Below are 72,089 nucleotides of genomic sequence, written 5' to 3'. Positions count from 1 at the left end.
CAGCAGAATGACTAGAAAAGGCCCACGAGGAAAGAGGTTATGGAAGCTTCTTGGAAAAGCAGAACTATGTTGCAAAACTTGTGTAACTATGCTAATGGGAAGTATGAAAGGATGCTTAGTGAAGTGAAAGTATGGCTATAGTTAAAAATTCATGTAAAAATAATTACTGTCAAAATGAAGATGGCAGAGAGCTATTCTATGATGTGCATACAGAGAAAAATTAATTGCAAAGAATTAGTCAAAGAAAGCAAAAATATAGATAAGATTTTAAAAAGCCAGTGAAAATGCAGAGTGTACAACCAGTGACCATGAACAACACTTGAGAAAAATAGTATTACTATGTGCCCTGAAGGAAATGTGCAGATCAGATTTTTCTTCATCAATCCCTGAGAAATGTTCCAATTTGAGAAAGAAAACTTTTATATATTTAGAAAAAAGTACAATCAGGCTTGAATTATGAATCATTTTGTATGAATATGAAGTTTGATTACTGAATGTAATAATTAGAACAATATCTGATGGAAGTAGATTGTGCATGAGACTAAAAGGAATACTTAATGAATGATACAGCATTCATCTAGAAGTAAGTAAAGGTGTGTGATACAATTATGTGCACGTCTTCATATAGATGATGCTAGGTTGTTGGCTAAGAACCCAAATGAGTTGCAGTATATGGTAGATAAATTTTATGATGCAAGAAGGATTATGGATCTGAAAATGAATGTATCAGGGACCAAGGTAATTCGCTAGGAGAAATGGAATCTATGATGGCAAGGTATTCATACTGAAAGTAATGAAAAATTAGAGCAAGTTGATACATTTATTGACAATAAAGATACAGTATTGAAGTGGTGGATAGTTTTAGAATCAATAGTAATGGTATGGTATAATAGTAATCTACAACAGTCACATTGTAGATTAGAATTTGGCAGGGTAACAGTGAAAGTGTTGGGAAAAAATATTGAGATACTGTACCCATACCTTATGAAGGTGAGAACTGCACAGACAATAATTTCTCTGTCTTACTCTACGGAAATGAAAGTTAGACTTTGAAGAAGCAAGACAAAAAGAATTCTGACACTTTTGAACATTGATGTGGTAAAAGACTTTTAAGAATACTATGGAAAATCCAAAAAACCCACAAACAAATGGACTATGGCAGAGTTCTTTTCCGATTTTGTGGACTGGCGAGTGGTGGTGGTTGGTGCAGAGGGTAAGTTTCTGCATGAATTGTGCACTTTGATAGAAGTCTCACTAAAGATGGGAAAATGAATGGAGAAATAATAAAATGTGCAAATATTGACAGAAAGGCCATGGGTGGTATGTAGCTCGTTTCTAAGAATTAATGTTTATTGAATGAAGCAATATGGCTGTGTATTTAAAAAAATATACCGATATCCCCTTTGTTATAGGGAAGTGAGAGTTGGATGCGTAAAGAAAAATGTTCAATGAAAAGAAAAGTTCAGTGCAGCGGGAATGGGTTACAGGTAATCCTTGATTTACAAGCACAACCGGAACTGGAATTTCCATTGTAAGTCATAAGTCAAGTCAGACTCAATTTTATGACAATTTTTATGGAGGTTGGGAAGCAAATTGCCATGTCAGTAAGTAAATCACAACATCATTAACTGAATCCAGTTTGCTTAATGAGTGTGTTTTACTAGAAATTGATTTTTTTTTTTAAAAAAAGGTTTCAAATCACAATCATGTCTCCCAGGATGCTACATCAAGTTGTAAATGCAGGCCAGTTGTCAAGCATCCAAACTGTGATCACGTGACTTTAGGGATGGTGCAATATTGGGTCATAAGTGCAAATACAGGTTGCAAGTCACTTTTTCCAAGGATGCTATAACTTTGAGCTGTCATTGAAACAAATGGTCGTAAGTCAAAGTCTACTTCTGCTTTAATAAGTGCGCATGGTGCAAAACTTTTAGGTAAATTTTATTTTCTTCAGTCTCATGTATTTAATTTCTTTTACTACTGCAATAAAAAGCACTTCTGAAACTAAATTTTTTTTTATATATGCTGCCCAACCAGTGGTGGGATTCAATGTTTTTTACTACCGGTTCTGTGAGTGTGGCTTGGTAGGCATGGCATGGTGGGCGTGGCTTGGTGGGCGTGGCAGGGGAAGGATACTGCAAAATCCCCATTCCCTCCCCACTCCACTAACCTGCTTTCCAGCTCTGTTCTCCTGTGCAGGGCAACAAAAGAAGACCCAGCCGATCAGGTGGGACTCGGGAGGCAGAGAATAGATGGGGGCGGGGACAGTCAGAGGTGGGATTTGGCGGTTCTCCTAACTACTCAAAATTTCCGCTACTGGTTCTCCAAAACTGATCAGATCCTGCTAAATACCACCTCTATGCCTAACTCACCATCCAAAGTGACTGTGGGCAGGTGACCATGTTGAAGGTTTTCTCTTTATTTTACCATTGCCTTTTAAAATTAAAAGTACAGGTAGTCCTCGAGCGACGACTACAATTGAGCCCAACATTTATGTTGCTAAATGAGAAAATTGTTAAGTGAGCTTTATCCCATTTTACAACTTTTCTTGCCACATTTGTTAAGTGAATCACTACAGTTCTTAAATTAGTAACACCGTTGTTAAGTGAATGTTTTCCCCATTGACTTTGCTTGTCAGAGGGTCGCAAAAGGGGATCACATGACCCCAGGATATTGCAACAGTCATAAATGTGAGTCAGTTCTCAACCATCCAAACATAAATCACATGACCAGAGGGATGGTGCAACAGTCATAAGTGTGAAAAATGGTCATAAGTCACTTTTCTCAGTGCCACAGTAACTTCAAATGGTCACTAAATGAACTGTTGCAAGTTGAGGACACGTTGTACCTAAAATATTTTATTAAGTCCGGTAGGAAGGGTTAAAGGGCACATTAAGCACGGTCATTACTAATATAAATGGGATGTGGAAGATCGTTTAGCAATCCTTATCATGTCCATATCATCATGGAAATAATTGTCGGTTGGTGCCGCCACTTTATAATAGGGATATAATCAATCTAATTTGTCATGTGCATTTTATATTGTATACATACCTTAACCTGTTGGAATGCACTTTAGATAGAGGAATGCGGTGTAGATAGCATTGTTTCTTTGGCTATTGTCAAGCATGCAAATGAGTAGTCAGGTGATGGGAAGAGAGAACAAAATGGAATTTGCCTAAACAATCTTCCTGTGGACATTTAAAAGTGGAATACATTGTTATTACTTAAAGGTAAAGGTTCCCCTCGCACATATGTGCTAGTCGTTTCCGGCTCTAGGGGGATGGTGCTCATCTTCATTACAAAGCCGAAGAGTCAACGCTGTCCGAAGACGTCTCCGTGGTCATGTGGCCAGCATGGTTAAGCACTGAAAGCGCACGGGACGCTGTTACCTTCCCACCAAAGTGGTCCCTATTTACATGCTTTTGAACTGCTAGGTTGGCAGAAGCTGGGATAAGTAATGGGAGCTTACTCCATTACGCAGTGCTAGGGATTTGAACCACCGAACTGCCGACCTTTCTGATCGACAAGCTCAGCATCTTAGCCACTGAGCCACTGCATTCCTTCTGTTACTACTTACCTGGGATCAAAAATGGGGTAACTGATAGCAAATAACATATAACAATGTTTTTACTTCACTCTAACAAAGGAGGGATTTGGCCAGAACAGGCACAAATAGCTCAACAAGGAGAATAATTGCTTCAGCTTAGAACACAGCATCTGGATGTCCCCCTGTATTTTCTATGTCCGAATGCCCAGTTGATACACCATATCAAGTCCTGTTTTATTTAAACCAGAGAGCCAGTTTGGTCTAGTAGTTAAGATACCAGGCTAGAAACTGGGAGAGCATGACTTCTAATCCCACCTTAGGAGAAAAAGGAAGAGGAGGAAGGAGTATTAGGTATGTTCACTGCCTTGAATGATTTATTAAAAACAATAAAGGCAAGATAGACATAAATAAATAATTGCTATTTATTTGTTTATCTACTTGTTTGTTTATTCAATTTCTGTAGCTGTGCAACTCAACCAAGTGACTGATAGTTTGAACTTTGTTAAAACAAGTTACATAACATGCAGGGGTGGGATTCAAATTTTTTTAAAAACAAATTTTATTAATTTTTAAAAACAATACACAAACAAACAAAACATAGAGTATAAGAACATAAGACATCTTTTCTGAAAAACAAATAAACCATCTTATTTGAAAACAGCATAGTTCCAGATTATCACATTTCCATACAAACACAATTTGATATGCATATTTATCTTATATATTCAACTTCATATCTTTTTCCAACTTCTCTCTATTTCTCCCTTTCCTTCTATTCAATTATATTTCTTTTGCCTTAATTTCTATATCTTTTTATTCATTGTATACTTCCATCTGTCTTGTTTACAATTTCATTGTTCTCTTCCAACATTCTTCTAGAGTTTTATTAATTCAAACATAGACAAACAAAACACAAAACATAAATACATAAAACTTCTTTTTGGAAAGCGGCTTAACCCTGGGTTACATCTTTTTGTACAGACATAAATCAAATTCATGCTCATCTTATATACTATTTCATAACTTATTTAACATTCTATATTTTCTATATGTTTTCTCTCCTCTATTCACTCTCTTAATTCTATTTTATTTATTTCATCTCAGTTTAAATAATTATACTTACATCTTTTGTCCATTCTTTTTCAATTATCTATTTATCTTTTCTTTCTAATACAATATTTCTCCTGTAATCACTGGTTGAAGTATGACGCCTTTTTATCTTTCCCCTAAATTTAACACTTAAAATAATACATACTTTCCATACTGATTCTGCTTAGTACATTCTAAGTACTACATTTTAGAATAATAAAAAAGAGAAGAAAAATAAGCTTATGATATAGTAAAAACAATGTTCCATAGGAAATTAAACTCTATTGTTAAATCTTAGACATTTTTATACATTCCCTTTAATATATTGTTAACTCATATAATATTCCAATTTTCTAACTCTATTTCAAATACTAATATCTACAATACAGTCTTATGTACTTTTGCAGAATCTTTTTTTTAATTGTATTTTACCCTTTGTCTCTAAAAAAACCCTGTTTTTTAACATCTAGTTTTAAGCCTTTATGACTTCTCTTCCCTTTTTCCCTTCCTTTCTTGTTGATTCTAGCCTTTTTACCCCCCCATCTCTCAATCTCCACTCTCTTAGTCTCCCCTCTCTGTTGTATTCCTCTTTTCTGTTGCTTTCTGACATTGTATCGATTTTTCACCTTATTTTTCCCTTTCTTGGTTGCTTTTTTAAGTTCTGAATTCTCCATTTTCTTTCCCCTCTTTCTCTTTTCTTCCTCAAGAAAAGGTGGGATTCAAATTTTTAACAACCGGCTCTGCGGGCATGACTTAGGTGGTGGGCATGGCTTGGTGGTCATGTGACTGGGGGGGCGTGGCTTGGTGGTCATGTGACTGGCTGGGTGTGACCAACTCAATATCCCTCACATTGAGGCACGCATCTCCTCGCCTGGCCTCTCATGACTGTGGGGATGCTGCAACAGTCGTAAGTGTGAAAAATGGTCATAAGTCACTTTTTTCAGTGCCATTGTAACTTTGAATGGTCACTCCACACAAGCAAAGTACCAGCAAAGGAGGGGAAAAAAACTCCAAAGAAGTTCCTGAGACAGGAAGTCTAGTCCTGCCAAGAATGTAATAAGGGTTAACGGAGAGGCAGTTTCTGTAAGCAACACCAGAATGTTTCCTTCCTGCCTTCCTTACAGGATTAGGCCAGTAATTTCTTCTAACAACCTGTTCTCTGAACTGCTTAGAATGTTAACAACCGGTTCTAGTGAATAGGTGCAAACTGGTAGAATCCCACCCCTGATAACATGTCTGAGAGCTCTTAGGGATCTTTTTGACACTTACCAGACTACCTATTCCATGTGATATTTATGTTAAGACTAGCTCTATACCCGTACTTCTCTACGAAACTATGTGATCGGGCTTAGTTTTTGGGGAGGAAAATAATGATGTAAAGCTGTTCAATACCACAGACAATACTACTACCCTTCAAAAAGATCTTAGCTATGTATCAGAATGGTCAAACAAATGGCAACTTCAAACCTCAACAAATAAATTATCTTGTCTTACATATTGGCAAAAAAACAACAACCCAGAAAATAAAATACAAGCTGAATAATGAAGACCTTGTTGATGATCCAAGCTCTGTAAAGGACCTTGGAATACTCACCTCTAATGATCTAAGGCAGGGGTGGGCAAACTTTTTGGCTCGGGGCCGCATTGACTTTTAAAATTTGACAGACGGGCCGGGTCAGCACAAGATTTTTTGGGAATCGCCCCCCACCCTTTCCCCCTCTTCTCCTCCTTCCCCTCCCCTCGGAGGCCCCTGAGTCAGGAGTTGCTACCGCCGGCGCAGCTCCGCTGCTCCAGTCCTGCGTTGCCTCGGGAAGGAAAGGCAAAAAGGAAGAGCCGCGGCGGTGCTTTGCAATGGCAGCAGCGGCACCGGAGGCTCAGGCTCAGCGGCTCCTGGTTTTGCCTTTTCCTTCCCAAGGCAACGCGGGACTGCGCTGGCGGTAGCAACTCCTGACAGCCCCAGCCGGACACCTGAGCAGAGCCCAGGCGGAACTGCCTGTTGCTGCTGCCGGAGCACCGCCGGTCGCCTCCAAGCAGCCCGCCCGCCGGGCTTCCCCTCCGCCCGCGCAGCTCGGGGCCAGGCACGAGCGCCCGTGAGGAAACAGGAAGCCGCAAGTTGCTGGGAAGTTGCTCGGGTGCTGGGAGCAGGCTTTTAAAGTGCCGCCCGAGCAGGACCGCCAAGCCGGGAAATGGGGCACCAAGGCAGGGCAAGGCTCCACCAGCAGCGGCCTAGCTTTAGGTGGCTCCAAGCAGCCCGCCCAAGCAGCCCGCCCGCCGGGCGGAACCCTTCCCGCTCCTCGGCCGGAAGACGCTCCCGCCTGCAAACTTTGCCTTTGCAAAGTTTAAGCCTGGAAGCCCCGGAAAAAAGGGGGATCGGCGGGACTCACCTTCGAGAGGTCGCACTCGAAGGTGATTTCAAACTCCCAGCCGAGGCCTTTGCAAAGTTCTTCTTTTCTTTCCTACCCCCAGAGCGCTCCGCACTGTTTTGCAGCTTTGGGGGCCACGCGGTGCAGGGCAATACGCCACGCCCAGCGATTTTTTTTCAGGGGCGGGCCGGATTGGAAAGGGCTAGAGCCCACTGTAACTACATAGCCAAAAAGGCATTAATCCTATGTAGCTTTTTCTCTGGTAATATCACACTACTAACTAGAGCAGTGGTTCCCAAAGTGGGTGGTACCATCCCCTGGGGGCGGTGGGATGCCTTAAGGGGGCAGTAAGAGGCAGGGGGGCGCTAAGAGGTGGCAGGGGGCATTTGAGGCACTGGCCCCGCAGGCTCACTGACTGCCAGCCACGCAGCCCATTGACTGTTTCATCGCTCCGTAGCCGGCGCCTCGAATGCAGAACCCACGCGCGGTGAGCCTTGCCAAGCCTGTGGGGGGAGAGAGGTGGGAGGTGGTGGAAAGAGGGTGCCTTAGCTTGCAGGCTGCCCTCTCCGGTGGAAGCTGCGGAGGCGTGCCAGAAGACCCAAAAGCAAAACCCTCCCAAGGCGCACAGTGGAAGGGGTGGGTGGTCCGGCGTTAGGAGGAGAACAAGGGAGCACGCAGCGCCCAACTGGCCTCTGCCTCTCCAGCCAGCCGGGCTTGTGTGCAGGATGAGGGTGGGTGCATCTGCGGCTCTCCAAGGCGCGTGGCTCGGTTCGGTTCAGCTCTATGTAGCCGTCCCATACCTAGAACCTAGCCTCCCTCTGCAGCCCAGTTCTTCCGACCGAGCCCTGCACTTGCTCGCTTGCTTACTTTCCAAGCAATCGTTCCCTCTGCCTCCGCCGGTCTGGGCTCCTTCCGCATGCCTTCCTCCTCCTGGGCGGAGCATAAAGATGGGCGGAATGCTTCACTGAAGATGGGCGTGTGCAGAGTACCTCCCCTTGCTTGGCCCAATGGAAGTGGAGCTTGGGTTGAAGCAAAGAGGGTGAGGTCGTCTGCATCGCTGCCCCAGGGAGGTTGGCATTGCAAAATTGGATTGCCAAAGGGGGATGGAGAAGGGCAGAGGGGCAGCTGCATTAAGGTGCAGGAAGATCTTAGCCATGGTTTATTCATTGACTAAGCCAGAATCAAACAGCATGCTAAACACTAAACCAGAATGGCTGGGTTGATATATTCAGCCCATGTTTCTCAACCTTGGCAACTTGTGTGAACTTCAATTCCCACTCTGGCTTTGCTCTACTTTCTCAAAGTGCTACCGCTGTCGCATTCTTTCTTTCTTTCTTTCTTTCTTTCTGTCTGTCCGTCCGTCCGTCCATCCATCCATCCATACATACATAATACATACCTACATACCTACATATATACATCCAAAAGGTCTGCCTGTCTGTCTGCCTGCCTTCCTGCCTACCTACTTAACTGCCTGCCTTTCTGTCTACCTACCTATCTATCTACCAATATCTATCTATCTATCTATCTATCTATCTATCTATCTATCTATCTATCTATCTATCTATCTATCCATCTATCCATCTATCTATCTATCCTTCTATCCTTCTATCTATCTATCTATCTATCTATCTATCTATCTATCTATCTATCTATCTATCTATCTATACATACATACATACATACATACATACATACATACAAAATGTCTGCCTGCCTGCCTGCCTTCCTGCCTACCTACCTACCTATCTACCAATATAGATCTATCTATCTATCTATCTATCTATCCATCAAAAATGTCTGCCTGCCTTCCTGCCTACCTACCTGCTTGCCTACCTGTCTTTCTACCTACCTACCTACCAATATAGATCTACCTACCTACCTACTTATCTATCTACCAATATAGATCTATCTATCTATCTATCTATCATCTATCTCTCTATCCATCTATCCATCCAAAATGTCTGCCTGCCTTCCTGTCTACCTACCTACCTGCCTGCCTACCTATCTTTCTGTCTACCTACCTACCTATCTACCAATATAGATCTACCTACCTACCTACTTATCTATCTACCAATATAGATTTATCTATCTATCTATCTATCTATCTATCTATCTATCTATCTATCTATCTATCTATCTATCTATCTATCCATCTATCCATCCAAAATGTCTGCCTGCCTTCCTGTCTACCTACCTACCTGCCTGCCTACCTATCTTTCTGTCTACCTACCTACCTATCTACCAATATAGATCTACCTACCTACCTACTTATCTATCTACCAATATAGATTTATCTATCTATCTATCTATCTATCTATCTATCTATCTATCTATCTATCTATCTATCTATCTATCTATCCATCTATTCATCTATTCATCCATCCATCCAAAATGTCTGTCTGCCTGCCTTCCTGCCTACCTATCTACCTGCCTGCCTACCTGTCTTTCTGTCTACCTACCTACCTACCTACCTACCTACCAATATAGATCTATCTACCTACCTACCTACCTATCTACCAATCTACCTACCTACCTGTCTCTCTGTCTCTCTTTCTCTCTTCATCCATCCATCCATCTATCCATCCATCCATCCATCCATCCATCCATCCATCTATGTTTGAAGTGCCAGCCCCTCAGGCACATTGGGAAAATAGAGCAAAGCCAGACTCGGAGGAGGGAGGGAGGGACGGGGGAGCCAGAGAGAGAGAGAAAAAGAGAGAGAGAGAGAGAGAGAGAGAGACCTGATGCATCAGATTGAAATGAGGCCTAGTTTAGACTGAGGCCCTTTTCCACATTGAAACATCTTTGCCAGCACTTTGAAACATCTTTGGCTTCTATTAAAGGTTTTGTGGACAAAACATGGTCAAGACTATCAGGAAGCTCTCACATTTTGTTGAGGCTTTAAACAGGATCCATTGGACCAGATCTCCACCCTAAAAATTACTTTCCCCAATGTATTACAGTGCCAATTCTGAAGAAGGCAAAACCAAAATGCACTGGTAAATTACAAGAACACACACACGCGCGCGCGCACACACACACACACTCCCTTCTTGGACTAGAATAGATATCTCATTATCTTTCTCCTCCCTCCCTCCCTCCTTTATTTCTTTTTCTTTCTGTCCTTTCCTTCCATCCCCTCTTTCTTTGTCCCTTTTTCTTTCTTTCCCTTTTGTCTTTCTTTTCTTCCTTCTTTCTCTCTCTTTTCTTTCTCTCTCTTTCCCTCTCTCAGGCTCACCCCATTGACTTGACTTGCTTGGGCAGGTCCCTCCGGTGCATCAGGCTCAATGGGGTGGACCTGCGGGGCTGGCACCTAAAACACGGCAGTGTCGGCATGTTTGAAAAGTAGAGCAAAGCCAGAGGTCGGTAATTTTTGCTGCAAAGAATCGCAATAGCTTCTGGATTGTGCATAAGAAGGGACACACATGTCAATGCAATTCAGCAACATAAAATAAAGAGATACAAATAAAACAAATCAACAAGAATCAGCAAAGCATCTCTGATTAGATTTTATTCACTACTAGAATCTAATCAGAGATGCTTTGCGGACTCTAGTGCAATGACCTGCTCCAGCAGGGTTAGAAGGGAGTGTGTGTGTATGTGTGTGCATGGCTGTCAAAACTCCAAAAACAGGTCAAGTATCTCTGGGGAGGCCAGTCATAAATTAGAACACTTGCTAAACAACCGGCCATTAAGTGAGGACCATTTGTATTTGGTTTGCCGGTCACCTGGCCACGCCCACCAAGTAATATGCCCACCAAATCACACCTACCCGGTCATGTGACCAGCAAGCCATGCCCAGCCAGCAAGCCACGCCACCCAGTCACATGACCAGCAAGCCACACCCTCAAATTAGGCCATGCCCACAGAAATTTGAATCCCACCCCTGGGTGTGGGGCACCGAGGATGAGTTTGTAGCACCAAGGGGGCGGTGGACTGAAAAAGTTTGGGAACCACTGAACTAGGGCATACAAAACATTTGCTAGACCAATACTCGAATACAGCTCATCAGTCTGGAACCCACATTACGTATCTGATATTAGCACAGTTGAGAAAGTCCAGAAATATTTCACAAGAAGAGTTCTCCACTCCTCTACTTGTTGTAGAATACCTTATACCACCAGACTTGAAATTCTAGACCTAGAAAACCTTGAATTACGCCATCTTCAGTCTGATCTAAGTATGGTATATAAAATCATACATTGCAATGTCCTACCTGTCAATGAATACTTCAGCTTCAACCATAACAACACAAGAGCACACAATAGATACAAACTCAAGGTTAACCGCACCAAACTTGATTGCAGGAAATACGACTTCAGCAACAGAGTGGTCAATGTCTGGAATACTCTACCTGACCCTGTGGTTTCTTCCCCAAACCCCCAAAACTTTAACCTTAGACTGTCTACTATTGACCTCACCCCTTTCCTAAGAGGTCTGTAGGTGGCGTGCATAAGCGCACCAACGTGCCTACCGCCCCTGTGCTATTGTTTCTTTTTATTTTTCTTATATGTACCCATTTCATGTATTCATAACTATGTACATACTTATACCTATTATCTTGTAAGCGATTGACAAATCAAAATAAATCAAAATAAATAAAAGGGGTGGGGGAATTGTGCCTCTGCCTACCAGCATCCATCGGTATTCATCTGACTAGTGTTTTTTAAAATCTCCATGTTATTATTGTTATAAATAACTCAAGGTGGAGAATATAATTAATACTCTTCCTATTTTCCTGACAATAAAAACCCTGAGAAGTGGGTTGGGCTGAGAGACAATGATTGGCCCAAGGTCACCCAGCCAGCTTTCATACCTAAGGCAAGACTACAACTCACTGTCCCCTGGTTTCTAGCCTCATGCCCTAACCACTAGACCAAATTGGCTCATAAACTGCATTAAGCTATAATGTGGATACATGGATGGATGTGGGTATTTATTTATGCATTTGTTCATTCATTACCTGACCTTTTATGACACTTCAATCAGAACACTTCTCCTTTGTTTGGTCAAGTTTTTTTATTTTATATTGCTTATACATATCAATGCGTGAACAGTATGATACTTGGGTATCATACATTTTAGTACAAATGAACATAATATTTTTACTCATAATTATTGCATTTCATTTTCATTGTTTCATATTGTTTAAACATATCTAATACTACCACCATTCAATTTCTAAACCTCCCTCTTTTTATTACATATATATTAAAATATGTATATTGTTGTTCCCCACTTATTTCTATTTCTACTCTTTTATTCATGTCACCATAGTATGCAATGATGTTTCTTTTCTGTCTTCCACCTTTCACCTGCTTTTAACATTAAAATTATTAAAGTTTCATCCTTCATTGTTTCAGTGTTCGGTGTTTCAATATACAATTCTAATACCAATCACAATATCATTTAGCCATATAGGGAAGATCTATTCATATTCCTTCCATTTATCCAATCTATGTAATTCCTCTATTAATACACTTGCTTATATTAAAATATATTCTTTCATTATCTATTTACTCATTGTTTAATTTTATTATTAATATTTATATTATTATTTATTGTATTATTTCACTGCTAATCATTATATTATTTCAGTATGTTAATAATACCATAATTCATTCTCTAATTTTCCAATTAATGCTTAATTCCTATTCATAATTCCCATATTTCACTCTTCATATCTATTTGTATTAAAATATTATCCCAGTGTCTATCACAGTACATACAAAATAATTATCCAGTGTATACAACTCTATATAAATCTAATGTTAATATACATGTTTTTGCTTAAGTATATTCTTAAATAATCTTTTTCCCCCCTCTTTTTTCTATCCATTGTCTCTTGGACTCATCAGTACTTTAAGTCTTATCCTTTTTAAAACTTGCCTCCCATATTCTTCTCTTGGATCTTTAACTCTGTCTACATCTGCATCCTGACTATTCAGTCCAACTTTTTCTCCCCTCCCTACCCTTTTCCACTGCCTAATTTATCTGTTCTAACCCCTATCTCCTTTTCCAAAATATCTTCCTGTTTCTCTCATTCTCTTTTTAAGTCTTTTAAATTATTTTCCTCCTGTTAAAATTCCTTAATCATTATTAGTTTTTATGACATCTCTTCCTTGTTGTCTTCTTTTCTCTGGTTTCTCAGAACACTTCTGAGTAACTTACAGATCCCACAGAACAGTGAGTGTGTTATATAAACAAAACAAGTATAAACTGAAAAACTAAACCATGTCCCCTGGCATGACACATTACCTCAAGGAAGCATTTAACCAACTGTTTCAATCCTAAAGGTTTCCTGGAAGAGACGGGTCTTACGGCCTTCAGAACATTTGTGGGAGTGGGACCAGCATTATTTCAAGTTGTGTTATTAAGTAGTTATTTGTGTTATTGCTATTAAGTAGTCATTTATGATTGCAGGGAGAGGCATGATTATGGGCTTTAGAGTATTCATTTTATAAATGTTCTATATTAAAACGGAGGGATATGGAAGGATGGAGAGGGGGGGAGGGAAGGAGGGAGGGAGGGAGACAAAAGGCAGAATTGGGCTCATCATTTTTTGCACACAGCCTCCCACTGAACTCAGCACAAGAACACTGGTAAGTCTCGCTTCCGGTTTGCAGGGCTTCGGCGGCAGGCAGGAATCCGCGATCATGCGCGGTTTCTGCCTGGGCTCGCCGCTGGAGCACCCCGAGCCAGCTGGCTTTGGGGCTAAGCCACCCCGTAGAGGTGGCGAAGAGGGGGGAGATCACCAGCAGGGTCGAGGAGTGCCGCATCTCTCCTCCTCAGCTGGTCAAACTCCCTTTCCCGAAGGCGGTGGAGTGGTGGTCAGAAATGGCCACCTCAAAGAAGCACTCAACCGGAAAAGAAAGTGCAGGAGGAAGTTAAGAAGTGAAAGTTTTGGCTGACCGGGATAAAAAGCAACAACTAAGGTACCCTGGAATTTAAATTTTATAAAAGATAACATCGCTCCCAAAGAAGAGTCGGAAGCAGCGAAAGAAAGTGAAAAGGGAAAGTTTTTTTTCTTCACTCTCCTTCCTCACATTGACAACGAAGAGAGCTGAATAAGAAATCGGAAAAATCCGCTTTGGCACTAATAGGTAATTAAGCTGAAAATATAATTAAATGCCAAAGGGACAATAAAGATTTCTAGACACTAGAAATCCTTTTTTTCTATAAGGAGGAAGGGAGAGGAAAAGAATAAGGGCAGGATTTGGAAGGAGGAGACTGCCTGGACTTTAAAAGAATCTAAAGTAAAATCTTAATAAGACTTCTAAAAGATACATTTTAACTGGAACTTTGTAACTAAATAGTAACCCCAGGAAGAGAAAGTGAAGAAAGAAGAAAGTGTAAAAAGGAACAGCTTGTGTGTATTTGGATTGCTTGGTGACTTTCGGATTTTTGGATATTATATTTGAATGACTAAAAACAATTGGGTGGCTGTTTAAAAAAAAATCTACAATGGCATCACTTCTGGATGAACTGAAAATGGAATTTAAAAAATATAAAGAAGAGACACAAGAAGGGAAGGGCTTCTTTGGCTCCGTTTTTCAATTCTTAGAAATGGCGATCTGCACCTAGGAGAAACAACAAGAAAGGACTGCGCAACTAGAAGATTGGGACAAAGAAGAAGCCATCTTTAATGAACAAGTAACTCTATTTGGGGAAGAAAGGGGAAAGGGGGGAAAGAGAATGGAGAATTTAAGACTTAAAAAAACAGCCAAAAAAGGGAAAAATAATTTGAAAAGCGGATACAAAGTTGGAAAGCAACGGAAAAGGGGAATACAGAAGAGGGAAATGGAGGTGGAGAGACAGGGGGGTAAAAAGCGGAGAGAGAAGAAGAAAGGGAAGAAGGAAAGGAAGAGAAGCTACAAAGGTTTGGAGCAAGATGTAAAGAAACAGGACTTATTCAGAGATAATGGGTAAAAATTTAATTGAAAAAGGGATTCTGTGAAGGTACATAAGATTGTATTGTTATATTTGTAATAGAAATAATGTTAGAAAATTGGAAACAACGTATGATTAAAAAGTGGGATAAAATAGTCAGTGTAATTTAGTGAAACTTTTGTGAACAAAATAAATGAAATAAAATAAATGAGAGAATTGAATTAGGAAGGAACGGGAACATTTTAACTACTCAATGTTTTATAAAATATAAGTGAAGTGGGGGGGAATTAACTATGGAAAATTTATAAGTGTTCCCATAGAAGTATGATACTTATCTGAAAAGTAATGTGTAAAATTTTAAGATTTAAGATTTAAATGAATATTAATGTTAATGATAGAATTGAATTGGTATGGATTGTTGTTTTAATTATATTATACATTTATAATTTTTTCTTTTTTCAAAATACAGTGCGTAGTTTTAGAATGTACCAAGCAGAATCTGAACGGAAGTTATGTATTATATTAAGTGTTATAATTTTAGGGGAAAGATATAAAGGCGTCATACTCCAATCAGTGATTACAGGAAAAATTTTGTTCAATGAGAAAAGATAGTAGACAGTTGAAACAGGACAAAGAATATAAGTACAATGATTTGAATTGAGATGAAATAAATAAAATAAAATAAAATAAAGAAAGTTAAAAGAGAGGAGAAACTATATAGAAAATGTAGAATAGTAATAAGATATGGAATGGAATATAATAATGAGCATGAACTTGAATTTGTGTCTGTACGAAGAGATGTAACCCGGGATTATGCTGCTTTCAAAAAAGATGTTTTATGTTTTTATGTTTTATGTTTTGTTTGTTTATGTCTGTTTTTAAAAATCAATAAAATTTTCAAAAAAAAAAAAAAAAGAACACTGGTAAGTCTCTACCACCCTTCCAAAAAGCTGATGCTGAAGGACCACAACAGCTGTTTGACCATATCAAGACATTATTACTCAGAAGACCTCCCAGAACAATACAATACAGATAGGGCTGCAAACTGGGCCAAAGAGCTGTGCTTGAGGTACAGAGAACCACCTTTCCTGGGCAGGTTGGGATGGAACTGGAATACGATAGAGGAAAAGCCAAGTCTGCTCTGACTCCTGAAGACCAATTGTGATGATAGCCATGTTGCTTTCCTTAACTGCAAAAAGTAGTTTGTCATTGCCTTTTTCAGCATTTTTAACATTTTCCAATCTAGCCAAGACTCCTGGGATTTCCTGAGAATCTCTCATCCAGACATCCATTGGATCTGACCTGCTTAGCCTTTTAAAAAACCAGCTGAGAGTCACCTTAGGTGTTCATCCCACAAGCCACTTTGCTGCATAGCCTGCCTGCTTTATCCTGCTTAGTGGTGAGAGCAATCTCGGGTGTATTTAATTGTGGTTTGTTAGCAAAGCCATGGTGTGATGTGATTCATTCAGATGAGGCTGGGGGCACCCAGATTCAAACCCATACAACCATGGAAAATTATGGGATGATTTTTCAAGAAAATTCTGTCTCATACCGCAGTCTACCTCACAGAATTGTTATTGTTGAGGTAAAATTGGAACACAGGATAATAAGTAATTGTCTTGAGTTCCAAGGGAAAAAATGCAGGATGTAACGCTACGAAATGAATAAGAAGATTAAATAGTTGGTCACATGTAGACATACACCATAATTTATGAAGTATTATAGCTGGGTTCTTATCTTCCGGACTGTTTCTGCCCTACTACTTGGTATAATTAAAGTACAAAACAGTTCTAATCCAACATATGTATTCATACACAGAAAAACTATTCCCTAATATTCTCAAGCTCTAATTATAATGAAAATGTCACATAAATAAAAATTATTCATGTTCCTGGTTTGAAGGACTTTTCTATTTTGAATTCTATTCTGGTATATTTATATTGCAACTGCCTACCAATGTCAGATGGGAAGGGAAGACCAACTGTCCAAGCCAGAGTGGAGATAGGTTGAAAGAACGCACAATTCCTGAACAAGATCTCCTCAAAGGAATTGATTATCACCCACTACCTTATAGAATAAATAAGCCACAAATGTCATTGGACAACAATTTGTCTGAAATGGTGTAGGGCTGGCTTCCTGTTTGAAGAGAAGATTGCAGTAGAACAGTGATGACTAACCTTTTCCACGTTGCATGCCAAAAGTGTGCACACGTGCGTGCCTGAACCCATGATGCAATGCCCATGCAACTCCCCCCTGCACATGTACTGCGTGCCTCTGCATGTGTGTGACCCCCTGTACTGCACACCTCTGCACATGTGCACGCAACTCCCCCATGCCACATGCCTCTGCGCATGCACGCGTGTCTCCCACATGCATGTCTCCCCCCACGCATGCACGGCAGATACCCGACAATCAGCTGGCACGCGCGCATGCCAGTGGTGGGATTCAAATCTTTTTACTACCGGTTCTGTGGGCGTGGCTTGGTGGGCGTGGCAGGGGAAGGATAGTGTAAAATCTCCAGTCAGAAGTGGTATTTGCCGATTCACTGAACTACTCAAAATTTCTGCTACCGGTTCTCCAGACCTGATCAGAACCTGCTGAATATCACCTGTGGTGCATGCGCAGTGGGGCTCTTCCAGGCAACCATTAATTGGAAAATTATACAATAAATTATGGTATTATTAACATACTGAAATAATATAATGATTAGCAGTGAAATAATACAATAAATAATAATATAAATATTAATAATAAAATTAAACAATGAGTAAATAGATAATGAAAGAATATATTTTAATATAAGCATGTGTATTAATAGAGGAATTACATAGATTGGATAAATGGAAGGAATATGAATAGATCTACCCTATATGGCTAAATGATATTGTGATAGTGTGCCGGCAGAAGTGGCTCTGCATGCCACTTCCGGCGTGCCATAGGTTCGCCATTACAGCATTAAAAGAACTTTAGGGTCCCCTCCAACTCTGTTATTCTGTTAGTGGGCAGGGCAGTAGATTCAGAAGAAACCCTCCTTACTTTCTGTCAGTAAAAGAGACTGGGAGCAGGGAGGAAAATTGTATTTTCATGCTTGCAAGATTCTGTCAATGCATCATTACAATAAAGTAGAATTAGCTCATCTGCTTGTGATCCCTAACTAGTTTTACCCCACATTCATTTATACACATTCTTGGGGAAGATTATTTTAATTTAATTTAATGAGTTAAGGTCAAGCCTTCATAGTTTTATTTTTTTGTGTCATTATGTGCTATTTCTTTCATCTTCATAAATGTGATATTTATCCCCTGGTTCTTCTTTGTCCATTTGTGACTATTAAAATAAAACTGCTTTGGTTTCACATTTAACATCATTTCCTGATGGCACAAATACATCACAAACACATAAAATGTTGATGAACGTTCTATGGCCCAACATTAATTCAACTAGTAACAGCAACGGAATGTTGCATAGGAAAGACATAATACTACTAAGTAGTAGCTGATGTCTCGTAATATAAGAACATAGTCTCCCCCAAAGGCAAAGAGGAAAGAAACATTTATAGGCGTTTACTATTACTATTTTTATTCATCTTTAATAAAAACTTAAATTTACATGTTGCCGAAGCATCCTGGTCTGGGCAAAGCTACAAATGGCATACCAGATGAAGCTGGTTAAAATAAGCCGATCTCCTAGATCTCCTAATGTCTAGCCATGCCCCTTTGCTAATCGAAAGTTTCCCAGCTACTGATGAAACTGGTCCTGGAGAGTCTTTCGTTTCCCTTAATTTGTCTATGTGACACATGACTACGTGTGCGTGTGTGTGTACCCAAAGGGGCAATGAGTGATAAAGAACAGAAAGCCCTCTTCTCAATTTCAAAGATAATGGTTTTAAAAAACTTGCTTTCCTCTTGGAGAAATACAAGAACAAATTAAGCACAATTCTATCATATGAGGCATATACGCATCCATCGTAATTCTCATGAAGGCTATTACTGGATAACCAATTCCTGTGTAATTTCCCATTTAGTCACTCTTGGAAACATTCTAGAGGAGGTGTGTCTAGCCCGTGGGACACAGCCACATGCAGCCCTGGACAGCTAATAATTGTAGTCCCTCAAGATCGTAAAAAAATATTTAAAACCTGAAATATTCTTGTTGGGAATTGTACCTGAAATCTATAGTAAGGAGAATGTATATTTGATTATCCCTGTATTAACTGCAGCTAGAATTGTATTTGCACAAAATTGGGAAAGTAAAGAGATTCCTACTGATGAGACCATGATCAGGAAAATATTAGAATGTACAGAAATGAATAGGTTTACACTTGCAATTAAAGAGAAGGAACAAACGAAATATTATATGATGTGAGAATCATTTTATCGATGGTTAGAGAAGAAATATGAAAGTTAGAAACAAAAGAAGGCTAGTGAAATATAGACAAAATGTTAATAGAAATTAATAAACCAAGATGAGGATTGTTATAACAATTAGATATATTATGTATATTAATAATAAGCTAAGAGTAGAGAATTAATACTAATGTAAATGATTATGGTTGGAAACTTTAATTGTTATTGCACAAGATATTTGTACCCAGATGACACACTGTTTAATGGATGATGGATTTACATTAACTATATTATATGCTTTATATGTGGCTCAAGACAATTCCTCTTCCTGACTACAACCCAGGCAAACTACAGGGTTGGACAAACCATGTCCTAGTCTAGTCTAGGTGTAGAAAATGCCTACCTTTTTCTCATCTGCCAATCCTGCAAACATCAACTAACTACTTGCGTCCAAAACAAAAACTTCCCATGTTCTAAAAAAAAATCAATTAAAAAATGATCAAGTGTAAGATGCTGTCCTCTTTAATGAACTGGCTCAAACTGGCAATAACAAGTACCTAAAATAGACTCTATATTCAACCCAAGCACTGTATATTCGCATCTTCGCTGTTTTGCACAACCTGTTCAGAGACTCTTCCCATCCTGCTTACAATCTTTATGAACTGTTGCCTTCTGGCAGAAGATACAGAACAATTAAAACTCGGACCACACGTTTTCTGAACAGTTTTTATCCCAGAGCTATAATTGCACTTAACAATGAACTTAAGGTCCACCATCAGTGAGCTGTTGGACAGTATTACTTGGTATGTTGTGTAGATGCTTGTGTGTTTTTAGGAGGCGGGGAATTTTGGTGGGTGGGGAGGTGTTTGGGGATTGTCGTGTGTGTGCATGTTGAGTCTGGTCTCTGGGTGTTATGTGAATTATGTACACTGTGTATATATGTACACTGACAATAAATAATTCAATTCAATATTCAACATAGGGACTTAATCAGACTCCCACTTGATAGCAAAACATAGCAGAGAAAGAGCTTGTTTCCTCCTTCATGTAGTAGGTAAAAGGGGGAAATCTCAAATTATCTGGAAGTTTAACATGAAGGAAATATCTGGATTTATTTAGACAGATAAGATACATTAAGAGGATATGTGAGATCTCCTACCTAGGCTTCAAGATCAATGAAGGAGGACAATGTGTTTAGTTATTCTCTGCCTCTTTGCTGCCATCTCGTGGATTCATATAGTCTAGAATAGCTCTAATAGCCCTGTTCCTATTTATGTTGATGAATTGTAATCAAATCACTGCAATAATATATAATCACACTTCTACAACAATAACAAAAACAAATCAAACGAAAACTAAGATATAATACATAAATCACAACAAGTTAATGAAATCCAGCCTGAATGACACTTGGGGTTCATTGAGGTCTGTAGATAATAGCCAGCTAGATTTGGGTTCATTGGTGGCTACTAGAGGTTATCCAGTTCAACCATAAAGCCCACTAATTGGATCCTTGTATAGATTTTAAAAAGACATGTATATGATGCCCTAACTTTTCTGCTTAGTGTGCTTTGCATCGCTGGGAAAACTGGAATCTTTTCAAGTGCAATCCAAAATGTACAGCACCTTTATTTGCTGTGTTGAAAGATGAAAGATCTGGAATGAGCAACAGAACTGCCAAATGTTGTAAAGGAAAAAACTGGGACCATTTTTTTTATACAGTAGTGAGAAGCATGTCAAAACATTGAAGATGTAACCATTACAAACATAGGAGAAATGTAATTTTGCTTGGCAGCTGCCTCGTAAGCACTACCTACAAAATGTGTCATGGCAGGTAAGGGTTAGTTGCCAGCACAGGTTTCTACAGGCTTATGTAAAAAATTGGTGTCAACACACCCAGAAAGTCTCATTTTATGGAAAAAAATGACCACAGATTAACCCCAGCTTCTTCCAGCCTAACCATTTAGTAAAGGCATGACTTCACTACGTTTCAAAACACTTAAGGTCAAGAGACAAAGGGTTTACTTTTAAACTTTTTCATTATTTTAAAAATTCCAATATAATATTGGTTTTTCTGCAAAGGGCAAATAAATAAAAAAACCAACAAAAGTAAAACTACTGAAGTGTCAACAGAATCCTAGTCTAAAAAATAGTCCCCATGTAAAAAAAAAAGTCTATGTAAAAAAAAATAGAAGCCATTTAGAAATAGATAAATTACAAATAAAACATGTACACATAATAAGTAAATGAACAATAGTATAAATCAGGATTAGTTAAGCTAGACTATGTTCTACAATTTCTGTAACAATCAATGTAATTATCACACATAAAATATTAATATGCTCTCAACTTTGCATCTCTTCCTCAGTGATCTTTTGACACTGCTGTACTGTATTTCTTCTTTAAAATAAATGAAAAGAGGTTCTTTCACAGATAATTCTGAAGGCTGCTAAAATAAAATTAGATTTTTTTTTCTGTCTAGTCAATTGTGCAGAAAAGTGAGCAACAAAATCTAAGTTAGTTTGTATATTTCACTTACCCTTTTACAGCATGTATGATAACAACCTCCTGGCTTAATTCAGGTAGTAGCTGGATTTTGATTTTGCTCTGTATGATATTTATACAGGCCATGTGTCCAGTGCGAAAACTGACAGCAATTATATTCTTGAGTTTCTCCGTCATTAGTAGGTAAAAGGGGGAAATCTCAAATTATCTGCAGTTTAACATGAAGGAAATATCTGGAGTTTGGAACATTGGTATTTTGGCTGTGCTTTAAAATTTAGTCTTCTGTGCTTTGAAGATGAATTATGACAAAAGCCTAGCCCCAGCAGAGAGAAAGAATTATGCTAAACACCACTGGTAAGTTATTGCTGACTCCACAGTTTGACAACTTTTACTATAATGAAGCAATGCACTTTATGAATGGAATCAGCTTTAATAAAAACAAATGAACTTGATAAAGAATCAAAAGCAAGCCAAACAGACTCTATCATTAGTAAAATTCAGTGTTGCCTAATTTGCTTTGTTTGAACAGATGTGACAAAATGTTTTGAAACAGTGCCAAGAAAACATTAAACATCTTTCCATTGGGAAGCAGCTGAAAATGCTGAATCATCATTTTAACACTTTTTTTTGTTGCATATATAATTTTTATTTAAAAATACAGACAACAAAAAAGGAAAAGCTGACACACAGTAATAGAAAGTAAGAAAGAAAAAAGACAGAAAACAAAGAAAAAACAAAAAAGTGTACCAAAAGTGCAATTAAAAAAACAAAAATGTTGAACAAAAATAGAAAAGAAAGAAAATACAAAGAAGTAGCTTCCAATATTTCACAACGGTTCCTATGTTTTAACCTCTCTCCCTCTCTCTAAGGTTCATCATATTATAAAAGCCAGATTAGTGCAGAGGTTAAGGTGTTAGCTTAGAAACCATGAGGCTGTGAGTTCTAGTCCCACTTTAGGCATGAAAGCCAGCTGGGTGACTTTGGATCAAGTACACTCTCTCAGCCCAAACCACCTCACTGGGTTTTTGTTGCAGGGAAAATAGCGTTAGGTATTTTCACCAGCTTGACTTATTTATAAAATAATAAAGCAGAATAAAAAAACAAATAAATAAATAAATCTTAATTAATCTGTAATCTATCCTGTCTAATCATCAATACAAATTTATTTTTTTTCATATTTACACAAAAAAGTCCATAAGAAGCTTCTAGTCACTAATAAATATAAGTCATGTCTTTTCTGTCTCAAAGAAGTGCATTGTTGTTTTAATTCAATATTCCTCAGCCCAGATGCCTTCCAGGCTGCATAGAATCAGGTGTTATGCTTCAAAACAATTAAAATCAAATTCAAAAACAATCCATATCCCACTAAAACTCTAATTCCTGTAACCTTAAACTGGGCAGAACAGGACAGTAAAGCAAAAAAAAATATTTTTTTTTAAACCAAGTACCTCAAATGGGCTAAATTACAGAAGGCATCCAAAATCCAAGACCTATGACACTCATGGAATTGAAATTTGTAGACTTTGTAACATAAAGCAGTTTATGGCATAATAAAACTAGTCCTCGATTTAAGTGAATCTGGCTTCCCCAACTGACTTTGCTTGTCAAAAGGCGATCATCACACAATCCTAGGATACTGCTGTTGTCCTAAATATATGCCAATTGCCAAACCTCTGGATTTTGATCACGTGAGCTGCAATGATTGTAAGTGTGAAGTCACTTTTTTCAGTGCCATTGTCACTTCGAACAGTCATTAAGCAGCTATAAATCAAGGACTACCTGTACAAAATGTCATAAAACATTCCCTGTGCTATACAGTTCAACGTGAGCTACTTTCAAGGTAGATCATACTTCTCTGGCTGTATCCCAGCTTTTCCAGTGAAGGCAGTATATTAGACTAGGGGTCCACAAACTTGGCAACTTTAAGACTTGTGGACTTCCACTCCCAGAATTCTCCAGCCAGCATAGCTGGTTTCTTTCTGGGAGTGGAAGTTTGGAGACTTCTACATTAGACGCTCTATCATAGTTCAAGGCATTGAGGAATTTGATAAGGAAATATCTCTGAAATGATGATCCAGCAGGCATGGGCTGTGCTTAGTAGCAAAGGCCCACCAAACCTGCATGTTGCAATAAAAAAATAAAAATAAAGCCACATTATTTTACTTTACTCTTGTGTATTTTATGTGTCAAATGGGACATCTGATATAGCAAGAGCAAGAGCACTTAGACTTATATATCGCTTTACAGTGCTTCACAGCCCTCTCTAAGCAGTTTACAGAGTCAGCATATTGCCCCCAACGAGTCAACCTTGAGCCTGGTGAGACTTGAGCTGCCAATTGCAGGCAGCCAGCAGCCAGCAACCAGCAGAAGTAGCCTGCAGTACTGTATTCTAAACATTGAGCTACCATGGCTCATATAAGATTGAACGGAACCCTCACATGATGTTTAAGCTTCCCCTTTCCAACACCAATCACTTCACCCATTTACCCATTCTCTCTTCCCCCACTTGCTATGAAGCAACTTTCAACTGGCTGGAGGCAGAGTTTGCCTCTGGATCACAGGAAACAGTAGCTGCATTCTGGTTCCCCATTGCTGAATTGTCAAAGACTTGTTCGAACACACTGTCTCACCACATCAGTCACTTTGAGACTTCAAGAATATGGAAAGGGTTGGGTCTTCTTTGCTTCAGACATGCAATGAAGGCATTTCTAAACAAAACTGGCCTCTGAGGTTTGTGTGTGTTCAAAAAATGAGCTTTGCAACAGGAGGAAACCTTGCCCAAGCCAGTCCTGAGTCCTCTTGCTAAATGAAGAGGGAGGAAAAGTATTTCCATTAACTACAACAGCTCTGACACTGAAATTAATGGGGAAGGTGGTCAAAATCTTTGGGTCTGATTTAGAGAATTTGAATATTTCTAGAATAGATGATATTCAAGCATTCCTTTGTACTGCTATTCATTTTTTACTTAGATTCTAGAAGTATTTTCTTTTCTGGTCTTTCTTTTTTTAAATAGTCTTTAATCGTTCTGCAGCTGGGGGATAAAATGTCCCTCTAGAGCAGGTGTGTCAAACTCACATTGTCACAGCAGTGTCACATGACATATCAGGACTTTTCCCCCCTTCGCTAAAACAGGCGTGGGCAGTGCGTTGATGCATCCAGCCAACGGGCTGGAGTTTGACAGCCCTGTTCTAGAGCAGTGTTTCTCAACCTTGACAATTTTAAGATGTGTGGATTTCAACTCCCAGAATGCTGGCTGGGGAATTCTGGGAATTGAACTCTACACATCTTAAAGTCAAGGCTGAGAACATCTTGAAATGCTTGGAAGGTTGCAATTTAGTCTTTCAAAAAAACATTATGCCGTGTTCTACAATGTCATTTTTGAAACCAATTATATGGCATAATGTAAAGGAAGAAATGGTTAGATTAAAAGGTTTCAAGTCTTATTGAATACCATCATAATTTTTTGGTTAGTCATAATCATATTTTCTACAATATTATTGCATTGAATTGTGCACGTCATTTTGAATGCTTGGCAGTAGTGTTTGTGTGTGTATGTATGTATATGTATGTGTGTGTGTGTGTGTGTGTGTGTGTGTGTATATATATATATATATATATATATATATATATATATATATATATATATATATATATATATTTGTATGTATGGTATTCAGCTTTGTTTGGGTATTTGCCCACGTCATTATAGTTGTGCTTTTAAAGTTGTAGCAATGTTTTGGCAGAATCTCATCTGCCATCATCAGGCTTCTGTATTGTGTTCGTCTGTTCACTATACAGAAGCCTGTTGATGGCAGATGAGATTCTGCTGAAACGTTGCTACAACTTTAAAAGCACAACTATAATGACGTGGGAAAATACCCGAGCAAAGCTGAATACCATACATATAAATACCCGCGAAAACTTAAGAAAACATACACACACACACACACACACACACACACACACATATGCATAAAGGCAAGAATAGAAGTTGATAGAGATTTATATAATGTTTGTGTGTGTATATAATTAAGTTAAAATAAAAACTTCACCACTACAGTTTAACTTTTAATTTAACTCAAATTTAAGTTGCCAATTAGACAAGGATAGTCTTGTCTAATTTTTTTCCTACTACTAATTTTTCATTTGGTTAGTAGAATGTATGTGTAGCACTTTCTCTCTCTCCTTTTGATTATACGGCCTTTTTTATTGAATACACTCTTCAATGAATATCTGGAAATGGAATAAATTCAAGGATTGTACCAAACTTTGAAACAATGCTTTGCTTTAATAGTCCATCAAGCAAAATAACGTTTGAAGCTATTTTGTGAAGCCTCTGCATTGTTTTGTTTAAATAATCTCCTCTAGTGTTAGTGCCATAGTCACATAGTCTCTTCTTTCTGTATATTAAGAAACTGAAAAGTTTCATTGATATTTACAGGACTAATGTTACCCAAGGACACGTTTTCCAGAGGAATTTATAATTGGGACAATCTAATAGATGACCAGAATAAAAAATGACCTGTTTAATTAAATGTTGACTCTATTGTAAATATCTATATCTATATCTAATCTATATCTATATCTATATCTATATCTATATCTGTCTGTCTGTCTGTCTGTCTGTCTATCTATCTATCTATCTATCTAATTTTGGTTTCTCCTAATATCTTAATTGCTAAAGCTTGGTAATATGGCTAAGCCCTCTGTTTCAAGGGTGGTCATGAACAACAAAGGATCTTGAGATGCTACTTCATGACAGGAAACTACATAGTGTTGTGGAAAAAGGGAAATGAACTATTTGTGCTAAAGAATTCTTAACAACCCAATATTCTAAGCAAGGCTTATGCAAACTTTGTTTATGAAGTGTAAGCCTTAATGCAAAGTGTCAGCCCTCCTTCTGATGTACAGTATATTGCCTGCTGGCCAATTATTTAGGAACATTTTGGCAAAAACAGTAATCTAGATTCTGTAGGGAAAAATGTTACCTTATAGCTGTTATTTATGTAAGCCTGGTTATTTTTCTGGGGTTCAAAATAAAAATCTGAAATGTGTCAAGCAGTTAAATTTAAGGAAATCCCAACTGCGTGGCAGTAGAGCCATACTAGAATAATGAATCAGCCAATTTGTGCTGCCCTTTTCCCTTAATGGATGTTTTGGTGGACTAAAATTGGATAAAAGAAATGGTGAAAAATATAGGATACATAATAGAAGACAGGGTGAGGAAAGTACTATTTTTTTTAACCGATCCAGTTTTGAAGAGATCCAGATAAATTTCGGGGCAATCACAAGTGAAATTCATTTCAAAGTACAGGAAATATAAATACTGAAAGGTAAGTTTTGGGGTAGTCACTTTCTTTTAGCCATAGGAAGGAGGCAATGGCAAACATTTTTTTAAAAACCTTTCCAAGAAATGCAGGGACTTGTTCAGGCAGTCTCTGAGAACTGGACATGATTAAATGGTGGAGGAGAGATTCCTTGATCATAATTTCTTTAATTGTTGTGTGCCACCCAGAGTTTTTGAGAGTCAGGCGGCATCTAAGTTTAGTAAATTATTGCTAAATTATTATTATTTTCTTTAAAAGAATTTGCATAGTATTCTGCAGGTTACCTATCCCCTCTAGTGGTGGCATTTCATATGGCTACTCTCCTGAATTGTGGGAGGAGAGCCATATTAATTTGAAGTAGTAAAAACAAAGAAGTGGGTAATTTTATTAAAAGGCATAATCTTTCATGAGCTGCCACGCAGTTCATCAGCTGCACGGAATAGCCTGACTGAAGCTCAGACCCTGATGTTTAAATAGCTCGCCCTAACAGCACTATCACGGGGTCCCATATGCACACTATTATAGGCACATTCATATGCTCTTCTAATGTGATATTTGTCATCATCTGCTAGCAATGCCCCAAATGGATTCTATATAGGACAAAGAGGGAAACTGCATAAAAGAATTGATGAATACAAGTTTGACATCGGGACTTAAAAGAAAGGCAAAAAAATATCAAATCATTTCAACTCCCAGAACACTCTATTGCAGGTCTGGTCAGGAAATGATCAAAAAGTGACTATTTTGAAAAATAAGACTTTAAGGATAATACTGAATGAGTGATTGCTCTCTCGCTCTCTCCCCCCTCTCCTCTTCCCTCCCTTCCTCTCTCTGTAAAATGAATAACCATATTCCAAAATTTGAGAGTTTGGACTTCAAATGATTTCAGATTACCTCACAAACACAATGGATTTTAACACAGTATCGTTGTTAATTGATAATGTATTTACATGTAACCTGCATCTGCATAACCAACCTCTCTCCCCCCCCCCCCCCAACATCCCAATTGAAATCCTACTTCAGAGAAATGATGTTGCAACTCATGAACACTTATGCCTTTTAATAAAATGTGTAATAAAATGTATAATAAAATGTGTCAAAAGAGGTTCTACCAGACTCTTCCTGATATTCAACTGAATTGTGTAATCTGTGAGGACTTCCTGTCAAACTGCCTTTGGTCAGCCAGCCTTTCTGATTGCACATCAAAATACAAGCTGAGACTGACTGGACTGTTTTCACTATTTCCATATTGATTTAGTTATCACGCTACTATCAGAACAGGTAGATTTTCATATTTGTGAGTCTATGGAATTCACAGAGAATCAGCAGCCAATCACCACTTAGTCTTTGTGGCTAATAATTAATTATGTCAAGCAATTAGCTAATCGGTGTTCAGTTTCTGAACCAGGAACAAGTGCTTCATCCCACAAACCTCTGTTTTATACCAAAATAACCACCCTCTTCCCTTTCTTAAAAAATAAAGCAGAAAATGAATGATCCTTACATTTCTGTGTGCCACACCCCGTTATGCTAGTTTGTACTTTCGAGCCATTTTACTGCTGGACACTGCTTCCAATCACAATATATCACCCAATAAAGGAAGGAATCATTCATGGAAAAACTTCCTTCTTGGGATATCACTAATCAAAATTCTCTTGGAAATTCTACCCTGAAGCTACTGCTTCAGTTTGAGTCCCTGCTTCCTGTCTTTAGAATAGTCACTCAAAGCATAACCAGGATGTGGGTAACTTCTGACTAGTTCAGGAAGACTCTTAACTGATGTAATAGATTACTGTAGTTGTCCCAACATATTTTTTTGCCACTAGTGTTACCAAGATACTCAGAGACAAATAAGATCCAAATTATTAACCTCTCTTCCAAAAAGGATGAACTCCATATAGGAAAAAACTGAGCCACCAAGTCTGTTTTCCTAATAATCAGTAGATCTCTGTCTTGTCTAGATTTAAGTTCAGCTTGTTCATTCTCAACCAGCCCATTACTGAACGTAGGAAATGGTCAAAAGGATGTTTTTCATTTTCTTGGGAATTGGATTACAAAGAGCAATAGCTGGCATGTCTTTGGTACTTCATTCCAAAGTGCTGGTCATTGCCTCCCAGGTGTAAATATTAAATGGGACAGGCAACAGAATGTGATGATCACTATAAGCCAACAAGTATTAAATATTAGTGTCCCCCCCCCCCAAAAAAAAACAGCTTTTGGACATGATTTGAAAGAATAGACCAGAAGTGATTCAAAATAGCATCCCTAAGGTATAACATAATTCAAGTTAATGCTATAATAGGTCATGCTAACAACTGCAAGAGATTCAAGAGGAGGAATGGTTGCTGGTTGTTCAGCAAACTTTTTATCCACAATGGGCAGTTTTTGTCAGAATCCTGAAATAAATGGCAGTTTCTGACGAAAAAGATTGTAAAATTGTGGTTACATGACCGCAGAATGTTGCAAATGGCTCTAAATGTGAGCTAATTGATGAGCATCCCAAAGGCAATCAAGTGACTGAAGGTTAAGCCCAGCCGCTGGAACTTTGAATCTTGATCGTAAATACCTGTAAATACCTCTTTTGGGGGGTCTTTTGTAATTTGGAATGGTTGCTAAGCAACTGGTTGAAAGTCCAGGACTACCTGAATCAAGGAGTGGAATTCATCAGAAAATGCATGCACAGCCTCAAAAACTACCATCTGAAAAGCATCTAAAATAAGCATCTGAAAGGAAAACTGTCCCAACACTGAATCCAAACTGATCTGATTGACTTTATCGATCAAAAATATGTTTACAGATTGCAAATTATATCCGCAGTACACTTTCATATCTGGTATCCAATTTCGAGAGAATTATAATTTTGGTTTCCTTGTCACTATTTCTACCTCTCTTTTAATTATTCTATTTGGCACACATTTTCTAAATTTCTATACAATATACAGAACTGAAAACAAAAGTTTCAAGATGACTGTGTTTAAAAGCAGAAGTTAGTAGGGATGCCAAGCTGCAGAAATGAAACTTGGAAAGTATGAAATGCATACCATCAATCTGTATTTACTTAATCCCTCATACAGGTGGCCTTGATGCTGAAACATGCTAAATTCCCAAAATGCCAAGGTGTCATTGTTTACTCTTCACAGACCAAGTTTCTTCACATATCTGTGGGATGCCCATGGAAGTGTATAGGTTTTATTATGTCAAATCTTCTATAGGAGAAACAATATATCTTTAAAGTATATAATATTTGGGAATCATAGTTGAACTGTTTTCACTTAGGAATTGTTGGAACAAGTTGTATATCATAGAGATTAGTCTTTGGTATTCACTCTACCAGCATTGCCAACACACATGCACCTCATTCCTTACAGAAAACTTGACCTCATTCCTTACAGAAAACTTGAAAACTTGACCTCATTCCTTACAAAAAATTTGAAAACTGGACCTCATTCCTTACAGAAAACTTGAAAACTTGACCTCATTCCTTACAGAAAACTTGAAAACTTGACCTGGTATCTTCATTTCCGCTGACCTTAAAACATACAGAGCATGTAGAGATCACCACAAATCCATCAATACTCATATTTTTTCCTGTCCAGCCACATCAGTAAGAGGATGCAACCAATTACATGCAACCAGGCATACACCATAGGTATTTTTTGCAATAGCTATGACTTCAGCAGCAAATTGCTACAATGGATGGATTGCAGGCTGAATTCTAAACATATAGGAAAAGCTAGGTATAAGCAAATCTATATGATGAATGGTTGCAAGAATCAGGTATGTCTGGTCTAACTAAGAGACGGAGTATGGATGACATAATAGCAGTGTTCCAATATTTAAGGGGCAGTTACAGAGAAGAGGGGTTGACTTATTCTCCAAAATATCTGAGGGCAGAACAAGAAGTAACGGGTATAAGATTATTAAAGAGAGTGCCAACCTAGAACTGAGAATAAACCTCCTGACAGTTAGAACAATTAATTACTGGAACAGCTTGCCTCCAAACATTGTGGGTGCTCCACCACAGGTGGTTTTCAAGAAGAGATTGTCCTGTTGGAAGAAATATCCTTCTGGTTTCAGTTCCAAGTGGGGAAAAAGTCACTGGAAACATGGAGGCTGTTTGGAAAGATGGTTTAATGGTGGACAGGACCACATGGCTTGGAGCTCCAAAGTGAAAAGGACGATCACATCAGTGGTAGTATTCAGCAGGTTCTGACCAGTTCTGGGGAACCAGTAGTGGACATTTTGAGTAGTTCAGAGAACCGGCAAATACCACCTCTGACTGGAGATTTTACAGTATCCTTCCCCTGCCATTCCCACCAAGCCACGCCCACAGAACCAGTAGTAAAAAAAAATTGAATCCCACCACTGGATCACATGCTTCAATATGTCAGGTGAAGGAAAAGAAGGAAAAAGGGGCAAGATGCTGAGAGTGCAATTGCTTTATACCCTCTGTTGGCCCCCACTTTAGAGTTTCCTGTTCCTGTGTAAGAAATGTATCCCATTGGCTGTCAGACTCCCAGGGGCGGGGTCTTAGCTAACTTTGTAGGCTTTGTCTGGACCACATGGCTTCACCTGAGTGCTGGCTGATGCAATCTTCCCAGGCCAGGTGGTGACATGGGTAGAGGCCTTTGTTATGTAGAATATTCTGGCCCAGGCTTTAATGGTCCACCCATTAATAAAGGTGAGGGTGAGCTTCTGCTTCTGAGTTTCTATTTCTCTTTTTAGGGGAAATATTCTGCCTTTTTAATATTCCCTAGGATATCTCATTTTTCTAGGAGAGGGATGGGTGCTAACTTCCTATAATCCAAAATGGGATATTTGTCCAAAATGGTATGGGGTGTCCTGCTGGAGCAGGTGATTGGACTGGAAGACCTCCAAGGTCCCTTCCAACTCAGTTATTTAATGTTATCTATTTTTAAGATGCAGGTTGGAAAGAGGAAAAAGAAAGAGTATAATACATGGTTTGAGACCAAACAGATTCAGAGCAGATTCTGCAATAGTCAATAGATATGCTTTTTGTATGGACGGAACATTTCCAAATAGTTCCAATTACTGACCACCAATGGACTGATGGGACTCTACGCAGCCATTTCATATTTGCAGAAATCCCCATATTAATATTCTCTTATAGTGCTACATTTGTTGCCCTCCTCTCTGTCTCACCTTCTGACTGCCATACTACAATGGAGAATTTCTTGAACTAAAAGTCCTGTTAGTCAACAAATCAAGCAGTTTAGAAACAGACTATGAGTTCTAGTCCCTCCTTGGGCCTGAATGGAGCTGAGTGACCCTGATCTAGTCACTTTCTCTCAGCCCTAGAAGGAGGTAAGGGCAAACAAACCACATATGAAAACGTTGCCAAGAAAACCATAGGCATTATTGCAGGCAGCATCAGGAATCCAGACTGCCTTGAAGGCACATATTTAAACAGACTTCAGCTGGGATTACCCTAATTCTAAATCAAAATATGGTATAGTTTGGATTACGCCTGCTGCGCGAGCCCAGTTATTGCTGTTTGTAAACCATGATTTATAGTTTAGCATGCTCTGCCAGTTCAACCAACTGTGATCTAGTCCAGGGGTCTCCAACCTTGGCCACTTTAAGCCTGGCGGACTTCAACTCCCAGAATTCTGAGAGTTGAAGTCCACCAGGCTTAAAGTGGCCAAGATTGGGGACCCCTGATCTAGTCAAGTGGTTGCAAACCAGTGGGCTGCGAGAAAATTGTGGTGGGCCGCAGAGAAATCTCACCCCCAGGGCACCCCCCAAAGCAATTAATCCAGCCTGCGCAGAAACACTAGGCTGCGTCGCCCACATGGCCCATGGAAACCCTTCCCACCCACTTATTCTTACCGGGCAAACTTGCCTGCTAAATTGCTATTTTTCCTCTTTCCAACCATCATCTGTTCTGCCGTGCTGGGAGATTTAGATTAGCTAGGAAGCAGGAAATGGTTGGATTTCTTGCTTTCTGGCTAGTCTTTAGATCTTCGGCTCTGCTTTTAAGCACAGCCGAACCTCCCTTAGGACTGAAGGTTCTATTATTCAGTGCAGTCTCACTGCAAGCAAATTTGAGAGACTGAGTACTGAATGATTCTGTGAGCAACTCAATCTTCCTGCCTGCTTTGCATGATTTTGGGTTAAAGTTGCTCTTTTTTTAATAATAAAATTCAATATTTACATACATGGTGTGTTGTGAGTTAATTTTGTGAGTTTGCTTGCTAGCAAATGTTATGAATTTGCTTGCTAGCAAATGTTATGTGACAGACTGAACTAGCTGATGGCAGATAGATAGATCTCTGAATGAATCTGTGATTCTGTGAGCAACTCAATCTGCCTGCCTGCCTGCTTTGCCTGATTTTGGGTAAAGGTTGCTCTTTTAAAATAAAAAAATCCAACATTTATATAAATATTTATAATATTTATATACAGCCTTGCCCAGACAGCCCCATGGCCACCAAGCCACACCCACAAATTAGGCCACGCCCACAGAACCGGTTAGCGGTCCCTGGGATTTAAAATTATGAAATTAGTGGTCCCTGAGGTCCAAAAGATTGGCGACCCCTGATCTAGTCCATCAGCAAACACAGTCGCTCGGATTCTCTCGCACTCCAGAGAAATAGAGCGCGCAACCCTTGGGCGCCAGGCTGTCCTATCTCTTTAAGAGAGCGTTTCTATGCGCGTAGCTCCCAGCCCAGCCCACCCGAGGCGGAAAAGCGAAGTGAACCTTCTGTGTTTCTGATGCTGGAGGATCCTGTTAAAAAAACCGACAACTTTATAGCCTTGCTTCAGTCTGCGAGGACCGTCGCGCTTGCAGGACAGCTGGCCACAAAGCAGGAGCGGCCATGGAGGAAGGTAAATCCCCCCGCCCCCCAGCTCCTTCTGGGACGGAGAGTAGGGCAGGGGATTGAGGGCAACTCTAGGATCTCCCCAGCCATCGCGTCTCTTTCGGGGCTTTTGCTCTTGGTTTGGTCCTTAAAAAGTACAGAAAGTGTGTATAGTGCGCGCGATCCTGCCGTGCCCCCCAGCTCAGAGCAACCTGGAAGATATCTCGCGTTTTTAGCCCCGATCTGAATGGCACTTTTCCTTCCCTTGTTGCCCGCTGCTCTGTGGAAACGCAGAAGGTTTGGGAGCAAGGAGGAAGTGCAGCAGGGAGCGTGCTTTGGGGAAAGGAGAAACCCTGCGCTCTCGGGATCCGAGGGGAAGCCTTGCTGCCCCTGTCGGACGCAGAAAGCAGCTCCGATGCAAGGGTGTAGAGCTGTTGGGACTTTCGTTTCCTCTGAACGTTTCCTACAGGCGGCAACATGTACGAAGAGCCGCGGGAGGGCGGGGGACCTCCTGAAGGACGTGAAATTGATGACGTGATGAATGGACCTGTCCGGAATGGGGCAGATGTACAGGTAATAAATACCTCCCTTGCTCAATAACATCCAGGAGCTGAATGGGTTTGGCTCGCTTTATTTATTTGTTTGTTTGTTTGTTTGTTTATTTGTATTTTTAGTCAGCGATTATAAGATAACAGGTATAAATATAACATAGTTATGAATACATGAAATGGATACACATAAGAAAAATATAAAAGAAACAATAGGACAGGGACGGTAGGCATGTTGGTGCGCTTATGCACGCCCCTTACAGAGACCTCTTAGGAAAGGGGTGGGGTCAATAGTAGGCAGTCTAAGGTTAAAGTTTTTGGGGTTTGGGGAAGAAACCACAGAGTCAGGTAGAGTATTCCAGACATTGACCACTCTGTTGCTGAAGGCGTATTTCCTGCAATCAAGTTTGGTGAGGTTTACCTTGAGTTTGTATCTATTGTTTGCTATTATGTTGTTATGCTTGAAGCTGAAGTATTCATTGACAGGTAGGACATTGCAATATATAATTTTATGTACTAAGATCAGACCGAAGACGGCGTAGTTCTAGGTTTTCTAGGTCTAGAATTTCAAGTCTGGTGGCATAAGGTATTCTGCAACAAGTAGAGGAGTGGAGAAGTCTTCTTGTGAAATATTTCTGGACTTTCTCAACTGTATTAATATCAGATATGTAATGCGGGTTCCAGACTGATGAGCTGTATTCAAGTATTGGTCTAGGAAATGTTTTGTATGCTCTAGTTAGTAGTGTGATATTACCAGACAAAAAGCTACACAGGATTAGGTTAACAACTCTTAATGCCTTCTTGGCTATGTAATTACAGTGGGCTCTAGCACTTAGATCATTAGAAATGAGTACTCCAAGATCCTTGACAGAGTTTGGATCATTAACAAGGTCTTGACTATTCAGCTTGTATTTTATTTTCTGAATTATTTTTTGCCAATATGTAGGACAGAGCATTTATTTGTTGAGATTTGAAGTTGCCATTTGTTTGACCATTCTGACACATAGTTGAGGTCTTTTTGAAGGGTAGCAGTATTGTCAGTGGTATTGAATAGCTTTACATCATCAGCGAAGAGAACGCAGTTGCTCTTAATGTGATCACATCGCTGCCCACCTCTCCAGCTGCAACTCTGGCTTCAGAAGCTAAGCGAGATGATTTCTAGTTGTAGGTTAGTCTGGGTAAGAAGTCATAAAATTATCCCAGAATATGACAACGGAAAAACACTTATACATTGTCGGGAGGAAAATCCACTCACAATATGGATCTATCTGTGAAATCACTCTGTGACTACTTTGGCTTAAAGGTATCTTAGTTTTTTGATAAATCTAAGGTAGACGTCCCCAACATGGTGCTCCTCAGAGATGTGAGTTTTCAGCTTCCATCAGTTGCCAGACTGGAGAAGGTTATTCTGAGGAAATTGTCTTGCATAGGATGTGCTTGTCTCTGTATTCCGTTTGTGTAAAATGTTTACAGAGTTTAAAGAATGTAGCTTTTGGGGGGGGGAGAAGGACTGTAACAGGTTATATTACCTTCTTCATTCTTATTCTTTCAGAACTAGTGCTGGAAAGATGGAGCCTGCCCAGTCTTACCGTGTGTATGTATGTATGTGTGTATGTATGTATGTATGTATGTATGTATGTATATGGAGTGGAGTAATATTTTGCAGTATGGCTTTAAACCAGCTTTTCACCACATAAATATGCAATTGTTTCTTACAAGTTGCAGCCTTCTTCAATGCCTTTTTCAGGGAAGCATTTGTTTTAGAGGTGGAATATTCTGTGGCATTTACCCAATGCATAAGCTGCAGTATTTTGTCAAGATGTTGGAAACAAGTCTTTGCTAGCTTGATATGTTTATCCCTTTATAAGTACTAGGGGGATATTTCATCCTTTGTTGTAACTAGCACTTTCATGCACCTTCCAAATTTGCTCTGAACATGAGTGGATACAATCCATGCATTTTTTCCCATTTTCACCATTTTTACAGAATGATCATTTCTTGCATACAACATTTAAATACCAGAATGCATCACTTTAAAAGCAACAAAGTGAGATAAAGCTACCATCATCCATAGACCTATTAGCATGTTACCTAAACAATAAAAAACCTTTTTTAAAAAAAAACAATGGAGTTATTTGCAACCATTAGGGAAACAAATGTACATATATTAGATCTGATGGTGAAATGCCACCTAAGGACTTTTAATTCTCTTAAAACGCAAAGTTTTCTCTGCAGCAATGCCATATGTAGTCTATTTAATAGAAATGATAAACAACATTTTAAAAAAATTTGAATGAGGCAGTGAAAATTCAATGAAACAAAATAATGATTGGATATAGCCTTTCTTTGGCATCTGTTTCTGGAGAAGCCATCTGCATGTATTGTAATCATACTAAAAGTTTTACCTATACATACATGTATACATGTACGCATGTGCTTGTGTATAAGCTCCTCAACATTTCAAACTACTTGGATTCATTGCATGTCTTCCCCAAAACAGCCTTATATTGGAGAATAGAACTCTTAGAGTGTTACTGATCTTCTTGGCTGTAATCCTAGGTTTGATTGCAAGTCACCTCCACTCATTTGTGGAATATGTCTGTGTGTATCTTAATCACTTCACCTAGCATTTTTTCCCAACTCCTTATGATGCTTCTGTCTTCAGCTGGAGGATTTTGTGGGGGCTCATGCAGAATACAATGAAGAAGAAGAAGAGCGAAAGTATTTTCGCCGTAAGCGTCTTGGAGTTGTCAAGAACCTTTTGGCAGCCAGCATAGCAGGAATGCTGACCTATGGGGTTTTTCTAGGTAGGTATTGCAGGAGTTACTACCATTCTCTCCTTCTGGTTTTTATTTTTATTTTTCTGAGCATCACTATAGTTCAGTTTTCACATCATCCAGAACCATAACTTGGCTTGCTTCATTTGGGATTGGTGTGCTGTGAAAACCCAGTCTTTGTGATTTGTAAACCATAATCCGTGATTTACTGAAATGGAGGAACTCAGTGCTGAAGATGGAAGCTTTCTACAGCAACTGAATGATAGACCAAGGGCAAAAAGGATCAGTCCTAGAGTTTCCATGTTGTCTTCCACAGGTCTGCTTCAGATGCAGCTCATCTTGCATTATGATGAGACCTACCGGGAGGTGAAATATAGCAACCTTGGGCTACAGAATATTGATAGCAAAATGCTGTTGGGCATCAGCCTTACACCCCTTGCCGCATTTCTCTATACTCCAATATTTATCAGGTAAAGTTCTGTGTTTGATCAATTTTCTTTCTTTGTTATGTATTCTTTGAACTGTGGTTTTGAAGCTTTAAAAGCTCTAAAGCAGGGGTGTCAAACTCAAGGCCCAAGGGGTGGATCCAGCCCACGGGATGCTTAGATCTGGCCCATGGGGCCACCCTGGAAACAGTGAAGGACCGGTCTGTGATGCCTCTGCCAGAGAAAATGAAGTTGGCAAGGGCCGCGTGCTGCCCTCCCAAGCTCCATTTTTGCTGGCAGAGGGTTGCAGGAGGGTGTCACAGCCGAAAATGGAGCTCGGGAGCCCGTTTTTGCTGGCAGAGTGCTTGGGCCACCACCAGTGCCCTCAACATCGAGTTGGCCATGCCCACTCCAGCCGTGCCCCCCCTGGCCCCCTCAAGGTCAAACACAACCCCAATGAAGTTTGATACCCCTGCTCTAAAGCCAGACATTCACAACATCCAGAATCCAGGCCCTTTTCTTTTATCTTTCCAGATTTTTTGGCACTAAGTGGATGCTGTTCTTGGCAGTGGGCATCTACGCACTCTTTGTCTCCACTAACTACTGGGAGCGCTACTATACTTTGGTACCATCTGCGGTGGCAATTGGGGCTGCCATTGTACCTCTTTGGGCATCTCTGGGCAACTACATCCTCAGGTGAGCCAGATTGCCAAAATTAGGCTGGGAAGGAGAAACAAATACTGTGCTACAAGGCTGGCTTTATCATATTTATTCAACTTTCTGCCAGCTTGATTGGTCTCCTTGGTGGTACTTTTCCCAGACTGAACTATATATTCAGGCTCTTTCACATTCTATAGATGGTAAGTGGGGAGTGGGGAATGAATTACCAACTCTTTGGATGTTTCTGTTATGCGTAAGCAATTCAGGGCTGCTCCCATGTGAAGAAGCGGTACATAGTTTAGCTTAGGCTTTACAGCAGTCTCCTGGGAATAATGGGAAGCTATGCTTTCTCCTGCCAGGCTAACCCATACTCTCTTTTTCTGCACCTCTATTCCAACAGGATGGCACAGAAATACTATGAATATGTGAACTACAAGCTGGAACATGTCCAGGAACAGAAACGAGCACCACGTGGTGCCTACAATTCCTACATCATTATCTTTGAGGCTGTCTTCTATGGCTTCTTCTTTGTGAGAACTCTGCCAACACAAGCTAGTGGGTTTGGGGGAGGAAGAGATGGTAGATAGCACCCTATGCTGTCCTCCCTTGTCAGCTGGGAAATGATAGCTCTATTGCTAAGCTCAACACTTCAGAAAGGTCCTTTGTGTGGCTTTTAATTTCCTTTTCTTCCATTCCTGTTTTCTAGTTGAGTTTTGTCTGTGCCCAGTTTCCTATGTTTTTCTTCTTGAAGAACTATCTCTTCGAGCTAAACCACACACTTTCCGAAGTCAAGACTTGTGGTGAGTAGCTAAGAGGGCTGCTATAATTTGGCCAGGCTGATACAGAATTGGCTTTTCCTTTGGGAAGTCTTAATTACTTGTAGCTCTATCTCATTCTCTTCTCCGCTGCTTGTCTGGCTGGGGCCTCCACTTAACCCAAGATCTCTTCCTTTTCTAGGGACTGCAAGCCATGGGATCCTTGTTGGGTTCAACACCACAGTTCTCCAGAAATTGCCTCGCAGCAGTGAGCTCATCATAGTGGAGAGTGTGCTGATGGCAGTAGCCTTCCTCTCCATGCTTATGGTCTGTGCTGCAAAGATTTGTTTATTTATTTAATAATTTATATGGCCAACCAACTTGCCCATGGTGACTCCAGGTGGCGTACAGCGTGAAAAATCAATAATATTGGTTGGCTAACTTTCTATTTTTAGATAGTGGAATTGCTGGCAAAAGCAATGTCTTCTATAAGACAGCTTCATTCCCATCTGGAATAATCAAAAGTGTCGGTTGATCAACATGTTTCTGTTTTGCATGGGTTAGCAAGACATTCTGATCCCCAAGGCATTACACATCTTCAGGAGGATATATATAAACATAGACACCTAACTAATGCCTATGCTGCTGCACCTTGGCAAAAGCTGACATAACCGTTTTTCATATTTATAACCTTTGCAGCATCCCCCATGATCATGTAATCAAAATTCAAATGTTTGGCAACTGGTTCATATTTATGACCATTGCTGTACCCCAAGATCATGTGATCACCTTTTGCAACTTTCTGACAAGCAATGCAGAAGCCAGATTCACTTAACAACCGTGTTACTAACTTACCAACTGCAGTGATTCACTTAACAACAATGGCAAGAAAAGGCAAAACTCACTTGACAAATGTCTCACTCAGCAACAGAAATGTTGGGCTCAGTTGTGGTTGCAAGTCAAGGACTATGTGTATTACAATTGTAAAGATGAGCAGAAATAATCTATTTCTCTATTTTGCTTACAAAAGGGTAGCATTAAACCTGAGGATAGGTCTACCATTGAAAACGCTAGCCCCCTTTTGGGTCTGTTCATTCTATAGTCTCTACTATTTAGACAAATTTATCCAATAAGAGCAATATGATCTAAAATGTATTTCCCTGATCCAAATCATTTGCTTTCATTGATATGGGGAAAGTGGGAGAAAGTCAAGAGACCTACTTCTTCCCTGTCCTTGTCATTCCCACAATGGCCTTTTGTTTCCACAGGTGTTATTTCTTTGTGGCTCTGCTTATCGCCCCACAGAGGAGATTGACCTGCGTAACATTGGATGGGGCAACATCTTCCAGCTGCCTTTTAAGCACATGCGAGATTATCGTCTGCGCTGCCTCCTCCTCTTCTTCATCTACAGTGGCTTTGAAGTGCTCTTCCTTTGCACTGGCTTTACTTTGGTATGTGTAAGCTTCTCAGATAGGAGGGACTGAGCGCACAGTGAGGTCTGTAAGCTGATGCTTTCTTTCCTTATCTGTTACAGAACTATGGCGTCTGTTCTATCGGCCTGGAACACATGGCTTATATTCTCACTGCTTATGGAATCTCATCTGCTGTAGGCTCTACTCTGGTACTAACTATGCTGAGGCTGCCACGTCAAGTTCCCCTCCTTACTGGAGCTTCTATTCACACCATCATCTTGATTGCCCTCTTTTGCTGGGAGCCTAAAGCCAAAAATTTAGCTGAAGCACCCATAATCTACCTGGTTGCTGCTTTCTGGGGCCTTGGCAGTTCCCTCAACAAGACAGGGCTCAGCAGTAAGTAAATAATATTGCTTTGTGGTCACAGGTTCCTCTCCTGGAACAAACAGATCTTTGCTCCTGTTCTGCTCCAAACAAATGCCTGACCATGGTACTTGCTGGGATCTCTGTGCAGCATGAAGTACATCAAGCCTAGCTGAATAATAAAAGCAATTTCCTCGTATGATGTACCGCATGGTGATTAGTTGAATATTATGCTTTAAAAGCATAATATTAAGTTTTTGAACTGTTTCTCTCCCAAACATCTTCACTCTTCACTAACAGAGAAGGATAGATTGTTTGCACATTGGGGTGCTTTCTTGTTGGCCAGGTTCAACCCCCCTCCCTCCATCCTCTGTAACTTTCCAACCAGCTAGTGTTGGATTATTGATGGGAGTAAAAAAGAGAGAGAGAAAAGACGAAAAAAGTCTCATGATTCTGATGATTCACCACCCCTTTTCTGTAGCACTTCTGGGGATGCTCTACGAAGACAAAGAACGACAGGACTTCATCTTCACCATCTATCATTGGTGGCAAGCCTGTGCCATGTTTGTTGTTTATTGCTGGACTGGAATGCCCATGAAGGTGAGTGAGGGAACCAGGCACAAAAGAGAATTCTATAGGTCTAAGGATAGAGCCAGTGGTGGGATTCAATTTTTTTTTAACTACCGGTTCTGTGGGCGTGGCAGGGGAAGGATACTGTAAAATCTCCAGTCAGAGGTGGGATTTGCCAGTTCTCCGAACTACTCAAAATTTCTGCTACCGGTTCTCCAGAACTGGTTCGAACCTGCGGAATATCACCCCTGGATAGAGCACATTATTTTATTCTTTGGTAAAATGCAGATAAGATATAAAGTGGGAAAGGAGGAGAATTTCTCCAGTCTAGTGTGAACCTGACCTGGGAAGGGTGAAGTAATGAGGAAAGCATTAAGGCGAAACTGACAGAAAAGATTACTCTGCTTGAGAAAGAGAAAAGCATTAGAAAGAAACTCAACTTTGCCTTGATTATAATTGCATTCCTTCACACTTGGCAATAAAAGAGGAAAAACACTAAAGCAAGGCAAGATATTTTGTGCAATGTTGAATCCTCTCTTCCTCCTAGACAAGGTTCAGGACAAAATAAAGGAGCAACTGAAGTTTGCTGTTTGGTAACTAATAGGATGCAGTGGCTCAGTGGCTACGACACTGAGCTTGTCAATCAAAAAGGTCAGCAGTTCGGCAGTTCGAATTCCTAGCACCACGTAACAGAGTGAGCTCCCGTTACTTGTCTCAGGTTCTTCCAACCTAGCAGTCGAAAGCATGTAAAAATGCAAGTAGAAAAATAGGGGCCGCTTTGGTGGAAGGTAACAGCATTCTGTGCGCCTTCGGCATTTAGTCATGCCAGCCGGGTGACCACGGAGATGTCTTCAGACAGCGTTGTCACTTTGGCTTTGTAACAGAGAGGAGCACTGCCCTCTAGAGCCGGAAACGACTAGCACATATGTGCGAGGGGAACCTTTACCTTTACCTAACTAATAGAGGCTTTTCCTTCCAGGCTAAATTATCCATCTTGCTTGTTACTTTGGTTGCTGCTGTGTTCTCCTATGTATGGATGGAACGTAAGATAGCCCAGAGTGTTCCCCATCGTCTCCCTAAGATTCCCAAGCCTCGCCACAAAGTGCGAGGTTACCGCTACCTGGAGGAAGACAACTCTGATGCATCTGATTCGGAGGAAGAAGAAAAAGAGGGTGAGCAGAGGGAGGCGGAGGCAGAAGCCAATGAACCTGATGGCCCACCACACTGCCCTCGGCGGAGGAGACAACATAACTATGGGGAGCCCTTTGAGGAAGACGTTGTGGATATCAGGGGGTAGTTCCTGCTTTGCTTTCACTGTAACCCTTACAATATGGGCCAAAGACTATGAATCTCAAGTGCCTTAGATTTCAACTTCCCACTACATCACTAACATTTTCTTCTTGGGATTGGTCCTGTAATGTTTTAAATTGGTCTTGGAAGGACTATGTGAATTATGTGCTTGGATTGCTTTCACGTTTAGTAAATCTGGGTCCGTGTTTTAGTCTGAAGAACGGATCATTTAAGTGCTTCTGAGCTTGGTTGTTTCCTCACAGATATTTCATTATCTAAACTAGGTAACATGATCAGTGTGGGAGTGAGATTTGCTCTCATTTTATATTCTAATGGCTTTGCCCTGTCACTATTGGTGGGAGTGGAGTTTGCTGGGTCATTTAAAATAGGTAATTTGTAATAAGTCAATTTTTTGGACTTCCTCCTGCTTTGTCCTTACTCTCTAACAATGGGAATTACTAGGTACTCAAAGACAAATTCCCTTGAAACAGCCTTAATGATTTTGAAAGATGGGTACTTTCAAAAGTTATTTATGATATACTTGGGAAGCAGGGAAGGAAGGAGGGGTATACTGATACCTAGCGGTACTTATAACACTTTGAAAGCAAAAAAAGGGAGAGGGATATACTGACCTCCCTTATAATTTAAATATACAGTGATATATACAAAAATATATTAAATCCATTTCTAAGGTGACCATGTCCATAAGTACAATAAATAACAAGATAGAAATGTCAAGTAAACCATTTAATATTTACATTTAATCCTGGCAATTTAGTACTATCGTCGATATTGTAGATGGTCACATGACCGCACACCTTAGCAACAGTAGCTCTGGTAGTCCTGGTTACAGTCATAGGCAAACACCTCACGCTATTCCTGATCTGCTCTGGTCATCTGATTTCAACTTCCCCCCACCCACTACCTCTTCCCCATCCCTATCAGCCCCAGCTGACTTGGACCGTTTTCCTCCTGCTCCTGATGAGGCAGTTGCTGGCCCTTTGCAAGGCCTTTGTGAGTCCTCGGCAATGGCTTGCGTGGCATCAGGGAGGCTTGCACAGTCTTGTGGAGGTCCAGTACCTGCTTTGGCTACGCATACTTTATCAGCAAGAGGAAGAAGGCATCAAAAATCAGCTGGGATAGTGGGGAGATGGCAGGGTATTTAAAAAGGCCAGAGATTGGAAGGGAATAGACCAGTGATGGCAAACCTTTTTTGTTGTGGTGTGCCAAAAGCGCGCGCATGCTGGCACCCACAATGCAATGTGCCCCGCCCCCTGTGCATGAATGCACAACACCCCTGCCCCACCCCCTTACCTACACTGCGCATGCCTCCCAGCTGATTTTCAGCCCATTTGAAGTCATTTTTGCCCTCAGAGGCTCGAGGGAAACCTCTGCAGCCTTGAGAGGCTGAAAATGGACCCATTTCAGCACTTCTGGTATTTTCGGAAGGCCCGTTTTTCAGCCTCCTGAGGCTGCAGAGGCTTCCCTTGAGCCTCCGGGGGGGGCAAAAACGGCCTCAAACGGGCCAAAAATCAGCTGGGAGGCACACGTATGTGCAGTGCAAGTAAGTTTGGTTGGGCCTCGTGTGCTCGCACAAATGGCTCTGCATGCCTCCTGTGGCACGCATGCCATAGGTTCGCCATCACAGGAATAGACAGTTGGGAGTTGAATGATATGCAATGGTTGTAAATGCAGCAGGCTCCCAAGCACCCAAATTTCAAGTATATGACTGCGGGGACACTGCAAAGGCTGTAAAATGGAGAGGCAGCTCCACTATAACTTCAGTCACTGAACAAATGATCATAAAGCAAAGACTATCTGTAAAGGTTTCCTTTCCCTTGTGAAAAACATGACTGAGCATATCTTTTTTTAATACCTTGTAGAGACAAAATCAAGATAATTTAGAATTGGTGTCTTGTCTCTAAAGTCTATCTGAAGTTATCATCTTCCCTCCATCCAACCCTCCCCCAAATATAACATGAAATACATGTAAAAACTAATAAATGCATATATATGTAAAACCTCAAGAATCTCAGGATACCTAGGAATACTTAATTATTGCCAAAAATGGAAATATATTTAGCATTTTTAATTTTTATAATAAATTTTATGATGTTTTGAATAAAGGATATGCTGAGTCACAAACGCTTGAATCAAAGATGATGGAATCTGTCTGTAATGATGTACTAGTTCATTGCCAGAGGCTTAGCTTCTCTGACATCCAATGTTCATCCAGTAAAACCATATAGTAACTTATGCTGGGAAGGTTGTATCCACACTAGAGAAAGCAAATAGCTTTTTTGGTATGGCATATTCTTTGGAAATATTTTCTAATAGCATCATTTCTAAATTATGAGTGAAATTCCAATAATCTTATGATGCTAGAGAGTTGTTCTTTTTCTATGGACAAAGTATTTTATCCATAAAAGGAAGCAATGCCTTCTTCATACAGGGAAGGCCATTACCTTCACATCTATGCAAATTGTTTTTGGTCAAAACCACTATTCCACTAATAGTCACTGCTAGTATCTGTCTAGCAGAATCTATATATTACTAAAACTCTTGTGCCTGTAATCCTTAACTGGGCGAAATGGTACATCATAGCAACAGTTTTTCAACCAAGTACCTCAGATGGACTAGTTTACAAAATGTGGAATCCATGACCCACATGGAACTGAAATTTGGGGCAAATTTTATAAAATTATCATAAAACATATGACATAATAAAAAATGTCAAAAACACTTTCTGTGGTCAACTCCTGATATTTGACTGTGCTATACAGTTCAACATGGGCTAATTTCAAGATAGAGATCTCTGGATATCTCCTGGAATTTTTAAGAAGTTTTTAATGAACTTTTCAAGTGTATTAGAAACTCTATCAAACTTGAAGGTATTGAGGAATCTGATAAGAAAATATTTCTAAAATTGACCCAACCCAATAGGTCACAGATCATCTACTCACAACTAAAAACACACACAGTCTACATAGCAGAAATATTAATTACAGGCACATCACAAGAGAGCTGGGAAATTAATATAAGACTACACTAATTATAACAAGCCATGTGGGGACAAAATCCTGGCACATAGAAATGTTACATTGTCTTTTAGCAATATTTTCTAAAGCCCCTAACAACACTGTTAACTGTAAATACTATAGGGCATGCTCAAAAACAATGTTTGCAGTTTCAGTGTGCTTAGGTGAGAAGACATACTTCCTTTCTCAGTGAAGATTTTAAAGGCAGTTTTTTTTTCAAAGGTCAGATAAAATGACAATATCTCCCTGAAAATAATTATTTAAAAACATCCCATCTTTATGACTTCCTAAGTAACTAAAAGCAGCGAACATACTAATACTCCTTTCTCTATTTTCTCCACAACAGCACTAGGTTGGGCAGCGAAAGTGACTGGCTTAAAGCATCCATGACATATTACAACAAAGTCCCGATGTAAATAACCCCCCCCCCTTTTTTTTTTTTTTACTAAATAAACGAAGCTTTGATTCGATCAATGGATTGGGGAACTTTCCAAATTTAACTGGCAATGGAGCATTGTACATAGAAATAGTTTAAAGGGGATACTGTTTTGCATCATAAATGACAGACATTTCCAACTCAGCCAAGCAACTTTAGATTGGAATCTCCTTCTGAAACGTTTTCATTGGGAGTATGGCAACTTTCCCGCTTGTTACAGAATAGCAACAAGAAATGCTTCCTCTGCGGGTTTCTAAGTGTTATGTCGGGTTTTTTTTGTTTGTTTTTGTGCGTAGAAAAAAATCCGGTTTAGTTTGTAGAAACAACTGTAAGGCACACTGTTTTTCTCCCTTCCAAAAAACAACAACCGCTCTTTAAGCCCCCAAAATAAACCGAAACAAAACAACCCTTAAACACATCTTGCTATCAGTCCTCTCATCCACGTGTCCCCTTCTCAGGTTGTCGGGAAACGGAGTCCTTCTTCCTTCCCAGGGACTACATCCTCCGTCATGCACTGCACGGACACTGCGCAGACTGTGACGTCAGAGGACAAGCCGCTTCGTAAAGGCCTCTGGGGATCGGAGTCCCAGAAAGCCCGGCGTTCGCTGCTATTCGGATCAGGGGCGGACTCCATTTCCCAGCAGGCTTAGCCGAGCGGAGCTGCGGACGCGAGAGTGAGTGGACGGTGCGGGGGCTCAGCCGTCACGTGCAGTACGAGGTGCGTGTGCCGTTGATGCTGGAGGAGGAGACGACGGAGACGCCGACGACGGAGAAGGAAGAGGCTGAAGCTGCTCCGCGCGGGGGCTTGTTGTTGTTGCGGCAGCGGCGGCGGCGGCTTTCCGCGGCTCGGCCCGCAACGCTTCCCTGGAAGACCTCCCCGAACGGCTCGGCCGGCCACGACGATGAGCGACAACGATGACATCGAGGTGGAGAGCGACGTGAGTGCCTCGCTGGTCTCCCGCATCCCCCCCCCTTTTTTCCCCCTTCCTTCCCCGACTGCGTCCGGGTTCTCTTCCCCTTCCTTCTCTCGGTCGCTCTGGCGGAGATTGCCAGGCGGCGGCGGGCGCGACTTGGCTGAGCGGCGCTGACAGTAACGCCTGCCTCTCTCCTGTCTCTCATCTCTCTCTTATTGCAGGAAGAGCAGCCGAGGTTTCAGTCTGCGGTACGTCTCTCCTCTGCCTTTCATTCGCTTAATTCCCCCCTTCATTCCCGGACACTTCCCCCAGCAGAGAGGCGCGGCCCGGCAGTCAGAGCCTTAACCGGGGTGGGGGGGTGGGCAGCATACAGGAACTGGCAGAAGGGAAGAGGAAGGGGGAGGTAGCCTGGCCGTGTGCCCCCCTCGGAGCCTGGCTCGAGAGGCTGAGGCATGCGAGAGGCGTTGTAGGGACTGAGAGGTGTCTGGTGAGCAGGGGAAGGCCGGGCGTTTCTCCTTGTATTGGAGGAAAACTTTTTACAGGCCGGTCTGCCTAGTGGTCGGTGGCAGAGGGAAAAGATTAGGAGGGCAGGGCCTGTCACCGTGGCTGTCTTCGGAGCCGGATGAGTTAGGCTGGAGCAAAAGGCCTGAGAATGGAAAATTGCTTGTGTTTCTATGGGAACTTTGCAGAACAGGTCAAGAGCCTAATTCGGAACAGGTCAGGTGGGGTAACTACAGGTAGTCCTCGACTTACAATGGTTTGTTTAGTGGCGGGTTACGACGGCACTGAAAAAAAATGACACGGGGCCGTTTTTCACACTTACACGACATCTGTGGCATCCTCATGGTCATACGATCAAAATTCAGATGCTTGGCAACTGGTTCATATTTATGACGGTGTTGCAGTGTCCTGAGATCATTGTGATTGACTTTGGGGACCTTCTGACAAGCAAAGTCAATGGGAAATCCAAATTTGCTTAACAACCCTGTTACTGACTTCACAAATGCAGTGATTCGCTTAATACCAGGTCAGACTGAATGAGGCTTACTGCTTACCAACATCAGCAGAAAGCCAGGCTGGTTATTTTGAAAGGAGGAACTGTTGATACTATAGACCAGGGTTGTCAAACTGGATTTCTTTGAGGGCTGGATCAGCATTGTAGTTGTCTGCAGGCCAGCCAGGGGTGGTGGGAGACGGGGCAGACACCTCCTGCAGCATCCTGCCAGCCAAAACGGGGCATGGGGTGGGGGCTTGTGTGGCTTCTCCGTGCCCCATTTTGGCTGCCAGAGGCACCGTGGGCTGGTCCTTTGCTATTTCTGGCCGGCCTTGTGGGCCAGATTTAAGCAACCTGTGGGCCAAATTCAGCCCACGGGCCTTGAGTTTGACATCCCTGCTATAGGAAACAGGAGGGAGATTGGCAGGTTAGTGCTATGGCAGGGAAATGGCCCGTGGAACAATGATTAAACATAATACCTTATATTGGTATTAAATGTCAGCTGAATATGTTTCAGAGTGGCAAAGCACTCTCTAAATTACAGTGGCATCTAGTTTGAGAGATTTTATGTCTGTAGTGTCTCAACAATTACCCCTGTAGGCTGTGGAAGAACACTTTCTTCCTCCTGTTGTCAGAATTTAAGGAGTGAGAAAATGGGATTACTCTTATGTCGGGGTTAAGATTATTTTTTAAAAGCTGTGCACCACATAAATTTTCCTTAAGTTAGCTCCTTGTAACTTGAGATGTTGGATAATATCTATAAAATATTCATGATTTACATGTAGAAAAAATAATTGTTTGTACCACTGATTCTAATAATGAATTGCAGAATCAAAAGATACTCTTTCTTGAAATCTGCATTGTAATACACAACATCTTACTGCGTACTGTTTGACTTGTGAATTACTTAGTGTTGTTTGCAATTGAGGTATAAAAAAACTTAAAAACAGTAATAGTAATAACAACAACCTTCTTTGTAACAAAGTAACCTAGTAATACCATAACAAGTTTTTTTTACCTTTCCAGTGGCTGTAGTTGTAGTGCAAGATGAAACATAGAAAAAGTTCTTTCTGGTTGCTTTCGTTTTGCTCATAGCTGAAATATCACCATTGTGTTGCTGAGTTTTAAATGCTTGTAAATGGTGATATATTTACCCATGGCCTGGTTGTTAACTTACATAGTTTTATTTCCTATAGATAGATAACAATGAAGGTGGAATGACTGAAGCATAGCCTTTTTTTAGCAAAAGAGTAGACTGGTATTAAGATTAAATAGCTACCATAATTAAATATAGCCAACTTTAATCAGATTTCATATTTTGAAATCAAAGTTTTTATTCAATGAGATTGCAAGCTAACTAGTTGCTATAATAAATATTGATTTGCAATTGGATTGAGTTTTTGTGCACATGAAACATTTAAAATCTTTGGGGCATGTTTCTATACATTTGAAAAATATGTAAGGACATGTATGTTACTGTATACACTAGGCCTCAGATTTAAGGAAAAAAGATTCTCTGGAATGTGAGAAGGTGTATGCCTTCTCTACAACACCTTAAAAACAATAGGATTTCTCTGGAGATTGTGTTCCAGCTACTTGGAGGATCCTGAGTGTTCCTGGAAAAATATGAAACTACATTAAAGAATTGTGACAGGTGCTACATGGACAGCCTTGCTTGTTTAAAAGCATTTTTTATCTTCATATCTGAAGCCCTGCAGAGTTATGCAATTCATGCAACAAATCTAAGCAAGAATATTCATTTAAAGACTGCAGCTGTACTCCTGCACACAGCAAACTGGAAGTTAAGGCCATTAAATAATAGGAATAACTTCTGAGTAATATGAATAAGAGTGTGTTATAAGTGTTCAAAAATTTATAAGCACTAAACATGAGGTTTTTTAAAAAAAACTTGGAACAGGATGGAAAATAATACTGTTTGATTAATAGCCATTAAAAACCATACCTTGGGAATCAAACCATGTAGACTGCATGGTTTTTGTAATAAAATAGTAACATTTAATTGATTCTATTATCTCTGGGCACTTTCTAGTTATTGATTTCGTTCCAGAGCTCCTCTGACTGGAATTCTTTGAGGAGCTTCCGTTGTCCAGGTTGATCAAATGAATTTGCCAACAACTCTTTGCCTCCTGAAAAATTATTCTAGGTAGTTGCAGATTTCCTAAAACTAAGTTTGGCAGGAGAAGAATTAAAAATTTGGGTTGGCTAAAAATATTTTACCTCTACATTTTTCATTAACAGGAAGATATCCTGGATTACATTTCCTTTTGCAAGTAGAGCCCTTTCCTCTGGGCCTATAGCCCAGAGTTCTTTGGGAAGTCAACATTACATCTTGTTTTTGCCACTGCGTTGTTTTCCTTTCAGGTTACATTTTTCTATTTGTCTTTGAGGTAGAAATATACCACATGAGTTAAGATGTCGATATTTATATCAAATGTCAGTTTATTTTATTCATCTGGGTTAATTGTTGAATGGATTATTACCTACGATGAAAAGGAAGAAATAATAAAGTGCTTTCTGTTTTCTTTCTGATATATATTACTAGTTTCATAATAGATTTACAGTAGTAGAGATTTAAACTGCAACTACTTCCTTTTTAAACTGTGGTCTGAACGCTTGGGCAAATAGCTTAGTGATGAACGGAATTTAGGTTGAGACACCACTGAATGGGTTGCAAAAAGGCAAAAATGTTTTGAAAAGTATAATTGTTACATTGATTTTACTAATTATTTAAAGATGAATTTTATTGAAGTTTATTTTGTAGATGTGTGTATTGAATTTAAGATAATATTAAGAAATTGTGCTAAGAGAAAAAGTTTGCTATTCATGCTATATAATACTTACTTGCGTTCAAAGTGCTGTATGCATCCTAGTAGTGTCTGGAGCATCTCTCTTCCTTATTATATTAAGGCAAATCCATTGAGTTGTAATGGAGTTAGATTTAAATTCCTGGCACAGCACTAAGGTGATTTCAGGAGTCTTGGAGTTTTTTGCTAGACAAAACAAACAAAATTGACCTAAGTGGCCTCTGTGGTCTGGCTTGAAAGATTTAATTTTATCAGTTGACAATGTTTGTATACTATATTTCCAACACTGAGAATGAACTTCCATTAATTAAAGAACAGATTTTAATATAATAACCCCTAGAAAATGCTTTGGATATAGTACTGGTTGACACAAAAAAAGAAAACACATGGCATCTGAACAATAACAGAGTTATTTACAGTATGTAACCTGTCATATGTTTTTATTACTATGCGTTGACTTTGCTTTAAAAAATAATGAAAAGGGAAAAATAATTGGATAGACAGTGTAGACTATATGTGTGACTATGCATTGCTTCAAGTTTTTTTTTATATAAATAAAAATAAAAATTTCATATGTGTGTGTGTAAGCATGAGAAATGTTCTGTCACAGAACATTCAAACTCCAAATAATATGCCATTCCAAGTGGTGTAGAAATGGGTCATTCTATTTGTTGGAGCTCTTCCAGAGGATTTGTAAATTACTAGTTCTAAGGGTGAAGTGACCCATTTTAGTTGCATGTGTATGATTCCATGATATAATATTTTATATTGCCCTAAAGAAAAGTTGGGTGGCATTTCTTAAGTATACTTTAAAGACAAGCAGGCCAATTTTTGTATAATATTGAGAACAAACTACAAAATCCCTTGTGGTATTAAACTTAAGAGGGATGAATATTTGAATTAGACACTATCAAGAATGTTAATAACATCATTATTTTAAATAATTGAAAGAATATTCATTCTTATGTGTAGGTACAGAATTAAGAGTCTAATTTTTTCAGAATGTATTCAGCAGATTGAAAAAAATAATCTGAACTATTTCAAAATGGACAATTCCTGTGCTTGATATATAATACCTAATATTTCAGAATCATACTATAGCTGGATGGCATCTGTTTTGTCCCTGAAAAAAATTTCATCCCTGATTATATTTATCCACCTCATCTATTCTGACCTCATCTAAAATCAGCATATGACAGTTAGGATCAAACGCCATTATAGGTAGTTCTCGACTTATGACCACAATTGAGCCCAAAATTTATGTTCTTAAGTGAGAATTTGTTAAATGAGTTTTGCCCCATTTTACAACCTTTCTTGCCACAGTTGTTATCTGAATCCCTGCAGTTGATAAATTAGTAACCTAGTTGTTAAGGGAATCTGGCTTCCCCATTGACTTTGCTTGTCAGAAGGTTGCAAAAAGGAATCACATGACCTTGGGACAGAACAACGGTCTTAAGAAGGAACCAATTGTCAAGTGTCTGAATTTTTATCACATGATTGTGGGATGCTGAAAATATTGTAACTGTGAAAAATGATCATAAGTCACTTTTTTCAGTACTGTTGTAAATTTGAACGGTCACTAAATGAACTGTTGTGAGTCGAAGACTATATTTCTGTTCTAATTTGAACGTACATAAAACTTGTATAACATACAAGTTTGGTTATAAACAAATAGCTTCTGCTGCCCCCCAAAACCCCAACCCAATGTTGATTTCTTTCCTCGCTCTCTCTTCATGCCAGGAACTAAGTTCCTGGACAAATTATTTTGAAAATAGCTGATAAAAGTAGTAATGGCACTAGGCCACCTCGCTCTGATGAATGGAAGCCAGTGTTTTTGTGCTCTCCTTATTCATCAGCATCTAGCATGGTTTCTGCCAACCAGAACTCATTGGATTAGATTTGGCAGCTTTTCTTAAATGCAATTTGCTTGCTCTCAATTCTTGCCAGTAATTCATTACAGCAGAGTCAGGTACGATATTCGACTATAGCTGGTTCTGTTTTTACAAAGTAATTACGGTATAAAAACAGGACAATTTAGCACACTATCACCAGCTTTTATTGTTTTGCTAGTGAATCAGACTGCTGGAGGGTGGGGGAATCTTCTGTTGGGTTGACTTTATAAGTTTGTACAATTTCTTTAGTGCCCTCCAAAATTACAAACTTTGGAAGGAATGACAAGTGGTCTACTTAATGGTCAAAGTATTTTGAACTGGGAATAAGGGCACAATAAGAGCTTCTAATAAGCTACCATGCATGCCCTTTTTATTAATGAGGCTATCTAAATGAGTTGCCTGTGCATTTCATTTTGCAGTATAATTACTGAAAATGACAGCATTGTCAGGATTTGTAGATGAAATAATACAAGAATCGTGTAATGAGGCAGTTTTATGTAGTATAACCTTTTTGGTTTTTTTAAGGTTCCAGTTAAAATGAGTTATTGTAATCTATTTTCCAGCTGTCACATATATTAAGTGGATCAATTATTATATATGAAGTTTAACAATTGTGATTGCTATGGTCTGCAAAAGATTTCTTATGATTGCAGCATATACCTATGAATACATTACATACATGCAGTCAGTAATCATTGCTCTCAATTTTGCTCCTTTGGTGGATTAATCACCATTTTGCATTTATTTCCAGTTGATGGTACAATACTGTATTTGATTAAATCCAATTAACACCTGAAATAATTTTGAACTCTAGCATATAGTTTGGAAGTTAGAGTGAAGAATCTGTCTTGCTATTTCCCCCCAGCTAATTTGCTCTTTTAAAGCTATTTGGCCCAGCTATTAAATCATACCTTTAAAATGTTATATAGTGTATTTATCTATATCACTTTCTATTTGTGTTCAGATGAGAAAATTCGTGATTTTTAGTTTCAGATTGTTAACAGTTTTAAAGCTAGTACACTTTTTTATCTTATGGTCTTAATCCACACTTGTAGGAAATTTGTGAGTTTCAATCCTGATTCTTGTTCATGGATATAATTTACTCAGGGGATTGCCTTGTACCATTCTCCTTTTATGATTTCTGCTGCATAATAGATCCTAGCTTGATCTTGGAGTTTAGTGTGTGTGTGCTAGCAGTTTCCCCTAATCATCCACATATTTTTTTTTCTTAGTGTACATGGTGAAATAAGACTTGTTGAGCCAGCAATGAGTATCATTTACTTCAGCTACCTTTTTGTTGTTTTTCTGCTTGTGAGCATAAAGAGTTTCAAGTAGCTAGAGTACTTTGTCTTTTCTGTCACAGTCTGGGTCTTTCAGTAAGTATATTGTGGAGAAGTAATTCAGAAGACAACAAATGTTGCTTCTTAGTCTGGTTCTACCTGTAAATTCCTGTCATGCTGAACTGAAGGAAACAGTTACAGAAAAAAAATCTTGTACTTTGGATTTGGGGTCCAGACACACCCAGAGTCCTTTTACATCTATGGATAGTTTTTGTGCTCAGAATTGTCTGTGGGATCATTTCCAGACCTTTGTAACTCAAGGCTATCTTGGTATTTGGAAGCAAACCATCCACTCATCATAATTTGATTTCATGTTGCCACCTGGATTCAAACAGCAGTGACGATTAAAACAAAAACCAATAGTTGTAAGCAGAAGTAGAGTGATGGAGATATATTTTCTGCAGAAACTGAAAATTTATTTTTTTCAATTTGAGATTAATAATTACTGTTCAACTAATCTTAAAAGAAAATTAAATTTAAAATGAGCTAGATTCTTATCTATTGAACCATTTTGGTCCACATCATCCTCTGCTAGACGTATTAAGTATTTTTATAACATCCTTATAAAGGAAGACAAGTAATTGCTTAGATGGCTCTATGAAAATTGATATGATGAGAAATGGCTAGTGATGTGTTGAATTTATTTAGTGATGGTCTGCTACTTGGAACATGATGACTAAGATCTGGATTAATGTGTGTCAATTGTTAAACTGATAGTTTTATTGCCCAGGGATTCTTTTAGCAATCTTTGAAACTTTGCAGTTACAGTCACATTCTTTACTGTTCATAAATTCAGGTCGAAGAAATTATTCTATTTGTATAGAATATATGCATAAAATAACTGCAAAATATTTGTGAAACATTTAATTTTGAAATTAGACACCAAATCTTAAGAGTACAATTATCATACTGCATCTAAAAATCAAGTAGTTCTAGTAGCTTTATAATGCGTAAATGAAAAATTTTGAATATGAACCTGATAATATAGCTATAACAGTTTTTACTCAAAAGTTTTCATGTATGCATTACATTTGTATCCTTTATAAACAAAGTAATAAACCGTTGCAACTATCCTCCAGCTCCTGATACAACTGTATATATCACAAAGTCTGCTAATCTAGAACTCGAGCATATATAGAGTTATTTGGGAAGATTTAATTTATAGATATGCCTATGGTGATTTCTGAAAAGAAGATATATTTGAACTAATTAAGATTCTTTCAGGGTTTCCTGCTGTGGTTAGGAAGTTTGGATGAAACCTCTATTTGTTCATTTTTCATTGTGAGCCTTTTCTGTAGAATAATATCAAGAAAATAGGCAGTGCTATTTGGAATTAAAATAATTTATTCCAGGGAGGAGATGCATATCTGAATGAATGTGACCAATAGAAAATGTTTGACAAAAGCCCTTCTTTTATTAATAAAACTTATTTTTCATGATTGCAGTTGTCCTGAATTGTTTAATTTTGTTCATGATAATTTTGTTGACCAATTCATTTCTTTGCAGGGCTTTGACTTCCACAAGCCTTCCTTTTTCCTTATATTTCAGCGATGTAGGGGAAGCCTCATCTTTTCATGCTTAAAGTAATACTTAATATTTGTTGTTTTGTTTTTAATTTCCTAGGCTGACAAACGTGCTCATCACAATGCTCTAGAGCGCAAACGCAGGGACCACATCAAGGATAGTTTCCACAGCTTGCGGGATTCTGTACCTTCACTTCAGGGAGAGAAGGTGAGTTTATTGAGAGAAGCGATACGCTTTCCGCACACTTCATTGAACACAAGGAAGTTGCATCCAACCCTGTTATTTTTAATAACTAAACAAGAAAGGACCAGGGCTAGGAGACAATTCTGCAAGGGTCCTAGGTAGTCTTCTGGAATAAATATCCTTGCTTCTTTGGTTTCTTTGGTTTGATTTCTACTTTTTGTTATGTTTTTAAAAATAAAAATGAATTATACTGTAGTTTAATTATCAACTATTTCCAAGTAACTGAATATTTTTCTCTTTTAAGGCTGGAGTGTTTTTCATGCGGCTATCTAGAACTGATAGGATGTTACATTTCTCTACATACGGATAGCAAGATATTTTTATATTTTATGAGGTGGTTAAAAGTTATTGCAGGTTATTCATTTTTTGCACCGGCAAACATTTATTTAGCTGAAAGTTTGAGGCTATAAAAATGAATTGCACATGAGACAATTTATAACATGGCTAAACAAAAAGAAGAAGTAGAAGGGTGTCCTGCAATGAATCCTCAGCATTTCCCCCTTTAAGCCAGAGAGTTCTATAACTCTTCTCTCCCCCTCTGATGGAGCTATCAATGGTATGCACAGTCATTTCAAGTTCTATCTTGTCTATGAACAATTGTTATTGTTTAATTTGTTGTATTGTGTTCTTTATATTGTTTACTCTGAATGCAAGCTACAGCTTAACTGTATGTAAAGTAATTAAAGTAGCATTTAAATTTATGGCTTAGCAGCCTTCAACTTGGATAAGAGAAATACATACTTAAATAAAGTCATTATTTGACTTAATCCCAAGATTTTAGAGAATAAGTGCTTTCCATGTAATAGTGAGACTTTTTTTTAGAATTGTGAAGTACCTTGGATCAACACCAGACTGGTACATGTTGTTCAGTTCTTCATTTGGTAACTCCTTCCAGTAAGCACAGCTAAGAAATCTGGATGGCTTCTCTCTATGGATAGCTCCTCTGGATGACTTGTAATCCAAAAAAATTATCTTGTTTCTCAGTCAGACGACAAGAAGAAACTATGGCTTCTGGATATGATTTATTGAAAAAGGAATAAAATTTTCTTGTTCTCACATCATGAATGGTAGTTGCTGAACATTTCTGGCTTCCTAATGGGTGCAAACATCAGTGGTGTTTAACAAATGGGTTATTTTTCTTCTGCTTTGTTTGACATAATGTTAGCAAATAGCTTTTGATATGGCTGAGAAGCTGTCCCTAAAAGAACAAGGAAAAGATATTCTGTTAATCATCCCGTCTAAGTTGACTGCAGAAGCTTATTATAAGATAGTTTACCTGGTAGACAGCATTTTTATGTATAGTCACCTCTAATGACTCTGTGTCATAGACATTGTCAAGGCACACCTATGTATTAATCATGTTGTATAGAAAAAGTTTTCAAGACTGAGATCTGATACCTACATAACTTGTTAGCTAAAATATGTGGGTAGACTTTCTGCTTTTTTATTCCTCTCCAAGATGAATGCAAGCTGCTATGTGCTTAACACGGGAATTTTACAAGATACTGCTGAAAGGTTTATGGAAATTTTGGTAATAATTAATGAATGAGTTTGACAATCATGTTACATAAATTGCTGGTAGAATGAGGTCCACGTTATACATAGGCCTCAGCCTTTTGCCGAATGAGGAAAAACCATTCACATAAGATTGAACAGGAAAAATCCCCCCTGATCTGGCCTTTTCTCATACAGAACAGGATATTTGGATATAAATAATTACTGTGTGCTGGACTTTTTCTTGCTGGAAATATTGGGCAACCAGAGCATTGCTAATCTTGATGGCACCTACACATGGTTGGTCAACCTCAGCACATATTTATATTAGTGTTTGTGTGCGTGTGTACTTATATAACATGCATGCACACTAAACAAGATAATATTCCTGGTTTTATTGGTTAACTGCATATTCTAATGCAGTGATTCTCAGCCTTTTCTTCACCCCCTTTAAATATCTTTTGTGGACACAGACCACCAAGAATTAACTTGAGATTTAAATCATAACATTTTTTCAAGTCTTCGTAGACCCCCTAAGATGACATTGCAGCCCCCCCAGGGGTCCGTTGACCACAGGTTGAGAACCACTGTTCTAGTGCAATGACTCATAAGAGATATGTGTATATAATTATGAGTAAAGTTTGCTCAAGATGCTAATAATTTGCTGTGTTAATTGAGTTACAATTAAAAATAATGATCACTTTAGCAATTTAAATTATGAAATAAGCAAAACGTTTTACTGTGACCTCAAATTGAAAGAATCTCAAGAAATTCCATTCCAATGTATCTAAGTTCTGACATAACAAAATTCAAAATGTTTCTATTTTTTTTTTTTGTCAGAGAAAAGAATCAGGCATTTTGTTCTTCATGTTTTGTCTTAGGTTTTGCTAAGTGCTGCCTGGTAGTTAAGAATGCTTTTTGCAGTTTGGATTATCTGTATAAGTAGCCAGAGAATTGAACCCCATAAAGAAACAAAAGTGGATCCACACAGCTTGTGAACAGCATAACAGCAAAAAAACAAAAACAAAAGCCAACTCCTCCGGATACTAACTTGAGTTTCTTAATACACAACTTGTTTATTTATCTAATTTACATAGGCACCCATCTCACAGGCAAGTGACTCTGGGCAGCATACAAGAAAACTATGCACTTTTACATTGAACAGGCTGGTTTATTCTGCCATAAGAAACAATGATAATTCAAAATAAGACCTTTCCTCTGTTACTGACAGTTGAATTCATGTTCAAGCATACATGAGTACAGCTCCTCTTCTCATTTCTCACGTGAACATATGAAGCTAGTCTGTCCCCTAACAAACAGGGATAGATCATAGAATCATAGGACTGGAAGGGATGTTGGAAGTTTTCTAGTCCAATTCTCAAGGCAGTAGTCCTCATACCATCACAGACCAATGATTGCCCAATCTTTTCTAGAAAACTTCCAGCAATGGAGCACCCACAACTCTGGGAAGCAAGCCATTCCACTGCTTAATACTCACTGTTAGGGAATTCCTCCTTATTTCCAGATTGACTATCCCTCTGATGCTTTTTGTCCTGTCCTCAGGTGCTATGGAGAATAAATCAATGTCCTCTTCCCTGTGGCAGTCCTTCATATTGGAAGAAGGCTATGTCTCCCCTCAGTCTTCTCTTCATTAAAGCTAAACATACCTAGTTCCTTTAGTCATTATTCATAGACTCCAGATCCCTTATCATCTTTGTTCTTCTTCTCTGTACTCTTTCTAGGGCTTCAGCATCTGTTTGTTTTGTGACCAGAGCTGCATGCAGCATTCTCAAAGGAGGCCTCACCAGTGTAGTATAGGGGAGTACTACTTCCTTCATGCTGATACTATCCTTCTGTTGATATAGCCCAGGATTGTGTTGTTGTTTTTTGGTAGCTGCAGCACACTGCTGACTCATACTTAAGTGATGGTCCATCAGGACACTTAGAATCCCTCTCACAGGCACTACTGTTGAATCAAGTACTGTCTCTCTTGTACCTGTGCATTTGACTTTTCCTGTCTAGGTACAGGACTTTTCTCACTACTGAACAGCATCTTGTTGGATAGGGCCCAATGCTGAAGCTGATCAAGATCCTTCTGAATTTTGAATATGCTTTCCAAAGTGTTAAGAATTCCCTCCAGATTTGTGGCATCTGCAAATTTGATGAACATCTCTTCAATCCCCTCATCTATGTTATTTATGGAGATATTGAAGAGCATATCTACCACATTTCCTTGGTCACTTTATCAAAGAAGGCAATAAGATTTGATTGATATGATCTATTCTTAACAACCTTAGCTACACCTTCTATTTTATATTCAAATGCCCTTCCTTCCTCATTGTTGAAATCATTATTTTGGGTCTTATGCTTTGGGATTATTCCTAGAAATTGGCTTCCTTCTCCAGATTTACTTCGGATAACTCAAGCTGTTTTCCAAACATATTTTCCCCAGTCCTTGTGAGATAGAGCCTGTCTCTTGCCTGGAACCCATCATGTAGGTCATGGGTGTCAAACTTGCCGTGTCACGTTGCCCTCATGTGACGTTTTGTGACATTTTTTCCCTTTGCGGAACGGGTTGGTGTGGCCTGTGGGTGACCACAGGCCGTCAGATTAACACCCCTGATATAGGTGGTGTAGATCATTGTCCAGAAATCTAAAGTTTTCTTGATGGAACCATCCCATGAGCCATCAGTATATTTCTGAAATCCTCCATTCCCTCATTGGAAATATGGATGAAAACATCACTTGTGCACCTAAGTCTTTTGCCTTCTTGCCTAGTTCCTTATAGCTCCTTGATTTTTTTTCAGGCTCTTTTTGGTTATATCATTTGTCCCAGCATGAAAGACAAGAAAAAGATAATTCATTACTTGGATAAATGTCCTCATATCCTTCATCTTTGAACCTGATCTGCAGTTTGTTGATTCTGTTCCTCTGAGAAGTGAGTCACCAATCCATCACATGTCTTTCCTCTTCAGGACACCCAGAGATTCCTCTTCCCTGTAACAGTCTGGACTATTTTTTTTCCTGTTACTGGAACACTTGATGAAAATCCTTCTCCAGATGTCTATTTGCCTTTTTCCAAGGAGAGAAAATAAAATTGATTGTTAAGTTCCAGTGACAAGGATAGTTTTCTCGGGGTGGGGTGGGAGCTCCAAGTGACACATGGCCATTCTTTTCTGCATCTCCATTTTTTGTGGTAGTTATTTCTTCCTTACTATGTTAAGTTTCTAGAAATTTCTGCTTTTTCCAGAAACTGCTCATTTTCATGGATGAGTGTCAGAATGGATATATGTTCCTCTTGACCTGTGGATTTCAACTCCCAGTATTCTTGAGCCAGTATGGCTAGCTCAGGAATTCTGGAAGTTGAAGTCCACAAGACGTAAAGGACCATACTTCTCCACCTCTGCTCTAGACCTTCCACGTTTTCCTCCAGCAATTTGATCAGTTTGCACTTGGTGCACATATAATTGAAGTTCTCAGGCAGGAATACAAACAGCATACATCTTGCAGGTCACCACAGTACCTCTTTCTCCATGACTTAATTACTTTTAACAATTGTGCGTATCCAAATAGATATTTCCCTTGTAGACTTCTGATTTAGATTCTTAGTTGCAAAATTTAGCATGCAGGCCACTAGTTTGATCCAATGAGATAGTCCCCTTTATCTGTTATTCACAGTGAGCTTGTCACTCTCCCAGAATCCTCTTGTGGTATGCAACTGCTCCCAATGAGCCAGTTTCCAAGCCGCTAATTTGATCCAACGAGATTAATTCACACTTGTCTATTTGCTCATGGTGAGTTCCTCTTCACTGTCTTAGAATCCTCCAAAGGTATGCAAATACACGCAGTGAAATAAATATGCAGAAGCAATTTGCATTGTGAATATTTGAGATTTTAGTTTACAACTGTCGACCCTCAGTTCTAATTCTATAAAATAACATTTTAGTTAAAAATCATATTAATCTAAAACAATTACAATTGTTTTTTCCTGATATTCTCAGCTGAATTAGCAGTCTAGAAAAATAGTTTTAACTGGTTTAGATAGATGCACCTAGAAATCAGGAATAAATTGATCTCATCAGTGTATCAGGACTAATATCCTATTAAAAGACTATGTCTATATAGTCACAATATTCAGAGTTATATTTGCTTCTGTTTTGTGCTTATTTATTTGTTTATTTAGAGCATTTATGTCACCCATTTTATTCTAATATTACAAAATGACTAAAAAATATATAGTAGCCAAAATATTAGCTGCTCATCCTGATCCAAGGACCTAAGGAAAAAGCCAAATCTTAAGTACTTTCTGAAAGCCGGTAGCATTAGGGCCAATATTTTATTTATACCGGTAATTATTTAATATTACTAATTATTTTCCATTTATTATTATTTGTTTATTATTTAAATAAATACTCTTGTGATGAATAAAAGTAAGCAATGTTTATAATACTTAGAATTTTGGCATTTTTGGATTTAGTTTGGGCTTGGATGTTCCCAGTTTCCAAGTTGAAACTATGATTGAGTCTGTCCATATGTTGGAAGATTAAGGTGTTGTCTTAGTGTCTTCAGACTACTAATTGGTGTTCATAGATGCACTCTGCTAATCTTCTGCCTGACTCTCCTATATGATGGCTGTTACAATCCTTATACTTTATGTTTGAATCCTGTTTTTTTCTTCTTGAACTACTGGGTCTTTTGATTTAGTTAGGGTGTTTTGGAGGACTTTATATCCTTAAGTAAAGCAAAAAACATTAACCAAAAAATAATCCATCTGACAGTTTGTGAGCATCCCAAATCATGCTAAACCCAAACAGCTGCTAAGGAATTCACTGAAACTTGGCATTCAGACAAATCAGTCATAATAGATACATAGAGATAAACCACATTTACACACTATTTAAAAGAGACAAATAAAAAAAAGCTAAGAAGGAAACCAAAAGACCAGAACACATTCTCTCTAGCAGCCAACACCCAGATGAGTAGGGATTAACACCAAATAAACAATCTAGCAGGACAATAATCAGTGTACTACAAGGTGAAAACCACACCCCTACAAATACTGGTGGAGCAAGCTACAGTTTATACACAGAAAGCAAACCCCACAATCAAATAACACTAATGATGTTACCTAGTCAAAGAACATTTGCAAACAAACAACCAAGCTCAGAGAGCACCAGGGATTCTGTCATAATGATTTAGTTCAGAGTAGTTCATTTTGCTCTGCAGGGACCACTTGGGGAAAATGTTTGGTTTCCTTTCTATGGAATAAAGTAGAATTATAATGCATTATTTCAACCAATTAAGTTATATTAAGCTATATATTGTTGGTTGGTTGATTATAGCATTGATACCAGGAGCGTAAACTATTTAAAATCTATTTTGAAATAGCTCATTTCCAGTGTAGAACACTCCTCTTGCAGAGGAAAATAAAAGCTTTGTGTGCTCAGTGAGCTCTTCCAAACACTTTTTATATTGTGCTCAAAGACAATGAGAAACTCAGAACAGAATTCTACCATTTGTTTACAAAAAGGAAAAATGGAAGCAAAATTATTCCAATTTGTCCTTTTCACAGTACAGTCAACAGGGCAGTATTTCACTTTCCACATCACACTCCCAAACATAAATGTTCAGTTCAACATGCCCGTACTGTAATCAGTACAACATGCAGGTACTGTAATATATGAATGCATGGATGCCAAGGACTGTAGGCTTGAAAGACTATATTTAAGATATTTTACATTCATGAGTGCCTTACAAGAAGAGATTAACAATTTGTAAAGATATTGCTGCAGGGTTTATTGGCCAAGTCTGTTGGATAGTTCCAGTTGTTGAAGGAAGCTATGACTGGCAACTTGATCTCTTGCAAAGAAGCTGCTGTACAACACTTGAGAAGGTTTTGTTTTTTTTGTTTTGCTTTGCTGCAGAAGTTCTTTTGAATGCAAGAGGGCTCATCTACAAAGTAGTTGACAATACAGGGAAGGATCATCCTAGAACCCCCTTTAGAATAGTTGCTTAATGCTATAATCAGCAACTATTAACAGAGTTCCTATATAAATAGGAAGTTGGAAAACAGATTATATCCTGACACCTAATTAAGAATTAATTTTTTAGAATTAAGAATTTAGTCAAATGTGGATTATTATTATTATTTTTAAACAAATTTTATTAATTTTCAAAGACAATACACAAACAAAACATAAAACGTAAGAACATAGAACATCTTTTCTAAGAGCTGCTTAACAAAACAAATAAAACATCTTATTTAAGTACAACATAATTCCAAATTATCACATTTCCATACAAACACAATTTAATATGCATCTTATGTATTCAACTTCATATCTTATTACTCTTTTTCCAACTTCTCACTGTTTCTTCCTTTACTTCTGTTCAATTTTATTCATTAAACTTATACTTTCATCTATTTCATATTACTATATTTCATATTATTACTGTTTCATATGTTCTTATCCAACATTATTAATTCTCAATAAACAAACATAAACAAACAAAACACATAACATAAAGACATAAAACTTCTTTTTAGAAAGCGGCTTAACCCCAGGTTACAACTTTTTGTACAGACATAAATCAAATTCATGCTCACCTTATATACTATTTCATATCTTGTTTAACATTCTATATTTTCTATATAGCTTCTCCCCTCTTTTCACTCTCTTAATTCTATTTTATTTATTTAATCTCAATTTAAATCATTATACTTGTATCTTTTGTCCGTTCTTTTTCAATTATCTTTTTATCTTTTCTCTTTAATACAAACTTTTTCCTGTAATCACTGGTTGAAGTATGAGACCTTTCTATCTTTCCCCCAAATTTAACACTTAAAATAATACATAATTTCCATTCTGATTCTGCTTAGTACATTCTACATAACATTTTAAAATAAAAAACATAATAAGCTTATAGTATGGTAAAAACAATGTTCCATAACAAATTAATTAATTAAACTCTATTAGTTAAATCTTAGACATTTTACACATTCCCTACAATGTTCTATTAACACATATGTTATTCCAATTTTCTAACTCTATTTCAAATACAAATACTACAATACAATCTTATGTACTTTTGCAGAATCTCTTTTTAGATTATATTTTACCCTTTGTCTCTGAAAAAAAAACCTGTTTTTTAACATCTTGTTTTAAGCCTTTATAACTTCTCTTCACTTTTTCCCTTCCTTCCTTGTCAAATCTAGCCTTTTTACCCCCCATCTCTCAATCTCCACCCTCTTAGTCTCCCCTCTCTGTTGTATTCCTCTTTTCTGTTGCTTTCTGACATTATATCGATTTTTCACCTTATTTTTCCCTTTCTTGGTTGTTTTTTTAGAACTTAAATTCTCCATTTTCTTTTCCTTTTTCCCCTTTTCTTCCTCAATTAAAATTATATGTCCATTAAAGATGGCTTCTTCTTCTTCATCCCAACCTTCTTGTTGTTGCATTTCCTGATAAGTAGATATCGCCATTTCTAAGAAGCGAAAAATAGATCCAAAAGAGCCCTTGCCTTCTTGTTCCTCTTCTTTTAACTTTTCAAATTCCATTTTCAATTCTTCAACAGATACCATTGTGAAATTTTTTTTTTAAACAATCCAAATGTTTTTTTAGTCTTTCAAAAGATAGTTTACAAAAGTCCCAAAGTCATCAAGCAATCAAAATCAGCACAAACTGTTTCATTTAGCACTTTCTTCTTTTAACACTTTCTCTTCCTGGGGTAGAATTCAATTACACAATTCCAAGGTAATTTTTTAAAGTTTTATTGCAATTTAATCTCTGATCTTATAAGCTCCAAGCAGTCTCCTTCAGCAAATCTTGGTATAAATCATTTACCTCTCTTCCTTCCCACTTATAGCAAAAAGAGTTTAATTTTTAAATGTCAGTGTTTAGAAATCTAATGTCCCCTTGGCTTTAATTTTCAAAGTTAGTTACCTTCTGCTGCCAAAGCGGGTATTTCCGATTTCCATCTGCTATCTCCGTAGGGAAGGAAAGTGAGGAGAGAAAAAAAAGCTTTCCCTTTCACTTTTAACCGCAACTTTATGATCTTCTTGGGAAACAATGTATCACTTAAAGAGCCAAAGTTCCAGGATATTCAGATGTTGCTTGTCGTCCGGGTTCAGCCAAAAACTTTCACTTTCTCAACTTCCTCCTGCACAAAACTTGTCCGGCTGAGAGGTTCTTTGTGGCGGCCATTGCTGACCGCCGCTCCACCGCCTTTGGAAAAGGGAGTTAAGCCGGCTGGAGAAGGGGGTTGCAATGCCCCCAGACCCCTGCCCAGATCTCCCCTATCTTCAGTTATCCCTACAGGATAACTAATAGCCTCCAAATCCAGCTGGATCGGAGGCATTCCAGCCGCCTCCGAAGCCTGACAAACCGGAACTCCTATGTGGATTATTTTAATAATATATTATCAAATATAATCTATATAGCAGTCTGTCAGAATTATATTTTATGTATCAGAACTAGGACTTTATTTGGTGTTTTTTTTCCACTACTATTGCAACAGGCATCCCGGGCCCAAATCCTAGATAAAGCCACAGAATACATCCAGTACATGCGCCGGAAAAACCACACACACCAGCAGGATATTGATGACTTAAGGCGCCAGAATGCCCTACTGGAACAACAAGGTCAGTATGCCTGAGCTGGGGTCTTCATATTCATGGATTTAAAGGTTATGCTATCTCCCAACAAAGCCCTCTATAGGGGGTTTATAGATCAACATCTAATTACCTGTGTTGAATAAAACTGTGTTGGTGTTTAAGAAGCTTAAAGGTTTTATGTATTGGCAGCATGTGTAAGTTTTCATGCAATCAACTTTGGCTTTCTTCCTTGGAAGAATACTTTATACAAAATTGAAGCAGACCAATAAGTTATCACCAGAGCTCCTGAGAGTCCAGTATGTGTGTGCGCACCTCTAGTGCACATATAAGTATTTCAGATCTAACTGTGCCCTGAAGTGGTTAATTTGAAGCATTTGTAATAACTTACAATTCAAATGTAGAAACATATAACAAAAACTATAACTAAGCATAATAGGTATTTTTAAAAAGTCAGTGGATGGTAGAGTGCTTATATAAAATAATATGGGAGAAAACCCCAGACATCATTCTGATTCCAGATGCCACTGCAGAAGCACCTTCCATTTTGTCTCCATGAAGGTTGCATTTGTTGCTTTTAGTATCCTTCTCAAGTCAGCTGAGATTGTTTCAGTCCTCAAAGAAAAACATTTTTTTTTTAAATAAAATAAAATGCAGACACTTCCCCAGCACACTGGACTGTTTACCTATCTAAAGCTTAAGAATAGGTTGAGTAAAGTGAATCAAGTATTACTGACTATTGTGTGCAATAATCTAATTCTATTGCTGTCATTTCTACTATTGGTCTTCAGTAGAATGAGAAATTAATTACCCAGTGCTTGTGCCAGATTATCCCATTTCATATACTCAAGATGGATCCATTAATGTAGCAGTCCATATTCTCAATTGGATTGATATTTCCCATTTACACACATAGCTTCTGTTTCATTGCTTCCTGGAATACCTAAAGCAAGGATTCCTAAACCTTTTGCCAACACACTTCATTTTTGTGTATACACCTTCCTTAAAAATACAAACACCAAAACGAACTTAAATGAACAATGAAAGCAATACAATAAAACTTTGGATAAAATGAATGTATTGTAATAATGTAGCAAAAATTCACACCACTCCTGAATTCTTTTTTTCTGCAAGAGAGACACGCTTCTGTTTGAGAAGCCCTGACTTAAGTTCTTTTTTTCAAGTAGTTAAGAGAAGGTTATTTTCTTTTCTTTCAGGGCAAAAAACAATATTTGAAGTAAACTAGAATAGATCTAATGTACTTTAAAATTTATGTTTTTATTTACTACTGTAATAGTATGACACACTAAGATCAAGTTAGCATATGATGTTTTGGTATTTTATATATGGAGAACAAAAATATATATTACATTTTTATTCAAGTAAGTAACATATATTTAGTATTAGAAATAAAGTGGCAAGCTGCTGCTTTATATTTGAAGTTCCTAAACTTCAACAACTCCTGAGTGAGAGAAGGGGGAATAGGCATATAAATGTTAAATAGAAAATGTCAGCACTATAGATTGGAAGAAAGAAGTATTGTTATTAAAATAATTCATAGCAATAAGAAATAAAACTGAAATTGGCACAACAAAAATATGGAGGTGGTTTCTCAAATCAATCATAAATAAAATTCATTCTGAGGAAAGCAAATATTTCAGTTGTATAGGGTTTCAGAAGTTGGTGGAGGGAGAAATCTAAAGGATAGGTCATAAAAAATAGTTTAAGAGGAAGCCAACAACCCACTGGAAACAAGACATTATTTCGGGGAGGGGGGAGTCCTGTGATCTAAAAAGAAAACGCTACTATAACCTCCAGTATATTCCAGGATTCATGATATTGATTGAGGATTCAACTAGACTTAAATTAGCACTCTTACCATATTGGTGGTAAGCTGCTTTGTGGAAATTTCTTGCTTTGAAAAACAGTTAAGTACCTAACTTAGTGGCAATAAAGAGGTCAAGTGGTTGCCCCCATATCAGTTAGCTTGTACGCTTTGCTTGCCTTTCCTACATCCATTTCCATATTCTTGATCTTACCTTTTAGTTCGTGCACTGGAGAAGGCAAGGTCAAGTGCTCAGCTGCAGGCCAACTATTCCTCTTCAGACAACAGCCTCTACACCAATCCCAAAGGCAGCACCATCTCCGCCTTTGATGGTGGCTCTGACTCCAGTTCGGAATCTGAGCTGGAAGAGCCTCAAAGCCGGAAGAAACTTCGTATGGAGGCCAGCTAGAAGAGGCCTTGATTCCCGCTGCCATTAGACACTTGCTGGCTGCTTAAGGACTTTCCTTTTTCTTTAGTAGAGGCTCTCGGACTGCAGCTTCCTCTATTCCTTGTCCCTTTCTGGCCCTTTTAAAGTTAACCCGACTCTGGCTTGGTAGATTACCGTCGGGATGACACCAGCCATAGCTCGGAGCAGAATGCAATTCTGCCCTGCGGCTGCCAGGTTCTAGTACCAGGAAAGCCCAGACCAGTTGATTAAACTGATGACTCTGAGATTGCCTGGCATGTGTGGAAATAGTGAACTCTCCATGCTTCCACTAGAACTGCACCAGCCTCTGTTGCTTTGATCAAAATATTGCTATTTATGATAATAAATTCAGATAGCCCCAGAAGAATCTTGGTAAAGGAAAGAAGCATGCAGAAGCATGCATGGATGATCCTTGTTGCCTGAAGGGATGATGCAAGATTCACGGTGAGGCATAGAGATTCATTTCCTTTTTGTATTTTGGCAAATGATGAATTGGTATTTATTTCCTCCAAAGGAATCTCTGTCTGGCCAGATTCCTTCTTCTGCTATGGACATTGGTAACGTGAAGCGATAGATTCAAACCATGTTAAATTCTTCCCTTTTCTGTTTTTAATTTCTCAGAAACAGACCCAGCTTTTTTAATGTAAATACACACAAGCTTTGTTACTTGGTACTAATAAATGCATTTAAAGTGTGGACCTGCTCTCTGGCAAATGGGCCAGTTTCCCATGTGAATCAAAGAGGCCTAGGCAGTAAGCAAGCAAAGGCCTCTTTGCGCATAGGTATGCGTGTGTACACACATATGCATGGATATGTACATGCATGTGTGTGTGGTATGTGTGATATTTTTTTTGTCTTCTTTCCACACTTGTTTGTGACGTTTTCTGAATTTAGCGTGTACAAATGTAGCTTGGTCTCTGTCCAGGTGTGAGTCTATTCCATGGAACTGAAGTATGTTGTACATACTGCCCAAGAATTGTCTTGCAAGTTAAGGCTTCCCTTTACTATAAGACTATAAATAAAAAAATATTTTATCCTTTTGAGTGGTTCTGGTTTTTTAATGGAATGGTTGCTGTTCTCCTGTGTTCTCCAATATTGAGATGGATGACACTTCACAGATTTCAAAACACAGAAGCTAAATCCAAAGTGATTTTTTGGAAAAACAGGTGTCAGTCCTCATTTTCTTAAACTTTTTCTCACTTTTTAATTGGGCTATTTCTCAAAGTGGTTCACAATATTCACCAAATGTAGTTAATGCATATACAGTACAATTCAGTAAATAAAAATTAGTTCAGTGTTACCAGGAATTTATAAAAAGGGCTGGTCTCCAAATTTCATCTTCTTTGCCTATCTGGAGATTGCCTGGATTTACCAGTCCTCTTGCAGACCCCCAGAAGCTACACACACATGGATAGGATTACTGTTGTTTTTTTTAATTTTGTGTGGAAAATTTAAGATGCAACATCTCTTAAGATTTCTTAGTTTGCAAGAAAAAGCATTACATAGAGAGAGAGATAATCCAGGCTTCATATATTTCATTTCTCCACAGTTAACTCAAAGTCAGCCATATTCCCTATGGCAGGGGTTGGCACTCAAAGAGCCACAAAGGTCCTGACTGGTAGCGCCCCCCCCCCTCCCCGTTCAATTCTGGAGTCATCTGGAAGTCCGGTTTCGCCACCATAGAGTCTCCTCCTAGTGCAGCATCCTTTTTTCCTCTACCTGTCCTAACCAAAAGCCAATTGTGGAGCCAACAGGCAAAAGGGAGCCACAGCAGAGGGATGAAAAAGCCACATGCAGCTCCAGAGCCGCAGGTTGCTGACCCTTGTCCTATGGTTTCCTTATAATTAGTGATATTTTGCTTTCTCCATGTATTTCACTGGATTATTCGGCATTAGATCAGATATAGGATAACTGAGAACTTGATAACATTTTTAAAAAACATTAAGAATTTGCAGATTTATGAGTAGAATTTTACAAATTTATGTTATCAGCTATAGTGAGATCTGCAAGACTTGATCCCCAAACAAATGTTGCTAGGTTGCAAACTAGATTGCTATATTGCAACTCCAGAGAGTTTGGTCTAGAGCCAGTTTGGTCTAGCCGTTAAGGCACCAAGCTAACAACCAGGAGGCTGTGAGTTCTGGTCCTGCCTAAGGTATCAAAAGCCAGCTGGGTGACTTTGGGCCAGTTACAGTCTCAGCCCATCTTACCACATAGGGATAATTGTTGTGGGGAAAATAGAAGGAAGAGATATGATCACTGCTTTGAGTTATTTATAAAAATAATAAAGGTAGGATATACATGCATATATGTGTATGTGTTTAACAATATACTGCAAGCCAGGCCAGGTTCATGTGATGCTACTATTCGGTCAGATCAGCACAATGTCTTTTTTTGAGGTTGTATCAGGTCCTGTAGTGCTTTTACAATTATTTAGAAAACAAATTTCATTTCAGTCACTACTCTTCCGCTTTATTGCCATGTTGCTCCTAAACTTCCTATATTTATTATTTTGTGCCAGTATATCCCATTTTGGTTAGTCCTGAAAGCATAGCATATGGCTTCATTGATCTTAACTTTTTTATTAGAAACAAGATAAAAGTCTACTGAAGTCAATGACTCCTCTTTTGTGGGGTACCATAGGGCTTGGTATTCTCTCTGCTCCTTTTTAACATCTACATGAAACTTCTGCAAGATCATCTGTCACTATGGGACGAGGTATCACTAATATGCTGATGATACTCATCTATCTTATCTCTGTCCCAAGTGAAGTGAGTGATGTAGCAGACATCCTTTCACGATGCCTGGAGGCTGTGGGGGTCTCAATAGGGGACAGACTTCAGGTGAACCCTAGTAAGATGGAGTGTCCAGGGGTTTATCATCTTTGGTCTTGGATAGGGTCACACTACCCCAGACAGACTTAGTGCATAACTTGGTTTTCTTGGACTCACAGCTCCTGCTTAAAGAGCAGATGACAGCCATGGCCAGGAGGCCCTTTGCCCAATTTCACATTATGTGTCAATTACACCCCTTCCTGGACAGGAGGGCCCTTCTCTCAGTCATTCATGCCCTGATTATCTCCTGATAGGATTATTGCAATGCACTTTACATGGGACTACCCTTGAAAAATATCCAGAAGCTTCAACTGGTACAAAATGTGATATACAGAGAAGGGCACCTCTGCTTTACAAACTGGACTGGGTGCCAGTTTGCCTCCAGGTTCAATTCAAGGTTTTGGTTATTACATATAATGCCCTTCATGACATAGGGCTAGGCTACCTACGGGAAAAATTTCACATCATCACATCAGCCTAACCCACTTGTTCGGGCAGGGAAGGCATGCTACATACCATCAGTCAAAGAATTTCAACCAGCGGGGTCAAGGAAGAGAGCCTTCTCTGCTGCTGCCCCTGCTTTGTAGGAATGCTTCGCCCTCAGAGTTGAGGAAAACTCCCAATCTCTTGGTCTTTTACAAAGTGGTCAAAAACCTAACTATGTAAGCTTGTGTGGAGGACAGAGAGGCCCACAAAACCATGGGCTGGCTGGCCTAAGCAGAAACCCTCCCCTTCCCCCCCCACAACATTGTATTATGAACTTTCAGTTTTTGCACGTTGGAACTCTCCAATTTTGTAGTGTTATCTTTTTTTACATTTTAAAAAAAGTTCTAATTTTAAATTATTCAGTTTTTAATGTTTTATTGTACTGACTAATTTGCATACTGCCCAGAGCCTCTCTGAGGGAGATGAACAGTGATATAAACAAACAAACAACAGTCTTCCACAAGTGCAGTTAAGGTGGTCCTAAATCCGGGATATGGTCTCTAAGACAGAAA

At 38.9% G+C, this 72,089-nt stretch overlaps 2 protein-coding genes across 4 annotated transcripts; both read left to right on the top strand.

Annotated features, from left to right (window-relative positions):
- The first annotated feature begins 33,533 nt into the window (after positions 1 to 33,533).
- UNC93B1 (unc-93B1 regulator of TLR signaling) lies at positions 33,534 to 44,852 on the top strand. Its single transcript, XM_026665637.2, has 12 exons — positions 33,534 to 33,922; positions 34,364 to 34,467; positions 37,108 to 37,249; positions 37,536 to 37,689; positions 38,179 to 38,340; positions 38,705 to 38,834; positions 39,011 to 39,104; positions 39,262 to 39,386; positions 40,328 to 40,510; positions 40,594 to 40,867; positions 41,316 to 41,434; positions 42,384 to 44,852. Exons 1-12 carry the CDS (start codon positions 33,913 to 33,915, stop codon positions 42,699 to 42,701), a joined length of 1,815 nt encoding a protein of 604 aa, XP_026521422.1. The 5' UTR covers positions 33,534 to 33,912; the 3' UTR covers positions 42,702 to 44,852.
- Positions 44,853 to 46,699: 1,847 nt separating this feature from the next.
- MAX (MYC associated transcriptional regulator X) lies at positions 46,700 to 69,297 on the top strand. 3 transcript variants are annotated; one of them, XM_087950453.1, is made up of 5 exons: positions 46,710 to 47,106; positions 55,757 to 55,864; positions 57,360 to 57,431; positions 65,912 to 66,035; positions 68,052 to 69,297. In XM_087950453.1, the coding sequence occupies exons 1-5, from the start codon at positions 47,071 to 47,073 to the stop codon at positions 68,237 to 68,239; spliced, it is 528 nt and encodes a 175-aa protein (XP_087806579.1). In that variant the 5' UTR covers positions 46,710 to 47,070; the 3' UTR covers positions 68,240 to 69,297. The 3 variants fall into 3 exon arrangements, with proteins under 3 accessions (XP_026521421.1, XP_087806579.1, XP_026521420.1); XM_026665636.2 differs by lacking the exon at positions 57,360 to 57,431 and having other exon boundaries at positions 46,700 to 47,106; XM_026665635.2 differs by lacking the exon at positions 57,360 to 57,431 and having other exon boundaries at positions 46,893 to 47,106; positions 65,906 to 66,035.
- The last annotated feature ends 2,792 nt before the right edge of the window (positions 69,298 to 72,089 follow it).

The sequence above is a fragment of the Notechis scutatus genome, chromosome 1, assembly GCF_049901735.1.
Source record: "Notechis scutatus isolate UNSWTSFEM ecotype Mainland chromosome 1, rNotScu1.2, whole genome shotgun sequence".
NCBI classification, from domain to species: domain Eukaryota; kingdom Metazoa; phylum Chordata; class Lepidosauria; order Squamata; family Elapidae; genus Notechis; species Notechis scutatus.
Note: the sequence above shows the minus strand (reverse complement) of the source record. Positions and strands in the feature narration are given on the sequence as shown.

Coding starts and splice junctions, on each gene's coding strand:
- UNC93B1 (XM_026665637.2), top strand. Junction 39,105..39,261: donor TTCCGAAGTCAAGACTTGTG/GTGAGTAGCTAA, acceptor TTCCTTTTCTAG/GGACTGCAAGCCATGGGATC. Junction 39,387..40,327: donor CCTTCCTCTCCATGCTTATG/GTCTGTGCTGCA, acceptor TTGTTTCCACAG/GTGTTATTTCTTTGTGGCTC.
- MAX (XM_087950453.1), top strand. CDS start 47,071: ATGAGCGACAACGATGACATCGAGGTGGAGAGCGAC. Junction 47,107..55,756: donor ACATCGAGGTGGAGAGCGAC/GTGAGTGCCTCG, acceptor TTAATTTCCTAG/GCTGACAAACGTGCTCATCA. Junction 66,036..68,051: donor TGCCCTACTGGAACAACAAG/GTCAGTATGCCT, acceptor CTTACCTTTTAG/TTCGTGCACTGGAGAAGGCA.